At 29.8% G+C, this 72,089-nt stretch overlaps 2 protein-coding genes and 1 long non-coding RNA gene across 3 annotated transcripts in view; 2 read left to right on the top strand and 1 right to left on the bottom strand.

Annotated features, from left to right (window-relative positions):
• The window catches only part of LOC111632284 (gelsolin, cytoplasmic-like), an 89,141-nt gene extending 69,052 nt beyond the window's left edge, over positions 1-20,089 (bottom strand). Inside the window, exon 1 of the mRNA XM_023376680.1 lies at positions 19,963-20,089. The gene's annotated coding sequence lies outside the window, so the exon portion shown is untranslated. The remainder of the gene's footprint in view (positions 1-19,962) is intronic.
• A 10,194-nt stretch (positions 20,090-30,283) lies between these two features.
• On the top strand, positions 30,284-66,938 carry LOC111632286 (putative ATP-dependent RNA helicase me31b). The gene is made up of 9 exons (XM_023376681.1): positions 30,284-30,493; positions 32,244-32,319; positions 39,930-40,164; positions 40,586-40,729; positions 48,502-48,596; positions 52,122-52,244; positions 53,232-53,360; positions 58,877-59,057; positions 66,649-66,938. Exons 1-9 carry the CDS (start codon positions 30,387-30,389, stop codon positions 66,921-66,923), a joined length of 1,365 nt encoding a protein of 454 aa, XP_023232449.1. The 5' UTR covers positions 30,284-30,386; the 3' UTR covers positions 66,924-66,938.
• A 2,601-nt stretch (positions 66,939-69,539) lies between these two features.
• The window catches only part of LOC111632287, a 5,905-nt gene continuing 3,355 nt past the window's right edge, over positions 69,540-72,089 (top strand). Inside the window, exon 1 of the long non-coding RNA XR_002757835.1 lies at positions 69,540-69,621. This is a non-coding gene — a long non-coding RNA (uncharacterized LOC111632287). The remainder of the gene's footprint in view (positions 69,622-72,089) is intronic.

Here is a 72,089-nt window from a genome sequence, read left to right as displayed (position 1 = left end):
AGTTACATCTGATATGTAGGCCTATAATAAGGATTGAAGAGGGGAGAACAGCACGAAATGCATTTCTTTTTTTATATAATAAAGTCTACATAACCAATCAACAGTGTTTCTGTATGATAAGTTCTGTGCTTACCTAAAATATATGCTAATAAATAATTAAATTTGTCAATATAACAATATTATTTGAATTCATTCAACTTGTAATATGGAAATGTAATTCAAATTGATGATAGTATAAAACTTATTTTAAAAAAGTATATTAATTTTCCAAAATTTTCAAAAATTTATAAAGAAGATTAATCTTTCAATAAAATATTTTATTTATCCATGGATTCATGGATGTGTTCTAGCTCCATTTATGCAATGTTTACAAAAATTTGCATTTCTTTCATATTTTAAATTGTAATTATTTTCTTAATTATAATTTAGAAAATATTAAATATAAAAATTCTATTTATTCTAAAAAATAAATTATAAAAACTAATATTAATTAGATTATTTTACTCTTTATGCAAATTTATCATAAGAGAAACTAAAATGAAATATTTCTAAATTCGATTTTAAAATTTATTTTTCTTATGATTTTAAAATATTTTAATAACAGATAACTCAATCATAAATATTGATAAAATTATAAATAATATATAAGATGCTATCTCTGAAAACAATTCATAAAGTAACTAAATTGTCATTAAACTGTATTGTTAAACAGTTTAATAATAATAAAACATAATGTAAATATTAAAACCTTATTTATAAAAGTATTAATTTATTAATTTTAAGAAAATAAATAATTTTAAAAAGTTATAAATCAATGTAATTTAAAAAGCTAATTAACATAAATTTTGAAATTATCACTTTGTAAATTATGTATTTATTTTATATTTATTGATATTGGCATGGTTATGGTTAGGTGTGGTTATGATATGGTGATATTAATATGGTTTAAAAATAGTATTTGCAAATAAATTAAACGTTTATCGAATAAGAATACATCAATCTATGTACTGTTGATATTAATAAATAAAACAAGCATTATAATTAATACATTTATTATTTTTTTAATTTTGATAATACATACAGTACTTTTAAATATTTAAATTAAATAGCTAAATCTTTAATATTTTATTTTATCTTATAGTAGAAGTTATTACTATTCAAACTACTTACTATTCGTAAATAATTTAGAAATAAACTTTTATTATTTTAAATGAAATAACGCTTTTATTTATACAGTACATCAATTTTTAACGAAAATTTGAATCTTCTTTCATGCTTAAATCCATTATGAAAAATTATATATATCATGATATATACACTTTAATATGTTTCTTAACATTGAACAATACTGTATATATAAACTTCAAGAAACATTCTGATAATCGATTCATCCTTAAGAACTAATTTCGAATTGATAATTGTGCTTCAATTTGAAAAATTGTAGACCTATAAATTCCCACTGTCGTCCGTCCGTCCGTCTTTTCTTAATCTTGAGAACGGAGTTAGATAGATAAAATCCAAGACTATATATGGAAACTGTAGTGGAAGCAGGTCCCGACTAACTGTATTTGAACTTCCGATGCAAACCGAAAGTCATGTTATTTCAATTCAAAAGATTTCCCCTGATGTCCTTTACCAGTAGACCGGCACGACTCTATTGTTGAAGAAAAAGTACGATATACAGGAACAAGACATTACAGTACTAATTTGAGGTGGAAAGCATATATTTTAAATTAAATAAATTAAAAATATGATTAAAAATTGCAGTCCGGCATTGTGACAATGTCACAATAAATAATTGCTCGTTCATATTTTATTGCCGTATGGAATTCTGTATATTACGACAGATCATAAATATATTACATTCTTCAGTATATTATGATCTGTCATAAGTAGATCAGTTTAATCTGTTGATCACTTTCCAATTCCCATTCATACTCATTGCAGACATTTTTAAGTTAGGTCATCCGTAATAAGTTAAATTGACGAAGACCCATTATTGTGATACAACTTTGTAAACAATCCAATTAAGTTGTTGGATAGGACGGTTCTGAACTGAGGTTTTCCTTAATTAACTGCAACAGCTATTTACAAATAGAACTGAATCTAGTAACGCATCGAAAAGTATAAATAATCATAATGAGGTAACAATCAGTTGTCAAGAAACATATCTCTACATTATGAATTTAAATTTCCTCAAAGAATATTGTAGTAATCTAATACAGTTATGAAATAGGTTGCAAATTCAAGTCAAATAACTTATATTTGGTAGTCTAGCACGATTCTTTTTTTTTTTGGAATGTCATTTAGAAGTCAATTAACAGAATTCGCTGTAATGTTTTTAAATATCTCGAAATACTGGTCATATGATATGTAATGAATATGAGTTTGTAAGTTATAGGACTCAATTATAATTATACAAAAATTTCTGAAATGTCGAATTCTTCCTCATAGCAATTCCTTTAATTCAATTTTCCTTCCATTCAAAATTTAATCTTTCTATTAATAGTAATGTTATTTTTGAATGATTGCTCCTCTTTAGAGAATTTTATATTGACTTTCTATTCGGTTGGTTTGATCCCCCTTTCAGCAGATCGCCCACATGACACGTCGGCGATCTTCTGAAGGGGATGACTCCCAGAAGGTCTTTTATAGGGAACTTGCCATATTTAGATATTACAAACGAGAAGAAAAACCGCGGCCGGCCCGTTGGCGAGGCTCGAACCCACGACCAACTTTACCAGCGTTTAGTAGTCATATCCAGACTGCCACTGGTGGACTCGATATCTATTCGTTTAATAATCAAATTATAGCATTTTTATTAATTTGATCAGTGTAAAGAAAAGAAATGTAAAATTAAAAAGACATCAGCAAATAACTACCTGCATATGCCCGGCGTTACTCGGGCTTTTGACGGGGTGGGGGATTTGCGAGGTTGAATTGGAAAAGGGTGATAAAAGCAAGTGTTAGTAACTAAAATGTACATTTATTGACCTCAGTATTTAAAATAATGGAACTGCAAAACACAAAAACTCGTTCGGGCTAAAATTAATAGGAGATAAGGTTCCGACATGTTTAACGTTATACTTTTGCCACTTCATCACTCCTGAACCATTGCACCTTTCTCAAATCCTTTAGCGGTATTATTTACAGAATAAGAGCTTTAATTTGATGCATGAACCATATTTTTAGCCTCAACTGTTTACTCAAAGTCGGATAATCTGAAATCCTCTTTCAATTAATATATAGGCTAGATTTATTTTTGATAAATTCTTTAATGAACTAAAGTAAATGTTATAATAAATCTCCTGTAAAAATGAATCTAAACTTATTGCGTATCCTAGTATCGTATCGGTGTGGATTGCATCCGTTTCACCGTTCGTATCAAAATGTTGATACAATGATACGCAACGAACGCGATCGCTCACTTGTCGGCTTTTTGCCGTTACATCAAAGAGATGATACACAATGTAATTAAGGAAATTAATCTGGACGTGCACAGGTTTCACCAGTTCGTTACTTCTCAGTTCCACACTGAAGTGCATAGGCTACACATCACAAATTCATATATTTTTTTTTGTGTTTGTGTGTGTTTGTAAGCCCGCTAACGGATATGATCCACTATAAACTGCCCTACTCGCATAGATTTGTGACATCCACAAACGCCTCATTTCTTATTTCTTTTAAACAGTGGCGTAGCGTGGGTGTCAGCCGCCCGGGGCGGAGGAAAATTTCGCCGCCCCCTTATTTAGGTATCTCAATTTAAAAGACTAAAATTCATTTTCGTCACAGAATAAGTAATGAAAAATTCTGTGCTCATTTCAATCGGTCCGAATCGTAGATGCGACAAAAATATGAAATGAAATGGTTCAAATTTTTACAAGATATTATTATTATTTATTGTGAAATTTTTCTGCCCCCCTTAAAGTGCCGCCCGGGGCGGGCCGCCCCTGCCGCCCCCACTACGCTACGCCACTTCTTTTAAAATAACATAATTAAGGTAGTCTAGATGTATGCGGCCACTGTTAACGTCACAGATATGGTCATAGACATCCACAGAGAAAAGCAAACGGGGCATTTGTCCTCCTACGGGATCAAATAAAAAATTATAATTTTAAAAGTGATTGAGATATGTAACCTTTTACCCTCTACCACGTGGCAACAAGTCTGAACCATTTTAACGGGAATAATTTCTTAATATGTTAAAAAAGATTTTGAATTTGGATAACCTTATATGAAATCGTATTTAAAAAATAGTTTGTCATTCTGTTCGCATGTTAAAATGTTTATAATAGCATATTACAGACAAATAAGTGAAAATTCAAGTTTACCATAAGTGAAAATTTTGATTTTATTAAATCTGTTATTAAAGGGATAGGCTAAAATAATTTAAAATGTAAAACTTGAAGAGTTATTAATTATTAGTTGGTATTAATTCATTCATTTTTGTTTCTCGGCTGTTTTTTTTTCTTTTGCAGTCCAGTCGACTCCCGTATCCGCGGGTTCCTCGTCAGGATTCCTCCAACTGCATATCGAAAATATTCGGAAAAAGTTTCATCTATTAAAATACAAGTAAAACTTGAATTTGCTTCTATTTTAAGTATCAATACTTTGTGTTTTATTTTGTGCATTTCTCTTTCAAGTCATTAAAAGAAAGCGATATGTATTAAGTGCTCAAAAAAAGTTACGTTGTTGCTGACCTGTATATATATTTAGGCCTTAGATGTCTGTACTGAATATGTACAAACTTTTTTCTTGTCATTATTCCCTAAACAATACAGTATAACGACTATTTAAAAATATTACGACAGTAAATATTGATAGTTGTTATATCGCATTGAGAAGTACTGTTTGATTTATTATATAAATACTTCAGGGATGATTTAAAGAATATGGGTGGGTGTTCTTAGGTGATACACAAATATTACGTCATTTTGTATAGGCCTAAGGGACTTGAGTTCCGCGGATTTTCGTATTCGCGAGGGTCCTGGACATAATCCCCGCGGCTACTGAGAGACGATTGTATATAAATAGGATATAATTGAAGTAATAAATACCAGTAATTTAAGCTATTGTGCTACGAACAAAGTAACAATTAAAACGATAAACGTTTAACGTTTAAAGCATTACTTAAAACCGATAACGATTACACGTTATCACTCACATGCTGAGGCTGATAGCTCGAAAAGCTTAAAATATTTATTTATTTAAGATAATAATAACAATAAAAGAAACTTTGATTACAATATCCAATTTGTTTTTGGTATATGATAATTTTGATAACATTAATTAACAATTTCTGTAAATGTAGTAAACGGATTCTACTGTAAATCTATTATATTTGTGTTATTTTTTTAATTCGGATTGAGAAATGTTAGCATATAGTCTACACAATTTAAAGATATAAATTTGTTGGACTGAATAAGAATTTTTAAAAGTTTAAGATTATTTTTACTTTTAGTTTCTATTCAAAAACTTTGCGGTATTTTCTCCCTTAGCTTCACAAAAATGTTTATAGAATAAAAAGATTATTTTATAAATTCATATGCTATTTGAATTTTGACTGATTTTCTTATAACTATAGCATGAGTCAATTTTATTAAAAGTTGGATGAGTATAATCTACGCAATTCAAGCCTATTTAATTTAGGAATAATTTAATTTTTATCTTATGTTACTGTATTATGAATTTCTATAAAATTTAATTTTATAGAATGAANAATGTATTTTATTTAATGTATAATTTTATTTATTTTTTAAATTTCTCGTATAGTCTACGTATAAAATATCTAGACATATATTCAAGACCATTTAGCATGTTTGGGGACCTAGATTAGAGCGGACTCTTTTACTCCATTGAGGATCCTATTTTGCTCAATTTTTTAAACAATAAAATATATAGAATATTATTAATAATTACAAAATAACTTATTAATGAAATGCACGTTTAAAGATTTTTTATTTGTTAGTAAAAATAATAGATTATTAATTAATTTATAAAGGTAGTAACCACTATGGGCCCCCATGTTTTCTCCAAATTGGGAAAAATTCCCTGTTCCTTTCTCGGTGGTCCTGCTGATATCACACTTTAAAATGCGAATACAGTCTAATGTATAGTAAATTTTATATATTTTTTCTGATATCATATAAGCATTTCCTGATATCAAATAACTTGGATTATATCTCTATGTTGGAATCTTAAGATAATAAGGACCTTTTTATTTTATTAAAAAAAAACTGAAAACTAATACATTAAAAGATTTGAAAAGATATGAAAACTTATGAAAAGTTTGATTTTATAGTTTTACAAATGGTAATTATTTAAATAATAATTATATAATGATATTATAGTTCTAATAATGCATATTTTATTTATACAGAATTATAATTTCAAACCGTATATAGGCCTAATCTATTTTATAGTGTATTATAAACCATATTTGGACAGGGATAAAATTTGATATTAAAAAAAACATTTTAATACATTACTTAAATAATATTTGTTCTATTCAAATATGCTTTCCTTAATTTTAGGAAACTAGAAAGATAAATATTATAGAGTAATATGATATTCTGAGTTCATCTGTGGATTTCCTGTCAGCGTTCCAGTGATGAAGTATAAAAGTTGAATAATTGCTATAGAATGTGTCGGGTGATATATTTTTTCTAGATTTATTACTGAAACGAGCTACTCAAGCAGTTTTACAGTTTACAGAAGTTGACATCCACCAGAATAATCTCTGATAGTCCATCAATTACGTGTAATTACGTCCATTAATTTTTTAGCCATTTTTTATCTCTGTTTCTCATTGTTATGTGATAATAATGTACGTTTTGCAAACTCTTCTACCTTTTCATTACGTGTACAATAGTTTACGGATCCACTTGACATTGCAGAAGTGACTCAAAAACTTCTGCAAATATTTTTAAACTGTTAATTTATTTTCATGATTAGTAAGTATGCTTATAACAACAAATTTGCACGCCATTAACAACTTACCACTGAAAAAAGACCACGTAGACAATGCCTTAACCACCTTCCTCCCCTTCGTGTACAAAGATATACTTTTCACAATTCGTCTCCCTCCCTTGAACCGAACACATAAATTAATGGATGGCACATTACAGTGTGGTACAAATAATTCTTGAAATTATTAGATAAGTTTACATCGTAAGAATTTTTTAAACGCACACAGTTTTAATAAAATTTTAATTTCTTGTTTATAATATAAATCAAACGATATGTATGTTTAATGTTCATATTCATAATTTAGGATCAAGATCCAGAATCATACGAATTCCCTGTTTTTAATTACGTAAATATATTCTTGATTAACTCCTGATTTTGATTCTTAATCATGTTCTTAAGAGTAAAGATCAAAGCCTGATTTAGACTTGTGGCCTTGCGGCCTCATTATTGTTGTAGAAAGAAGGGCCTCTTGTATGGTGTAGCCGCCATACAAGAGGCCTTCTTTCTACACCAATTAATAATGAGAAATATGGATAAACTACTCTTAAGATTAGAAGGAAGCCCTTCGTAACGTGTAAGCTTCTTAAGCTACATCTTATTTAGCTTATACTGCACATAAATCCGGCTTAAGACTTAATTTAATTTAAAGTTAATTTTGTAATTTTTAATATTGTCTTTAAATAAGATCTTCATATTGTACCCGAAATTTCTTATAGTATGAACTAACNGTAACGTGTAAGCTTCTTAAGCTACATCTTATTTAGCTTATACTGCACATAAATCCGGCTTAAGACTTAATTTAATTTAAAGTTAATTTTGTAATTTTTAATATTGTCTTTAAATAAGATCTTCATATTGTACCCGAAATTTCTTATAGTATGAACTAACGATTTAAAGAAAACGCCAAATTTTTAAGCTAATATTATACAATTAATATAATAACACGTCAATGCTTTAGTTTAAATATAGATTTTAGTGAAATTTTAAATTTTCTTTTTTGAATTCATTTTAATTAATTATAATATTTTCATAAATATTGTTAAAACTCATAACTCGAAACATTTCTTAATTCGAAACATGTTTAAATTAAATATAAACAATACAAGATTAAAAGTCTATTGTAACAGGTATGNTCATTCAAGAATTCTTGGAGTTCTTCTGTCATCAGATCAGTTTCCATTATGAGCTCTTCAATGTTGTTTATTTCTCAGATGTGATTTTTGTTACTGCTTAATTAAATGTCCTTAATCTAAATGTCGTCCAAACCAGGTTGAGGTTAATAGGCTTAGGGATCTCTACAACAACAGTGCTATTAATTACTTCTGAAAAATCCTGAAGAAGAGAAAAGCAATCAACATCAGACAGATTCTTTAACCCCCACAAACAGAAAAAATATGACTAATAAAATACATATAAATAAACATAGTAAGAAAGTATATATTTTTTTATTTTTTGCAGTCTCCAGAACAAATTAATCAAATTTCCATAAAAATCTATAATAAATCGATAATCAGTTAACGAGCAATTCAGATAGCGAACAAAGTCTTGGAGTAGATTATGTTTGTTAACTGATCACCCACTATATATAAATGGATAATATAGTTGATTATATATACATTTAGTGGTTTTATGCTATAAAAAATTTAATGTTAAAGTCAAACATTTATGATTTGGATTATTATAAATATCAATAGAACAGTAGTGGTATGGCTGAATATAAACTATTAATAAATTAATAAACCACTGTACTGCTTTAGAGTGATATATTTTTTTAACATAAATCAAGATCATTCATACATTTTCAATTTTGCCAATTATCATCAGTGTTAAAGTAGTTACACACGTAATTTTAAAAGAACATTATTTAACAGATTTTTTAAATAGCTGCTTTAGGGAATGTTGTTTTGAAATGTTTAACTTGCATTCCTGGTGGTGGTGGTTGATAAAATACAAATAAGCATTACCATAACTCAGATGTTTTTGTATTTAAAAGCTCTAATTAAAGCAGTATATTGATTTCCCCCCACATTAGAAGAATCTGTGTTGTTCACTGAAATATAAATTATTAACTCAGAATTTAAAAAAATAACAAAAAATGTAAAATAAGCCAGATGCTTGACTATATATGTGTATGTCAAGTGTAAAATATATGAAGAAACCTTTGATGAAGCCAGAAATATGTTTAATATAGTAATATTCAAAAATGTTTGTTTTTCTCCTTTGCATTGTCAGACCTTAGTTTTTTTAGGTAACATTTGAAGGTAAATTTTCAAATATTCTATTTAAGCATATGGAACAAGAAATACATACATAGGAATGTTTTAAACATTGTTTAAATGTAAAGTGGTTTCGTTGATTTACAGTAATACTGAAATACTATGGTAACAAACACAAAATAGTACTGAGTTGAACATGGTGTGTCTACAAAAAGCAGAATAAATAGTGATAAACAAAGAATCAGATAATACAAAGGAGGAGAATGCTGATTTCAACTTGTGTGTGAGCATTGACAATTTTGGGCTCAGAAACCAGATGGATTTCAGTTAATGCTTTTTCAAACCAACAGACATGCCAATGTAACTTTGCCTATATGTTTTGTTTTTATTCTATTTTACAAGCCATCTTTATCTATTTAAGATTTTAACAAATTTTTAAAAGATTCTTGACTATGAATTCAATGTTCTGTATGCTGAAATGGATTATTTGTTTTGACATTGAGTTTCAAACATTGTTTAAACAACTTACACATCTGATGATGGAATGGAGAATATTCTGAAAAGGTTTCTTTATTGTATTGGAATGTGTTTCTGATTACTTAAATAGTTCTTTGAATGTTTTTGTTTGTTTGCTTGATATTTTGGTTAATATTCTTTTGCTTTACTTTCTCCAGTGTTTAAGAATGAGAATTTGTTCCTGCAGATAGATAAATTTAAATATTTATAGTAACTTGCATTGGCACTACAGAATGTAAAAGATGTTTTAATAGTAAAAATTATAGGCTTTTTTAAAATGTTTCTGCAATACATAGGTAAAAATATAATTGAATTTCAGCATTTTGTAGTGCTTGTATGAAATGCAATTGAGATATTTAAGTTTAGTATGAACATATTAAATTTGATAAAATATAGCATAAAACATAGTTGTGATATTTTATTGCTTTGAATATGGTGCATTAATTTTAGTTCAGAAATATTTAAAAAATATATAACAAATTTTTAAAATTAAATTACAAGAAATTACATAATTTGCATTTAAATTGATTGCTTTTCATCAGATAGGACATTTTAAATAAATATCAACTAAATACATCAATGTTAATGTTTGATATCTATACAGAGCAGATTTCTAAAGACCTGATGATGACAAGCTAAGTTGAAAATGTTTGTTCTTTAAAGATTGTTTCTTTAGCAATGAGGCTTCTGGTATTGATTTTTCCATGTTTTGATGATAATTTGAAGTGAAATGGTTATGAAATATATATTATATACAGTGGGTGATTGGATAACAAACACTTTCACGAAAGATTTTTATGTTCGGACAACGAACACCTCACAGAAGAAACATAAGAAGCAGCGACATAAAATAATGAATACCAATTGGTCTTCCCTTGTCCTTAGGCAACAGTTCAAAACTTTTTGGAGCATGCACGACGTCTGCATCGAAGCTCAACCCAGTATATACTGATCAAATAGTATTCCTCTAAACTTTGAAACTCTTCCTTGTAATTCCAGCCTTTATTTTTCTGACAAACAATTCTTTTCTAGTATTCGTGAGACTGTCAGGTGGGCACTCGTTAAGTTTTGCATTTGTTTTTATTTTTGAAGGGTGAGAGTATAATAGAAAAGATAGAGAGTGGGCAGATGATGTCTGATGTTTCTGGGCAGTATGTCTTGAATAGGTCTATAGTAGGCCACAGTTCAATCTTATCTAAGAAAGATACTGTATAATCAAGAAGACTCAAGCAGTTTAATTAAGGAGTAACAAAAATCACATCTGAGAAATAAACAACATTGAAGAGCTCATAATGGAAACTGATCTGATGACAGAAGAACTCCAAGAATTCTTGAATGAAGAAACACAAATAAACTCGGTGGGATATGTTTTCTGAAAAAGAGGATTAATGCCAATATCTGCTATTAAAGATCTTTTGAAGAAGTGGAGGATGTCAGAACAATGGTCATCTAGACCATTGTTCTGACATCCTCCACTTCTTCAAAAGATCTTTAATAGCAGATATTGGCATTAATCCTCTTTTTCAGAAAACATATCCCACCGAGTTTATTTGTGTTTCTTCATTCAAGAATTCTTGGAGTTCTTCTGTCATCAGATCAGTTTCCATTATGAGCTCTTCAATGTTGTTTATTTCTCAGATGTGATTTTTGTTACTGCTTAATTAAATGTCCTTAATCTAAATGTCGTCCAAACCAGGTTGAGGTTAATAGGCTTAGGGATCTCTACAACAACAGTGCTATTAATTACTTCTGAAAAATCCTGAAGAAGAGAAAAGCAATCAACATCAGACAGATTCTTTAACCCCCACAAACAGAAAAAATATGACTAATAAAATACATATAAATAAACATAGTAAGAAAGTATATATTTTTTTATTTTTTGCAGTCTCCAGAACAAATTAATCAAATTTCCATAAAAATCTATAATAAATCGATAATCAGTTAACGAGCAATTCAGATAGCGAACAAAGTCTTGGAGTAGATTATGTTTGTTAACTGATCACCCACTATATATAAATGGATAATATAGTTGATTATATATACATTTAGTGGTTTTATGCTATAAAAAATTTAATGTTAAAGTCAAACATTTATGATTTGGATTATTATAAATATCAATAGAACAGTAGTGGTATGGCTGAATATAAACTATTAATAAATTAATAAACCACTGTACTGCTTTAGAGTGATATATTTTTTTAACATAAATCAAGATCATTCATACATTTTCAATTTTGCCAATTATCATCAGTGTTAAAGTAGTTACACACGTAATTTTAAAAGAACATTATTTAACAGATTTTTTAAATAGCTGCTTTAGGGAATGTTGTTTTGAAATGTTTAACTTGCATTCCTGGTGGTGGTGGTTGATAAAATACAAATAAGCATTACCATAACTCAGATGTTTTTGTATTTAAAAGCTCTAATTAAAGCAGTATATTGATTTCCCCCCACATTAGAAGAATCTGTGTTGTTCACTGAAATATAAATTATTAACTCAGAATTTAAAAAAATAACAAAAAATGTAAAATAAAATTAATTATTTATATTTGGTTATTTGAGATTTTATCATATTTAATAGAATAAAGCAGCCAGATAAAACACTGCTGATCATGTTAGATGTATGATTAGTATCAGTAATATACTTATTTCTAGATTTCTTTGAAGTTTCATATTGTGTAATTTTAAGTATAAAGAATGTGAGTATTTACTGTACAAAATTTAAAAATAAAGTAGTTATTTTTGATTGAATTTTATCTGTTTCTTTGATTAATAATTACAGATGTGTTTACTAGTCATTTGAATTTTATGTTTTAATTTTTGCTGGAGTATTAAAAAAAAATGAAATTTTCCTCAAATGATACAATTTAAATAAAGATAAATATCGTTTAACAAATTTTATTTAATACGAACTTATAATTGTTTAATACAAGCTTTTTAGTAAATGAATGAAATAAAACAACCAAGAAATGGGTCTCTAAAATAGGTTACTGCCAAAAGTGGCAGTCCTGTGACACAGGTTATCACTGAATTAGGAATTGTGAAATGAGGAGTGCTAAAATAGTTTTGTCAAAGTGGGCATTGAATAGGATCTCCAGGGGAAATGTTGAATTGAATTAATGCTGAAAAGGAAAATAGGAAAAACATTGTCATTTCAGTTGCAATATTCATACTTCTAGTTAGGCAATTGTTTTTAAATAATTTTTAGTTTCCTCTCTTCTTTGAAATAAGTAAATATATCCAGAACAAATATTAATTCTGAGTTGTGTATAATGAAAAGATTTTTTATGAATTTTTTTTTTATTAAAAACAATGGAGGGCATACTTAAAGAAATGAAATACACAATTTCTTAAGGAATGAGAGAAACTCTTAGCTGTTTGTTGCTACAAGAACTAAAAACACTTAAAATGACTAGATTTGTTTTGCATGTATAAATGTTTGACATTAGAAAAGCTAAATTCTGACAGTGATAATGAAGACAGTTTGTGACATTCAAATCATTTGATATTGTATCTGTTTTGTGACTACTATTTAAAAATTAAGATTTATACTTTTAGATGATTTATTTCTTAATACAATAGATGTGATTTTAATTATCCAACTGTGTGGAAATAATTAATTAATTAATTTTTTTATTTTTTTTTAATTTTACAAATAAATTTATTTAACTACAGCTTTAAAATATCTGCTTCTTGTATTGCATATGACAATAGGATTATAACCATTGACTAAAAGTATAGCAGTTATCTACCAATTAGAGAAAATTGATTGATTGTTGAATTATAAACATTTTATTAAATCTCTGCTATAATAGTAATTTTTAAAAAAATTAAATACAGAAAGATCTAGAAATTACAGAACATTGTAGAACAGTGTTTTGATACATTACATTAGAGTAGGCCTGGCCAATTGCAAGTCATTCCATGTGCTACTTTTGATGATTCATGATTTTGTTCCTCTAACTGCAGCCCATGGATTTTATCCATGAGTTGCAGTTAGAGGAACAAACAGAAATGGAGAGTTGTTTTGATTTAGTCTATTTATAAAAATGTAAAATGGGAATAATTCTAAATGTAATTATGTATTTTAATTTATTAAATATCACTGTTAGAAATATTTATTAAAAATCTCTTAAACCCTTTATTCCAAATGCNTGGTAGTACACCATTATTGTTTTTTGCAAATTTGTATATATCTTTTTTATATTCCTTAGCTCCCCCTTATCCTTAGCTTAAGCTTGATAATCGACCCCCAATAATGTTATATCAACCCCTGGTGGTCAATATCGACTACTTTGGCAATCCCTGACCTGTTCTTTCCTGACCTGACCCTGAATTGTGAACAGGGTTCCACAATTACAGGGACACCCAGTTCAGACACAATTACAGGGACACTGAGGAAATAGCTACATCCTAGCTATGTCCTCAGTGAGTTATTTTTCATTAAAATAAAAACTTAGTTAAAAGTGTATATCACTTTTGCTTTGCCTCTCTAATTTGCCATTCCCTCATTTGTATTTCTTACTCTCTGGACCTCCTCTATTACCCTTCCTGCATGTTACTGAAAACTGTACGATTATTTCATGTGTTTTCTGTTTAGAAAGACCCAAAAGTCAGCCACAATTTTTATGTGAGGAATGTCTTATTTTACAAATCATTACATTAATACTTGAATACTGAAAGATTGAATTTATTTGAGTATCAAATTTATTTGTATAACTCACATAATAAATGGTGATAAAAAATAAATTTAACTCTGGATTATATGCAGAGATTATTAATTAAATTGAGGATAATGATGGATTACAGGTATTCTGAAAATGTTTGAAATGTCAATTGAAATTATTTTTTCAAAAATTATTTTAATATTATTTGTAATTTTTGATTTATACTATCACAAAATAATTTCTTTTAAGTATAGAAAATTTCTGGTAAATAAATGATTACAGTATTTATCTTAAGGATTTGTCTTTGTTTTGAATGCAAAAATTTTTTTCATTGACATAATTTATGTGAAATTTGATAATAAGACTTTTCCTGTTATTAGAAATAGCAGAAACCACTATTGTAAAGGAAAAACAAGTTATACAATGGAAAATAAGACATATTTTCAACATTGATTTGTTCTATCTTGTTGCCTTTGTTTGCACTTAATTTGTTCTGCTGTTTTGTTTTTGCAAGCAAAATGTACAGTAGAGCATCGATTATCCGACTCAATTGGGGACTCAGGTTGGTCGGATAACCGAAAAGAATGAAAAAAATACATTATTAGTATAGTATATTAGGATATCCCATGTAATTAGTATATTAGTATATCGCTATTAATATGAACGCCGATTGGAGGGGAGATTTTTATTCCCTACCATCGGGATGGTCTAAGGTCTTAGCGTATGTGGGTGGCAGTTTTTAAAGGCAGCAAAGATAAGTGTTTTACAAAGGTAAACCGTTTATTCCGGACGATAATGCTTACATAATTTTTTTGGCAAAGGTCCTTAAGTTCAGAACTTTGGGTTGTCTTCGAAAGTTGTTTTCGGTGTCGATCTGGTCCTAAGCTGGAGGGGCTCCGTGACTGTGTCGAGTGAAAAGTTCGAGATCTGAAGTGACAGCACACAAAAGATGAAAGGAAGCACGACAGCTGTCAACAAACGAACACAACAGGTAGTCTAGGTGGAAAGTCTTGGTGGAAGTCCTGTTGTCCTTGAATTTTGCGTTTTTATAGGTTTTTTGTGATCGGCTTCTTACTAATTGGATAGATCTTACATCATCGTTTTCTAATTGGTCTTCCACCTGTCTCCAGGTGTAAATGGAGCTTCGTAAAGTTCGCGGGAAAGGTCGGCTGGAGATGGTTTATCCGACACCATCTTTTCGACTCTGGTCGCATTTAATTGTTGACTATGACACCTACACTCATTTTGACATTTTTTCTAGTTTCGTTTTACTTTCTAAACTGCGTCTTAACTTTAATATTTTAAATTTTCTTCTTTTATATTTAAAATTTGGTTTTTCCATCTACTTTTGATGAGCGTCAACATCAAAGTCCGGTGTCGCCGATTCGACACTTATATAATTTGCTTTCTTCAGGATTTAACGTAGCAAATTTTTACATGGAGCCATTTCCGGGGCCTCACATTAACCAACTTTGCGTTGAATTTTCATCGATGTTTAGCCTAACAAATTTTTTTAAAAATAATAATCGCCACTATTGTATCATTAAAAATTATTTTATTGCTCACAAAACAAACAACCACTCAAAATTAGAAAATTAAGTCTTGTTTAAATACTGGTCTCCCTTCAATGGTTGAGCCATTGATGCCAGCTAAAATGCAAAAATTTAACAAAAATAATATTAAAGTATCCAAGACATAGCCAAATATTGTAGCGCCACATCACTAGAGGACATTTGAAATTTGCCAACTAGAACGGTTGGTTAACCGATGTGACAGTTAATCGGGGGTTGGATAATCGATGCTCTACTGCAGGGCTTCTTAAACTATGGGTTGCAAGATTTTAATGCAAAATATTGAAAATCATTTGTGAGAGTTTGAAAATGGCACGCTTTGTGTCATAGGTTTTATGAGTTGCGCTTTGTGTCACTTCTGGTGCAGCGAGACAACGATTCAACGAGCAACACTAGTGTGAACTAGTGTAGTATTGTCACTTTTCAGTGTATTCAGTTGTCTCTGCTCCATTGTAACACAAAGGTAAACTATGGTAGTACACCATTATTGTTTTTTGCAAATTTGTATATATCTTTTTTATATTTTTTGGGGGTCGCAAAAAAAATTACAATCATAAATGGGGTCGTGAATAAAAAAAGTTTAAGAAGCCCTGCTCTACTGTAATAACATTTTTATTGAAGAGTTGAGCTAGATAGAGGTTACCTGTAGCCTATTAAAGGTTACAGGTAACCTCTATCATTCATTAGCCTCTGGGAGGGAGATTGCAACTTCACATACAGGACACAGGAGACACAGGACAAATCTTTTTTTTTTTTTTTTGACAAAGTTACACCTTATATGCCTTAAATTTCGGTAAATAAAATGATATATTTTAAGGGTTTAAAATGAAAAAAGTAATAAATTAAACACCATAATACTAATATTACATAAATTAATTTTTTAAGCAAAAATGGAAAATTGTAATGGACACAAAATGATCATTTTAAGTGTTTTCTGATTCATCTTCAAATATGTTATTCATGTAATTATTCTATAGGATTTTATAGTAAGTATTATTTTCAGTAATATATGTTGCTTTTATAGGCAAACATTGATATTAAAAACTAGTTATTATCTATTGTATTTATTTTTTTTATAAATTATTGCTTAATTAATTATATAGTTTGAAATTGTTATAAATCTAAATAATAATTAATACTAACGCAGTGTTTTTCTTGCATTTATTAGTGTATAATGAGTTGTAGATATCCTATTGGATATTCTATAAATATATTGCCAGTTTATCTAGGGGGTCATTCATAAATGATGTTATGTCCCAAGGGAGGAAGGGGAGTTTAAGAAATGTGACAATCTGTGACAAGGGAGGAGAGGAGGTTTAGTGCAGCATTATGTCACTGCTTACTAACATATACAATTTGGGTTATAGGTGAATCATGTACAATAAAATCATGCATGCATTGTTTTTTTATTCTGTAACTCTCAGTATTGATATTGCAAAATTCCCCTAGAGATACCACTGACTACGAACATTTGCATGAGAATAAAAATGCAAAAAGTTGTATAGGAGAAAATTTGATCAGCACAAGTTGTATGTAATTTATCTTATCTCATAATTTTTGGACTTGTACCATTTCTATAGTCAATCCTAGTTTTTTTTAAAAATCAAGCCTCCTACTTGATTTTTGCCATCCAATACAGTGATGTCAAATCAAATGAATGTTACCTCTACTTATGGACGAACGTTCATTTCTGGAAAATTCAGTAAGTTTCATTTTACCATTTTTTGATTAAAATTTGCATTAAAAAATCCAATAGAAAAAATTTGAGAAGTTTTGGAAGAAGGAACTTTTCCTTCTGTAGAACTGTTGGCTGTGGTGTGGCAACATTGGTCCAATAGCATCACATTATTTAGCATGTTCCAGAATTGGGCATGTGGCAAATTGTGGATTACAATATGCTTCCTTGAAAAGTCTGCACAACCATTCTCAATGGTCTGCTGCAAATTCTCAAGGCCAAGCTCTAGTCAATTGAAAAAAATGACTGATTTAGGTTGCAGCAAGAAGGCAGAGGGAGTTCATGGTGATGACTGTATGTGACTGTGCCAAAGATGTTGAAGAATTTATGGACATGGAAAATCTCCTGGAAAGCATTTGCACAGGAATGGAAATAGCACCTCTTGGTATAGTTTCAATAAAAGAACACTTAACTAGTACATGAGAGTGAAAAAAATTTTTGGAATAAGCTACTTGATATTTATACTGTAAATAAAACTTCTTAAACTAAATTCCACTTATGATTGTTGTACTTTTAAAAAAGGGGGTGCATCTCATGTTACATCATTTTAAAAGGGGGTTTGAAAAATGTGGCAACATGTAGCAGGAGGGAGCAGGAGATTAAAATTCACCAAAAATAGCATGACATCATTTATGGAATTGATGTACTAAATATATAAATGATTTCATTCTTTATGTAATATAATCTTATAAATATAAAATACATGCCATTGAAATAAAAAACCAATATCAAACAGGAAAAGATTGAATAATGTAATGAATTTAAAATAGTCTCTGCTATTATGACAAATGTTTTAGATATTTCAAAATGTTTCAACTTTCAGAAAGGAATTTATTTAGAAAGCAGTTACTTCTTCCTAGAATTACATTATAAATCTCCTTTAAAAGCAAGATTAGTATTTTCTAGTAATTTCTAGTATAAGAATAAGGAATTTTGGAACCCTGTGCATGAATTTGACTGACTAATTGTACAACTAACAATGCTTGCTATGGAAACATAATGTAGAATCAGTCTGATCAATTTGATGGGATGAAGTGTAAACCAAGTTTTAAGGCTAGTTTACATAATATGACTACCACTGACATTTTGTCACATCCAAAAATATATCTACAAGATTTTTGGCAATTCAGAGGTTTACATGATGCACTGAATATGACTTTCAAATCATCCTAACATCTGAGCATGCACAAGAGCATTTGTTTCTGTCAAGAGTAGTAGGAACATGATTTAACACATAATTCACATTTCATCATTGATTGGTTGATGTGAAAGTGAAAAATCTGACAGATTAGATTTTCTGTGGCACTGTTGCAACTTGTTGAATCAAAGTCACCAATAAGTTGAGTTTGTTCAAATGAGGCAAACAGAGCTGTTGAGAGGGAGTTAGAATTGGAAATATTTTCTTGGGCCAGAAAAAAAATTAGGAGTGCCTAGTGGTTCTTACCTCTATAAATTAATGCTATTTTTCTAATAGAAAATAAAATCTTTAAGATTGCTTTTTTTTTAAATAAAGAAACATTTTACATATTTTATTTGTTCAAAAACAAAATGGCAAAAGAGACCTGGGAACAGAGTGGGTTGAATCCATTCATATTGTGGTTACAAACAACAAATTGTTGGCAGTAGTTGATAAACCAGCCTTTATATATATTCAGTTTTTAAGCAATACTGTTAATTAATGAAATCCTTGGAAAAATGGAAAAAGATGAGACAAACTTTTGATGACTCACAGATAACATGTCTCTAGTGTTTCTTGTGAAAAACTAAAGACATGTTAGAAGGGGTTAAATAAAATTTCAAAATTAAGCAATAAATTAAAATACAGTTGTCCCTCTATAGTCCGACGTTTTGTAATCCGACATGCTCAGTAGTCCAACACACCTTCCATCAAGGTCCCCATCTCCGTTACGTATCTGTTTGCACAGAAGCATGTTGCGACGTGAATCTCCCCACCCAATTCTTACATGATGACACACATTTCATGTGTTTTCCATGAGCAGTTCTGTTCGAACAGTTGGAGTAGAGAATATTGTAAGTTACTGCTAGCAAAACAATGCGAAATATGTAATTATTTTCGGTAATCCGGACACTTTTGGTAATCTGACACACCTTTGGTCCCATACCTGTCAGATTATCAAGGGACAACTGTACTTATTAAATAAAGCAAAACAAATTTTATTAAAAGTGCTTTACATAGTAATTATTTTCAAAATTTACTGTAACAAATAAATGGTTTTTAAGAAATTAACTGAACCATATTAAATGAAAAATTAAATTGATTAATATACCTGACTCCAGATTTGAAATATGAAAGAAATAACTTTGATTCATGTTGTTGTACTTCCCGATGTTGTACTGGACTTCCTCCTAAAACATCATCCAATTCAACAGATTTGATTGCAGCTGCACCTGCTTCATCCTATACAATTATAGTAGAATTTAAATAAACCATAAGATAATTTTTTTAACTTCTATACTAAATACAGAAAATAAAAACATTAACTAGGATAATTAGAGAATTAGTTTGACAATAAAGAAAAAAATTATTGTAGCACTTCAAATTTAAATTCTGCTTTTCCACATGTTTCTGAAGTTAAATTTGTGTTGAAGCTTAAATTTGAGATTTAACATTGCTTCTAGTTACTAATTTTTTTCTGAAACTCCTTTTAAAAATGAATGTGAATATTAAANGGGTGTCAGCCGCCCGGGGCGGAGGAAAATAAAAGGAGCCTCCCCTTATTTAGATATCTCAATTTAAAAGACTAAAATTCATTTTCGTCACAGAATAAGAAATGAAAATAGTACTGTAGTTAAATTACAAAGTTTTTTCACAGCTAAATCTATACATAAAAGCATTTTTTTTTCTTATTGTTCTTGTTAGTTTTTATTGTCCAAGTCAAGTGTTTCCCAGTCTGGAAATTTGCTTTCCATTAAAATACAGTATTGTAACAATCTGCCAAAATTATAATTTCAAAATTGGATCAAAGTTGAGTTTAGTAGAAGTTATGGTATAGTTTTATTATGTGGCAATACTGGTTATGTCACATGCTCTTAATTTAATGGGTTTTTGACAAGGAATGGTATATATACTCTCTCTTATGGCAAATATACCTATGGTTGTGTTCAAATTTAGATGGTTCATTGAAATTAGTGGTAGGATGAATCTATTTTAATTATATCAAACAAACATTAGCTTTTTTGGATGAACTAAAGTAAATGTTATAATAAATCTCCTGTAAAAATGAATCTAAACTTATTGCGTATCCTAGTATCGTATCGGTGTGGANATGGCAAATATACATATGGTTGTGTTCAAATTTAGATGGTTCATTGAAATTAGTGGTAGGATTAACCTATTTTAATTATATGAAATAAACATTAGCTTTTCTGGATATTTGGTTGAATTTAATATGACTAAGAATTGTTGCTAGGCCTGCATTGGAATAACAACTGAGTTCTATAAAATTTTTATGCATTGGCTTTTTTCAATAATATTGAGTATGTTTGATATTTAGAATCAAATGTAATAAAAATTTTGTTTTTATTTAAAAAGCAACAAACTTTCTGATATGCCTTTTTATATATTGTTCCTGAAAGGATATTCAAAAATAGAATAATTTTAATAAACATTACTAATAGGTAAAAATGTAGATCAGATGTAGGTCAACCTGTAATGACATGCCCATTTTTGGTTTGCAGTGATATATATAATCCATTGTTAGAAGTAAACATAAGCACTTTACAGGTCTTTCTTTGTTATATACACTGATATTTAGTTTTCAGTTTCACACCTTTTTACTTAACTGAATTCATAAAAATAATGCTAAAAATTGTCACCTGCATAACTGTAACACACATGCAGTTTGAATTAATGGGAATTTCTTGTAATTAAGATAGTTTGAAATCCCATTAGTTTGTAACTGTACTCTTGTCCTGGCCAAGAATATAGAGATTTACATGTTAAGGAATTTGGTTAGTTTGAAATACAGCTGCTTTGAAATTTGAAGTGAAAATTTGTTTTAACTGTGATATGCCTGTCAATTCCTTTGTTTAGATCAGTGTTTTTCAACCTGTGGGTCACAAAGCCATACATGGGGGGTTGCGGGTAAAAGAAAAAGACAAGTGTTTGTAGGTCCTACAAAAACTACAATTTCAATGAGAAGGCTGTGCCTGTTTATTTTACAGTACAATTAGGTTTTTGATCGATATTTAAATCTCAACAGAAAGAAAATTAAATACGTACCGGTAGTTTTTAAAATCACTAACATAGTTTTAATATGGCCGTGGGGGTCACCAGAATTTTTTAACTTGTAAAGGGGTCGCGTATTCAAGAAGGTTGAAAAACACTGGTTTAGATTGAAGTGCCTCCATACTATAAGAGAACAATAGACCAAGAATAACTTTAATCTGGTCAGTATGACTTTGTTTTTACAGTAACACACTTTTTGGTGTCACTTTACTACTTGACTACTTTTTTTTTCCATAAAATATGGCTGGGTTTCAAGATTGGGCTACAAGTAGCAGATTGATATATTTGTGGGGTCATGGCTATTACATTTGGGTGACTTACTACTAGGGTTTCTCAAACGAGATCCCAGTTTTTTTTTACTCAGGAAATTCTTCTCATCCTGGGAAATCCTGCAAATTTCTTTTTTTTTTCTTTCTTTTTTTCTTTGTGTTAAGATTGAGGAAAGTTTGCAAATAGAAAGTATAATTAACTCACAAACTGTCAGAATACATTTGTATTTATTAATTTTAAGCCTACTTATTAGTTTTTTTTTTAATTCTTGTTTGTTATGGCATGTCACAAATGGTCAATAATCAATAGCTTATTTGTGGCAGGACTCTCAAAATTCTTTACCTGTAATATCTGGAATAATTGTGCTTATGCTGTCTTAATTTTTAACCATGCCCACCAGTAGCTTCAATAACTGCATAACGCCAAGTTGTGCAGTTGGGCAAGGATACAAATGAGTACAAAGTCTGTAAGCATGAAGTTTTTCTTCATAACCTGATTATTAAAGACAAATGAACTGCTGAATTATTGGGCTATGATGTTTCTACTAAAGCAGTCGAGGTAGACAAATCAAGAATGTAGCACTTCTTTTGTTCTCTAGTAATTTTGAAAACAAACTAGAAATCTTTCAGGATACAGGTGAAAACATAATATTTGGGGTTTTGCACCACCCCAGAATTGTTGACCCTTCAAGATATTTTCCTCCAAAGATGAGTTTTTAATATTTATCAGTATACTGCCTGTTCTACATGCTTTTCATGTAGATGTGTGCTTTGATGCTCACTTATTCTCACCTCAGTGACTAGGTGGAGCCCCATGCCATCTAAAACTGTATAACATCAAGTATTCCATGAACAGTCAATTGGGCTACTTGAAGCTGACACGGTCGCATGGGCTAAATAGTTAAATGTGATAGTCTTAGCAGAGTGATGTGGACAACAGTATTGCATATCAGATTAAAGTTACAACTGGTGTCCCATTGACGGAAAAGAACTCATTGTACTTCAATGCATATTAAATATGCGCACAGATTTTGGATTACAATTCTAAATATTCTTTATTTAACCAAATATGTATTGAATTGGACATAGTCCAATTCAATACATATTTGGCTAAAAGAAAACTGCATTTCTTTTGTAGTCATTAAAGTCTGTTTAGTTTTCCTAAGCAATTTTATTTTTGCTTTTAACAATTTGGAGAGAACAAGAAGTGATCATGTACAAGTGTATAATTCAGCTTGCAGTGATTCTGAAAGTACAGTTAAATTCTGATGTAATTAATTCCATAATAATGAAATTTTCAGAATAGGAAATAATTTTCTTGTGTTTGGATAAACATACTTGTGGATCATTTTAGATATCTTTGCTGGCTTCTTCCTATATCTAATGCACAATACTCAGTTTTGTCTAAACTTTTCAAAACTTCGAGCTCCTGTACCAAAAATATAGTGACCTTGTCAAATTTGTTAAACAATCTGTTCAGTAAGTAGACTGGCTCTGCTGCTCTTCGTTTTTACGGCCTTGTCAAGATTTGTGAAACAAGCTGTAATAATAAATTGTGTAAGAGAGACCTCATTTTAATGAATCAATAATGTAATGTAATAAATATTTTTTATTGCAAAGCCTAAACTTCTCTACTCTACATAGAAACTGGAAACTTTTTTGGTGTAAATTAGTTTTTTTTTTAAAGTATATTTTTTGTTTTTGCTCAATTTGTTTAGTCATATAGTGTGTTGTCTGCAGTCTGGGAACAGCATGCTTAGAAAAAATGCTTTGTAAACTTTTTTTACTTCATTATGGTAATATTACAATCATTACATAGCTAATTTGTTTTATGTTTATATAAAAATTAAGATATTGTTTAGTAATTGGTATGTGATTATAAGAGCTTCACTTTGTCCATTATGAAATTTTGCTATATTGAATTAAATTTTTGTGATCACAAAAATTCATTTTAGTAAGATTGGACCTAAGTATAATAGTCTGCTGAAGAATTTTATGAAGTTGTTTGTGTATGCTGTTTTGATAATCTTATAAATTGTAGGAACTAAATTTGGTCAGTTATTACCATAGATTTTTTGTAACTTTTGTAAATGAAATTGTGGTAACAACTTTCATTTACAAAAGTTGTTACCACAATTTAAAAAGGTTGCAAATCCCCAATCCAGATGTTATACAATTGAACTTTGAGTGTTTAACTTAAATGAATTTGATTACCGTGGTGCCTCGTATAATGTACGCTGCGAACAATGGACTTTCCGTTCAGCAGTTACATGAGGCGAACAAGTGTGAATGATGTTTCCACTCTTTTGCCGTTGCCAATGACAATCTGCTATTTTTTATAATATATTAGTATTATTAGAATATATTATTAGTATATCTGAAGTACAGAGCTTCTGGCTTGCTTCCTTGTTTATTATGTACATCATCTCACTGCAGGGTATTTACATTTATTCACATGTTGGGCAAATCATGGCTTCTAAAAAAACAGAAAGGTGATTTCAATTTAAAAAAGCAAGAAATCATCAGGAGGAGTGAAAGTTGACAAAAACTTCCTTGTCAAATGGGGAGAGGTTTAGGAGTTTACCAACACTCATTATCCAGACAGAGCTGAGGACAACAGGATCAATGATCTCTACAAAAACACCCTTGCCCGTCATTTCCAACAGGTGTTGAAGAAGAGAGAGAAACAGACCACCTTGGACATATTTTTCAAGAAGCCAGCTGCCAAAAAACAAAGGATGGAACAAGAGGAGTTAACCCTGCAAGTTCCCGTAGCCTCTCCTGAATTTGACTACGATTAAAAAAATAATAAAAGTAGAACTGCTGCAATGTATAAAAAGTCTGTATCTATATGAATGTGTGAAAAAAGTGTTCCTCCACCTCCTCACAACATCTGACTACCTGACATAATTGGTGACTGCTCCATTTTCATTTTTTTTGTGGTACCGTACGGTTATTTTATGCTGCGGAATGAATTATATGTTTTAACACACATTTCTATGGGAAAATGCGTTTCGTATAACGGACTTTTCACTTAACGGATGTGCAACTGGAACTGATTAAGTACGTTATACGAGGCACTACTATATTTGGAGTTTTGAATCAATAGTTAGACTTTTTGGAGTTTTATGTCCTAATCCAGATTTTCACATGCAGCATGTGTAAGCTAGATTAATAGAAAATGTAACTGAACTTTTTTTTAGTTTTCTTAATTCATAAAATATGTCGGAAGTTAGTCCATAAGTTTTTGGTATAATGCAAAGTTTTATTTTTGTTTTCTTTTTGTTGGTGTAGAATTTGATTCATTTATGAATTCAAATAAAAATTTTGTTGAAATTCATTAATTTGTTACTTGATGATATTGTTGATTTAACATTAATTGGAATGAATTTTTGAAAATGTTTTTAAAGTTTAATATTGAGCTTTGATTTAAATTTTAATGAAAGGGCGGAGTTTCCATTGGCAGTTAAAGAGTGTATTGATGCTGTTTATGGAGCTGCTACTTCTTCGTATTCAATTGTGAAAGAATGGACAAAACAATTCTGATTAGTGATAAAATTTAAATGTTGTACATGCCAATTTATACTATTAGAGAAAGATAACATTATCTTTTTCTAATAGGAAGTGTTTCTGTTGAAAACAAACCACAAGAAAGGTCTACTGAAATGGCTAATGAAGAAAACATCAATGTTTTCAAAGACTGCAGCTAAAAGTCAGAACATTAACAGCAAAATGTGTTATATCAAACACCATAGTGTTATGGGTCCTACACGAACATCATTGTATGAACACGATCAATAAGAGATGGATGCTAAAACTTTTTTCTTCAATTCAGTTCAAAAGGTACAGCAAATGAGTTGTAGAGTTTTATCTCTGTGAAGATAGAGAAAAGTTAAATCGGTTTGACAGAGGATCATGATTAAAAAAATCATGATCCTCTGTCAAAAAGAGAATCGGTGGAGTGGCATCATCCTAGCTTTGGAAAGCACAAGAAAGAAAAGGTAACAAAAATCTCAAAAGAAAATCATAATCAGGAATTTTAGGATTCTGAAGGGATCTTATTGATTGATTTTTTAATGAATGCAATAAAACATTGTTACCAGAAAATATTATGCTACTTTATTGCATCAAGTAATTCCATTAAAGAAACTATAAGGTAAGCTGTCTTGCAGTGTTGCTGTTGCATGGTAAAGCATTGGTGTACAAATTGATAACCACTCACCATATCAAAATTACTTTAAAAAAAACTGTTTGTGGAACCAATTTATGGTGTGATAATGAAACATCAAAAAATATCAAAAAAACAAATGTTTTTGAACCCCTTCTGGGCTCTGCATCAGGTTCTTAACTATTCCTGGATGGATATTCAATTAACTAATGCCGTTTAAATAACATTCAATCATAAGTTTGAAACGATTTACAAAAAAACTGTCGTGCATGTGCAAAGAGTCAGCCTGCCCGGATACTACAAGTGGTTAGAGCATGCTGGGAATCAACTCTTGCCAGGCCAATGACAAGACAATCTCCTCTTTAAAATTTATGTACATGGTTTTGATGGAGGATTTAAAGATGTGCATAGCCTCTAACCATTTGGGGTGTTCATTGAGAGGCACAGTGAGGAGATTGGCCTGAGTAAAGTCGGCCACTATGTCTGAATATGTGACATAAGTAGCAAGGGCTGTGGAGGTTCTCCTGTGATGAATATCCACCTGATGTTATTGAATTTTGCCACCCACATACCGTTAGTAGAGCCTATATATATATTATCCCTTAAAGGAACACTATAGACTCTGATGCCTAAAGTCTATAGTCCCTTTAAGGGATAATAGATGTAATAGGGACATGATATATATAGGCTCTACTAAATGGTTCATGGGTGGCAAAATTCAAGAATTCAAGATATTTTGTTATCACATTGTAAATTTGTTCCATGTATGCAGTTTTTTAAGTACAAATCAATTATTGTGAATGCTACTATTCAAAAATGTGGTTTCAAGGAACTAAATTATCCACTTTACAGCTTTGATCTGATTTCAGTGATTGCTTTCAAAATTGAAATTGGTTTACAGGAGGGGGAATTTAAGATTGATGAACTGCAGTCTGCTGTAGTAATGGCACATTTTGAAGAGAGGATTTCGACTGTTAACAGTTCTATACCTTTATAAAAATAGTGTTGTAAGGAATTGTTGACATACAAGAGACTACAATATATTGAAAAATTAATTTATTTTCCTGTAGTAAACTAGGCCAGAAATTTTTGGACATTACCTATGTTGATCTATTTCATCATTTTCTGCTATAAATATTACAGGCTAATTGACTAATAGGTTATTATTTGTAATGTCTGGCCATTATGTGTAATGATTAAAATGACTGCACAGCTGCTAAATATTAATATATTAAATTGACCAGACATCATAAATAAAGCTATATTCCCTTTGGGAAATTTGATTTTAAAGGGGGAACCACTCCACTTTTTCATTGAAATAATTCACAAAAATAAATAATTCTTAAAGTATTTTAAGAACAACATACTCATATTACATAGGTAATATAGGTGTATTAAAATTCGTAATCATTTCACTTTTAAAAATATTTCAGTTTGTATTATTAGTTATATTAAGCTAATGTTAACAAAAAGTATTGTTAACAAAATTACATAATTAAAAGAAACTTCTGTAATGTCATTTTGGCTGACTGTCTAGTGTCTGTCAATAATCACTCCTCAAGGTATCGTTGTCACTTTACCCAACAGATGACAGCAGTATTCATATTGACCTACAGTGTGAGAAATTATGATAAAAGAATGTGAAATTTATTATAGGGCTTGATTTTGTTTGTCATTATTTATGATGTACTGTACATGTTAGTTAGTCCATAACATATACATGCATTTATTATAAAATGTTAAAATTTGTAAAGTTTGTCCTCTGAAGAACTGCTCAATATGCACTATGAGGATTCCTCAATTTTTCAGTACTTGCTAGCCTCACTTTCATGTTTTGTCCCTGTGTTTGGTGCATCTTGCATCTGTGTTTAGTTGTTACTTGTCTTTATATTGATTTTTATTTTTTTTTAGGAAGCTTTGCAAGCATTATTACACTACCTTGTAATAAGTTTTTGCAGCAAATTTGTGTGATTTTGATTTGAAATAGTTGGTTGAATTACATCTGGCAACAAAATAGTCAAACCTTGGGTTATGAATGCCCCTGTTTAAGAACAATTCAGTTTACGAACAAAATTTGGAATGCCACATTTGCTCTGGTTGCTGTATGATAATTCAGTTTCCAAACATGCTACTCAGCAGAGTTGTCCATCGATGCTCAACTTCCTATACTTCCTATGTTAAAGAAAGCCCGATGAACCAACCAATCAATGACAGGACTACTTACTCAGAAGTTAGTGGTGCCAAGATTGCCTCATATCATTAGACGTTACAACACAAATTATCAATGATGATGATGTTCAAATTATATTTCAGTGCTCATGGGAGTAAGATCTAATTCTGTTTTTTGGGGTATGTGTCACAATTGGATTTAAATGAAATTAATAAATAAAAGCTATATTAATTGCCATTAATGTAATATAAATAACATCCATGAATTTGTGTTTAAAGCTGCTTAATTCAAATTAAATAACAAAAATTTATTAATATGTTGTTTTAAACTGAAACTAAAAATAAAATCAATTGAAACATATTTCTGAAAGTCTGGATAAAATACTTGTTGATTTGGTTATATTTCATCCCGGCAGACTTGAGTCTCCTGTTTATAGCATTTTTTTTGTAAAGTTTTGGTTTCTGTTGACTGTGATATTTTCTATATATTATATTATACTGTATATTATTGTATTGCATGTGTAGGCAATTTTATGCATGAAATACAACTAAAAAGGTAAAGTAAGGCTTTGCTTCGTGGGTCAGGAACAAATTTATCCATTTTAAATTGTTTCTTATGGAAAAATTTGTTTTGAGGAAAAAATTGGTTTTTGTACTTTTAAGAATGAATTAAGTTAGTAACCTGAAGTTTGACTATGTAATTAATTTTTTGATGTCAATTAGTTATTATACTGGATGGAACTGGCTAATTTTTAATGTTCTGGTACTGTGAAAAATCAATGATTCTACAAATTGCATAATTTTTCAAAATACTTACATATGTTTACTTTTTCCATTTCTTGTAAGTATATTGTTTATTGTCTTCTCATAAGTGAAGATTAAGTGAATTGAATGGTTACAATAGAAATTCACAGTTTACTGCCAGATTTATTATAAAATTTCGGCAACCTTTCTTTCCAATTTTCAGATTCATTAGTAGACTCCTAGAAATAAAATAGAAACAATTATCATCATAAACCTTAAGTTTATTATGGAGTACTAAATATTTGTGTATAATTTAATAATATATAAATACTGCACCTATAANAATTCACAGTTTACTGCCAGATTTATTATAAAATTTCGGCAACCTTTCTTTCCAATTTTCAGATTCATTAGTAGACTCCTAGAAATAAAATAGAAACAATTATCATCATAAACCTTAAGTTTATTATGGAGTACTAAATATTTGTGTATAATTTAATAAAAAAAATTTCTCAAAATTGTGTTTTTTCTTCAATTTAGTGTGTGTGTATATATATATATAATGAAAAGATGCCATTTATCATGAGTTTATTTCACCAGTTGGTGATTTGTTTTACCACTGTGATTAAAATATCACCATGTAGTAAAAGTTGCACTACAACAGAAAGCCTGATTGGCATTTATTACCACTATTTCAATTTATTGCATTAATATTTGTGCATTATCAAAATTAAGCAAACTAATAGTTGAAAAATATTTTATCAATTGTAATTGCTAATTCTGAAAGCAGATCTTTTGACAAAATAAAGTTAAAATTTAATAATCAAAATAATTGTAATTTCTTATTATAAAATCAGACTCAATGGAATTTAAAAAAATTCTTTTTTGCTTTCTTGATATGTACATGTGTGCATATCCATTTCAAATTTTCAGGAAATTTTATGTTAGATACTGAGTTATTAAATTTTATTTTCAAAATATTAAAAATATTTAATTTTATTTACAGGTATTTTTAAATATCAGGTGTTGATATTGTATATTTGAAGTACAAATCAGTTTTCGAGCAAGTTTTTGGCCTTGTGGCTATTTCCATTCCATTTATTGGAGTATATCATGGCATCTATTCATACAGAACCATTAGTAAACTCAACTAACCATAGTCCAGCAAGTCCAGTAATGAAAAGTGCAGCAAATTCAGTTGTGAATCAGAATAATGTGAGGTGAGTATAGAAATATTCAATAATTTTATATTAGTGAAAAATTCAGTTGTGTTGTTTAACAACACAATAATATGAAATAATATAAAGATTATTCTCTCATTTTATAATCTAAATTTTTTGCTTAGATATTCTACTTTCTAAAAATATAATTATCTGATGATTGCAAAAGATTCAAAATCATATATTCAAGATTTACTTTTTGTTTCGGATCACTGTATGAAATATAAATGATTAACACTTGCTCAAACTAGATGACTCCATGAGACACCAGATGAAAATGTAATGCTAGAAGCAAGTTCACATTTTTATTCAGATTTAAATCCCATTAAACATTTTTCAGGATCAAAATCCCATCTAGAATGCATGTTTATATATTAGGCTTAAAGAATGAAAACACTCATTGAGTGAAAAAACGTCCACAATGCGATGTGGTCGCTCTAAATCATCCACAAAGCAAAATTTGCATTGTGGCTTTCATTATATATGACCACTATGCGTTGTGGTGATAGTCATAACGCATTCTGAACATTAGCTGATGCAGCCACAATAGAGGGTGATACAATGCAAAATTGGTTTCTAAGTTTAAAATATGGGTTCTAGTTTCAACATTTTTATTTACAATTTTTAATGCTGAACATCATTAGTTCTACAAGTTTTCATAGAAATTTAATTTTCATACTTGAAAAATTTCAAATAAATAAAATGTATGGAGAAAAATATTTTTTTTTTCTTTATTGTTTTGCTTAAAAATGCTAAAGGTCAATTACATGTACTTGTAGGTGCTTGATGTACTCTACATGATGATATAAAAATCAGCTGCTAAAGTTAAAAACCACTGTATGACGGATTTATTATGTTGATTTTTTCTGTCCGATGCTGAGATTATTATTAATCATCGAAGACGAGTCTGTCCAAAAGGGACCACCATTTATTTTGTATTCCAGACTTTACACATACACATCTATGGCGACAGGCCTTCCTTTTTAGGCTTCGTGCCGTCAGAGGTAAAAAAAGCTGTTTAAAAAACACAAACATCCAATTAAAAGGAATCGGTGATACACAGACATCTTACACAAACAGCACAAATTCATGGACTTTTCCTGCCAGATGACAACTCTTTAGGTTGGTGGCGGTGGAATTATGGTCTGGGGAATGTTTTCCTGGAGTACACTAAGTTCCTTGATATTTGTGAACACATCTCTGGATAGCTCAGCTTACCTCAACATCATTGCCGATCACGTACACTTCTTTATGGATGTAATGTTCCCTGATGGAGATGGTCACTTTCAGCTGGACAACGCATCTTGCCACTGTGCTCGATTGGTCTCAAATTGGTTTGAGGAACATCAATCAGTGTTTAACCTGCTTCCGTGGCCAGCTCAATCCCCTGACCTCAATCCTATGGAGCATTTTGTGGACAAGTCGAAAGATCACTTCAAACTTGGAAATGCCACCATCCAATTTGACCCAACTTAAAGCTGACATTATGTCAGCATCGGCCAACATTCTTCAGCAACAGTATCAGCAACTTGTTGAGTCCATGCCAAGAAGAATATTGGCTGTAATCAGAGATAAAGGTGGACCAACTTGTTATTAGAGGGTGTCTTGAATTTTTTGGCCACTCAGTACATATAATAATAATTAATTAATTAATTATTCTCATTTAACAATTAAAAATAGCTTATGTAAAGAATTTGTTAAATTCAAATTATGCAAAATATTTTATGAATATTTATTTAAAATTTTTTAGAGATGTTATTAGTGATGATATGGGTTGGAAAGCCAAACTGAAAATTCCACCTCGAGATAAAAGAAAGAAAACAACAGTAAGTATTTAAAATTTTTCTTAAAGAATTTTATACACTTGTTACATTTTATGTAATGAAAATTGTTCTGATTTTCTTAATTAAAAATATATTTTAGCATTAATTTCTCCTAATGATAAATGCTTCTTCAAAACTTCTAGAAGAAATATACTTATTCTTTCAATAAATAGTAGAAAAAAGTGTCTGTGGAAATTTTTTAAAAACTAATTCCATTTTAATACAGAATTATCATGTCACGATAAATGTTGAGAGTTTAGTTTGAGTTTTTAAAATTATTCACTAAAAGTTGTAACTAAAGAAATCTAGAGATAACTGAATAACTAACTATATATAGCATATTTTTAAATTCAGATGAAGTAATCTGATCATATCTAGTCATTTGATTTGTTTCAGTTTATACTTCTATGATAAATAGAAGCTATTAAAAGCTAAGTTTAATAAATAAAAGTAAGTGTTCTCTAAAATTGAATTCTTTTGAAATATTGATGTTGTTATATCAAGAAAGATGATAAAGGGGGGAAAAATTGGTCTTCCAGAAATGGTAACACAAAAAGAGATTTAAAAATTATTATACTTTTCTCTGAATAATATGCTGAAATTAGGAGAACATAAAATAGAAATTTATTCAGTAATGTATAATTTATAAAAAGTTTTTCTTGGGAAATTTATGTATGTATTTTTTAGAAGTTGCTTTTTAGAGCAGTTTTTCTTGCATGCTATATTTGTTCTGTCAATTTTTTAGCATTTTGTGTTTTTAATAAAATTAATATATTAAATATTAAGAAAAATTTATTTTAGTTTTTAAAATTTTGGCTAGCTTTTTAATTTATATATTCATTGTAAATTTAACTCTTAAAATGAGATGTGAACAAATAGTGAAAAAATTTTATATGAATGAAAAATTACATAGTGATAGAAACAGAAAGATCAATGCTTAAGGATGCAAGAATACACTAGGGTTTGTTAGAAGTACATAAGTGTCCTACTGCTTGAGGACACTTATTGAATATTGTATGCAAAAAAGCTATTTTTACTACTACTTTAATGAATCGAAATTACCAAGCCTTTGGATCTTTGCTCCTTTAGCATTTTCTTTTGGTTTGAATAAATGAATTACATGATGACAATCAGAATTTTAAGCAGGATGACCAAGAACCTTTTTGTTTGGTAACACACACTGAACAATTTTGCCAATACAATGTGGTTGGCTACTGTGATGAAGAAAAATTAGTTCCAACAGCTTCTGGTCACTTATTCCATACAGCTTTATACAGATTGTCAGATGTCTGCATGTTGTGCAGGACGTGATTTTAACCTCCAGGTTCTTTAAACTCTAGAAACAAAGGTCATGGTCATAATCAAATTGGTAAGAATTATTGTACTGGTAAGTTTGTCTTTAGCTTTCTGAATTTAGTGTTCTGGGTTGCTTCTCTTGCTAGACAGTTCAAAATAGTGACACCAAGTTTCATCACTAGTTGCTATTTGCAGAAGAAAATCATTACCCTTTGATTGATAATGCATTAAGGATTCCAAACTTGAACCCATGTGTTGTTCATTATGGTCCTTATATCTGCATCTGAGGTAGCCATTGGAAACACACTTTCCTATACAGGTAACCCCCGTATAACACGGTAGTTACATTCCAAAAAATTGCCGTGTTATGCGAAACAAAGAACTAGTACGAAAAGGAGGGTTAGGTTCCAAAAATTAAAAAACATGCTACTATATTTTCATAATTAAGATAAATATCTTTATTAAAATTTTCTTAAATGATACATATTAATATAAACAATGTTTTCTTTGTCATCACTAAAAGCATTATTAACCGAGAGCGTTTTATTTTTGGCAAGTTATCGTTATCCTCTGAGCATTTTTCTGCATTATTTTCAGATTCATGCTTTACCTTTTGCAAAAAGTGTATGTAATTTTAGATTGCTTGCTTCTAGTTAAAAGATCTTTATAATTTTCCTTATATGGTGCTAAGCACTTATGGAATAAGGGAAAAACATCTGGCAACACCAGAAGCAGAAGCGTCGAGATCTGACAAAATTGAAACAATTTTCACAAAGGACCATGTGTATGGTGACAAGAATAGAAAATTTACACACTGAAGTACTAATACTTCACGAAAATTATTATTTTCGTGAAGTATTAGTACTTAAGTATGTAAAAATTTATTACATTTCATGTTGTACGAGGGTTTTACCCATTTCTCGAACCGTGTCAGAGTGAATCCGTGCTATAGAAGTGCCGTGTTATACGGGGGTTACCTGTACTTCATATTTCTAACAAAATTTTTGTACTATACCAAAAGATAGGTTGAATTCATTTGTTAATGAAAACTTTTGACAGTTTGGTTCTGATAGTTCAGTTGTGACTTTTGACAGTTTATTAATTTAATATTGGTGTTGGCTTTGTTTATTGCAACAATGTGTGCTTGACATGTATGTAGCAAATCTTGATTTTTTTTTGTATCCTTCCCAAAACATTTGTGCCCAATTAGTAATTGTTTTTGACACACACAATCATCGTAAACAGAACACATTGAAGGGTATCAAATGACTGACACCCTTTCACAGTTAAAAATTGAATCACTGTTTTGTTGGTCAACTTTGACATATTCATAATAACTTTGGCCATGCTTATAGGCATCTGAAACCTACCTAAATACTGGATGATGTAACCAACTCATTCTTAATTGTACTATGCAATGTAACTAATCACATTTCACTTGACATAAGACAAACCAGTTTCATTTGTCAATTAATGTCTTTACTAGTTTTTTTTGTTATAAATGCTTTAATTTTTGCATGGTACAATAGAAATGTCTAATAAATGTGTGTACACACTTTCATTCACACATTAACTGTTCTGGTTTTTTTCCTGTTCATTTCACAAATCATGTAAATGTTTTATCTATCTTTATCAGATTGATTTAATATCAGATTCTAATTTATCAGATTGATCTAATTTATCAGATTGATTTAATATTTCATAAATTTTAGATTGGGTTTTTGTAGATTGATTTTAAATTGCATAAAAATATTAGTCAGAATATGCTGGTTATGAATTATATGATTTTTAGTTAGTATTTAGATATTCCTGTTTATTTTCATGACCAAGAATATCTAAATACTTATGTTGTTTTTCTTACATTTTTATTTTTTGTAATTTAACAGTTTTCTAAAAATTAATTTATTTACATTTACTAGTTATTTTATTGTCTAATTCATTTAAATTAATTTTTTTATGAATTAGTAATTAAATATAAATTTTAATAATTTAGTACTTTGTATTTGGTTTAATATATTTTGATCAGCATTGATATTCTATTGTATAGGAAAATGAGAGAATTAGGTAGTGGTCTTACAGTAATTAGTTTAAGTTAATTTTTATTTGAACAATATGATTTAGTTGCTTATTTTTGTTTAATGAGTTCTTCCTGGATTGGTGGTGATAAAAGTTTCCTTAATAAAAGGATATACAAACTTGTATTTTGCAAGTGTTATATTTCATGATAAATGATTTTTTCATACCATTTCAGAGGATAGTTCCAGCAAAATTTTCTCTGGTTTTACTGTAAATGGATATTTTGTTTTTTTTTTAATATTCTGTACTTTTCATTGTTTTTGCATAATCACTGTTGGCAATGTTTTTCTAATTTGTTCCATGCAGTGAAGAAGAATTCTAATACTTTAAAAGTATTTTCAGTCAGATATTTTACTAAGTGCATATTATTTGTGAAACTATTAGCATGCTTTTTAATGTAAGTTGAAGAGCAAAACTGAGTTTTCTAATATTTTGACACAAATTTTTATAAAATTGTGTGTGCATATGTATAATTTAATAATATATAAATACTGCACCTATAAATGGAATGTGCATGTTTCCATTTATATGAGTAATATTTATTAAGTTTTGTTTTTCTTTCACATTTTGACCAGGTTGTGGAGTCTGTACACAAAAGCTTTGACTCTGACTCCAATTCTCCAATTCCTGTGTATATTAATACAGGAATTAAATAATAAATGTAATAACTATATACTTTTTTATGTTGACTGAAAGAACACAACAAACAAGGCATTTCATCACTGCTAACATCAGACTTTTTAGAACCATAATTTGTTAAAGGCATAGTTTTTAGCCTTTAGATTATCACATGTACTTTCTCAAAAACTGGTTGTATGTAATGAAAACACACACAGCTATACCTGCAACCAACAAAAGGAATAAAATTATTTAACGATAAAGTTTTCATCTGTTTTAACAAATATTATCCTATGCTTTTTTTTTAATTTATATATGCTGTTCTTGTATTTTAGGCATGGATGGAGCCATATAGGAGTGGTGGTGAGAGACTTACATCAGCTAACAATCAAAATTTGCATTTATTGAGGATAACATTAGATTCCTTACAAATAATTATAGTTGTTTGAAAGAATAGTTCAAAGATTCTGATTCCCTGTTGGATTCCCAGATGACATACTGGTCACCCATCTTCCAGCAGGATCTCTGCAGACCCAAGTTTTAACTGGTCTCTCTATTAATGTGGATATCTAGTTAGAGACTGATCATAGCACACTGATCTTTGCAGCTGGTCTTTCTGTTGGAGTTAATGCTTATGCTGGAAGATGTTGATCTCTGGTGGGAGAAGACCACATTTCTTCTGGCTTTGTTCAAAACTGGGATGTAACTCATGTCCTTCAGAACATGAATTATGTGAATTTATATTTCACTAGTTCCTAAATTTTTATAAAATCCTTTTCTGATATTCCAGTTCTGATTTGTAATGATCTGCTTCTTCCTCCCTGATTAGTCCCTACTCTGATGCTAGGGACTGAATTTGGATTACAAAGGAGGTATTACCTCCATCCTGATATGGACCAACTCTCCCCAAAATGTTCAATTGCACTTCCTCAAATAATAGCCTGTAAATTAGAGAATATGGTGTTTCCTTTCAGAGAAGAAGTGGATATGTCCACAAGATTCCCAGCTACATCTCTGAGAAAGTACTTGATCTTTCACTTCTGTCCATATATATCATTATGTGGCAAGTAGTTTTATATCAATATCACTTTCCTTTCATTACATAAATGTCAAATAGGAAACATGATAAACAAATTTTATAACATTGAATTTCCTTCACCATCACGAACCTCAAGCAAAGAATGCATATCACCTGAATTTAAAGTTTTATTTTAGTTACATTCCCCACAATGTTTAGTGTGGTCTGGACCTTACACTATAAAAGAAAATCAGGAACATCTTTTTGTATCAGTTCTCTCTTCAGGACTAAAGAATTGTTGAATATAAAATATGACCTGAAAACATAGGTTAATTAATTAAATCACCAAACGATCGCCTTAATATCGGGCTATAATATGACTAATTAAATGATTAGTATAAAGTAATTTGACATTAGAGGTAGACATTAGGTGCCATCTCTTAAGNGATCGCCTTAATATCGGGCTATAATATGGCTAATTAAATGATTAGTATAAAGTAATTTGACAATAGAGGTAGACGTTAGGCACCATCTCTTAAGTAAATTAATAATTATAAATAAATAAATAATTAAATAAATTTAGAACCTTCTGGAATAAAAGAACTGGCCCGGGACGGGGCTTGAACCCGCAACCTCCGCTTACCGTGCGGTGCGCTTGCCAGTTACGCCACCTGGACCCGTAGCGAGTCTTCGCTTCCAGAAGTATATTAGATTAGATATAACCTTACTTGGTTAAATACATCACTGACTGGGGATGACTCCATCACCCACGATCCCAATGGCACTCAGCCAGCTAACGTAATACCCGGCGAGGTAAGGTTATATCTAAACCTTACTTGGTTAAATATATATAAATAAAACTTTGTTATTATATATATACCTTGCCTGGTATTACGTTAGCTGGCTGAGTGCCGTTGGGGTCGTGGGTGATGGAGTCGTCCCCAGTCAGTGATGTACTTAACCAAGTAAGGTTATATCTAATCTAATATACTTCTGGAAGCGAAGACTCGCTCGGGGTCCGGATGGTGTAACTGGCAAGCGCACTGCACGGTAAGCGGAGGTTGCAGGTTCAAGCCCCGTTGCGGGCCAGTTCTTTTATTCCAGAAGGTTCTAAATTTATTTATTTATAATTACTAATTTACTTAAGAGATGATGCCTAACGTCTACCTCTAATGTCAAATTACTTTATACTAATCATTTAATTAGCCATATTATAGCTCGATATTAAGGCGATCATTTGGTGATTTATAGTACATTTCTCGGGCTTTGAGTTGTTATTAGTTAATTAATTAATCAAATCACTTCAGAAGATTTAATTATTTTAAATATGTTAAAATAAAATTTTAATAAGTAATTATATTTATACTAACTCTAAAACAAGTAAAATGGCAAGGCTGATTTTTGGGACAAGACTGTCTGATACTCAGGACTCAACACAATTGTTCATACTTCACCAGCCATGACCACGATGCATTTTTTGTGAAATTAACCTATCCAATGTTGAAATTTTTGTCCTTTGCGCGTTGCCCCAGGTTGAATTTTTGTCGATGCCTAATGAAAATTTCCCGTTTTTGAAAAAAAATAATCATGCCTATTGTATCATCTGAAATTTTTTTATTTTGCACAAACAAAAGAAATATGTTAATTAATGTAAAAACAAAAAAAAATTATATTTCGGATGTTACTTTTAATTTAAAATTATAATGACTAGCGCCATCTAGTTTCAGAAATGTTTCAATGCTGAAATGAGATATCTTGGGTCAACCAGTCAGTCAGCAGGTCGTGACCAGAAAGGTAAATGGGTTTTTTCGAAGATTTGTTTGTCAAAATTTGATTTCACAATAGCGAGGGTGAGGCCGAAGTTTTAAATGCGAAAATGTGTACGTCGGACATTCAGTGCCGCTTTCCTGTAAGCCTAGAAGTTTGACAATGGTGTTTGGATAGTCAGTGGGATCATGCTCGACATTCCAAAGACCATTGTCAAATGGTCCATATATTACTGTCTCCATTAATTTGAGAATTGCTTTAGACCTCAACTCTACAATCCTGATTTTGATACATCTGATCAAATTATCAATTGCTCTTGTAATTTTGATTTATGTAAATAATTTGTAACTTACTGTTATCAATGTATTTGTAATCAGTTTTGATAAGATCAAATACCAGTACTAAAACAGTTATCTACAATTGAATAAAGAAGTTTATCCATAAACAGTTGATAAAATTGATTTTTACTTTTAAATGTGTTGTAATCTTTAAATATATTGTAATATTAATTACTTTTGTTTTAATTTAATTTTTTTAATAGCAATTTATCATTATAAATCATTTATCTTGTTTTTATTAGATTGAATTTAGGATTAGATTTTAAAAAATAAATAAAATTAAAAATTGATTTGAATTATTTTATCCTGTTACAAATGTCCTAAATTTTAATTCATTGTGGAGTTAATAGTGAAATTTCATTGATTTATATGATGATAACCTAAGTCAGTTCTGCTACTGAATATTGTACATGAAGACTTAATGTATCTGAGTTTAATTTAAAATAATTCTCAAATCAAATTTTTGTATTTTATTTTATAACAACAATCTTTTTCTGTAGGATGTTACTGATACTAAAGGAAATGAATTTGAAGATTTTTGTTTAAAGAGGGAATTACTGATGGGAATTTTTGAAAAAGGATGGGAAAAGCCATCACCTATCCAAGAAGCCAGTATTCCTATAGCATTATTAGGTCGTGATATACTTGCACGTGCCAAAAACGGTACAGGCAAAACTGGTGCTTACATCATTCCTATTTTACAGCGGGTGGATACTTCAAAAAATAGTATTCAAGGTAATAATTTTGAATTATTTTTGGACTTTTCAATTATATAATAAATTTACATATATATATAATTCTGAAATTGTTAATGCATATCTCTCAACACACTTGATTTTGGCAGGATTTTTTTTTCTCCTCCTCTTCCTCCTGATTTTTCTTTTTATACAAAATCTTCTTGTTTACGTATAAAGAAATTTTACTTTAATGCGAGAACTTCAAATATATTCACAATAATATAATCAATGAGGTTTTTTTATTTGAACATCGATAAATAAAATTTTACATTTGTCAAAAATTGAGGTAATTTTGATAAAATTAGAAGCATAAATCGACTTTCAAAGATCAATGAATTATTTTGACTTTAGACATCATAAATTAAACACTTTTTAACAATTTTTAATTTTAATTTAATTAGCTTAATTTTTATTTTCAGCTCTTGTAATTGTTCCCACTAGGGAACTAGCACTTCAGACAAGTCAGATTTGCATTGAATTAGCAAAACATATTGATGCTAGAGTCATGGTGACAACTGGAGGTACAAATTTGAAGGATGACATTATGCGTATTTATGGGAATGGTAAATATATTAATTCATTAAACAAAAACTTACTTGATTAAAACTAATGTATTTTAATACTATTGAGTTTATATATAGTTTATATAGTATTGAGTTTACTTGCAACCTACTTCATACACATTATGAATAATAATTAGAAAAATATCAAAAGGTTTAACTTAAGATTTTTATTTTTTAGTTTAATCTTACATAAATGTAATTGTTTTCAATAACATCAGACTGCTGATATTGCCTTTTTTCATTCAAATTGAATTTGGATTTTGTATAGAAAGAGGAAATTACTTAAAAATCTTTCCACAAAATAAGACAAACAGTATAATTTATTTTATGGCAAAAATACATAAGCAGTGTAAATATAAATTTGTAGTTTTTCAAAACATTGTAAAGAATGTTCAATAATAATTGAACAAAACAGAGGGAAAAATATCTTATTGCAATGTAAACATATTCTGTCGTCCTTAAAGGTTTATGCACCTCTTCAACTTTGAAAAATCAGTTTTCAAAAAAGATTACTGACTTCTGAATTTATTACCAAAGTCTTGGAAGAATTGAGATTTTTTTGCATAGAAATATTTGATATGAAATATCAGAATTGATATTTTACATGATTTCTGGTGTTCTGTATGAAAGGTATTCATATTTTATAATTTTCTCTGTTTTGTTGCCATCAAAAGCACATTAAATTTGTTCAAGTTTGAACATGTTGCATATTATTTTGATCAACTCAATGTGAGGATGACCCAAAAATCAAAGTGTGAAAGCCATTTGCAAATGAAGTAGAATGTACTGTACCAATCAGATTTTTCTATAGACTTTTCATAGTTTTTTGACAAGGCATTTCAGAAGCAGATTATAGTTGCCATTGTAACTTAAAAGCTGAGACAAAGTTATGACCATTTGATTCATGAATTTGTTTTGCTTTTTTCCCCATTATTTTAATGCATTTGCTGGAACATTGTCATTTGTTCAAGGTGCATGTTTAAACATTCACACAATGTAATAGCTGAAGATTTGTGTAATTTGCTTTTTTAATTTTTTTGTTCAATTAACTGTTCACATGGTTAACCTGTTTGATGTTGAATATTTTCTCCATCACATGTCGCTCCACGTTGAATATTTTTTGATGTTAAGCCTAACGCGATCACATGATTTAGAAAAATATTAATTGTGGCTATTGTATTATTCCAAATTACTTACACACAAAATAGACATATTAGGGAATGTAAAAAACAAAAAATTTTATTTTAAAAGTTAATTTTAGTGTGATNTGTTAAGCCTAACGCGATCACATGATTTAGAAAAATATTAATTGTGGCTATTGTATTATTCCAAATTACTTACACACAAAATAGACATATTAGGGAATGTAAAAAACAAAAAATTTTATTTTAAAAGTTAATTTTAGTGTGATATATTTCAAAACAAGGTACAACACACAGTGGAACATTACATTGTACACATTGATAATGTGATTCTGCACGTTTTTTGTTAGCCAAACATACTTTACATACTCTGGATGGATGCTTTTATTTTTTTTCTGTAGGTGGTATAAAACTAGGAAAATGCCATTCGGATAAACATAACGGATTTTTATGTGCTGGACAACTGTGATGGGCTAGATGTCTGTATGATACTTCTCTATCACTTCTCTAACAGACATACAAAAATCTAGAAATGATTTGTTTTTTCATATGTTTTCGATATAAATTACAAGCATTATATAATGTAATATCCATCATATGAAAAAACACTTTCTTGTTCCATTTTACCATTTTTCTCATGCAGGGATAATTGTGTATTACTCCGTCACAGATCGATACCACCCATATTGCAATTATAATCCAAAATACAATTTGGCTTCATTATTACTTCCCCAGATCTGTCACATTTACCCAAATCAGAGAATTTGTTGTCACTCATTGTACTTAGAATTGCCACATCCCTTTTGTCTTTCTAACAGAACAGACAATTCATCTTTCTGACAGGTGATAAATTCCCCTTCTTTCAATTTAATGCCAGGAAAATTACTTGGCATTCCTATCCGATTTTTATTTAATGTTCCACATAAATATGTTTGTCTAGAAGCATTTTTGCTAAGGTCAGTGAAGTGAAAAACCTATCTAAAAAAACCTTGTGATATATAGCGAACAACGGTTCTAATAAGGTTAGCACAACCTTTTCTCCTTGCCCACCTTCAAAATTTCCATATTCAGTAGTAGCTCCAGTATAAACCATAAGGTCCCAAACACATTCTGTTTGTGACTCACAAATTTCGAAGCTTTTCACTCCAAAATGAGCACGCTTGTTCAGTGTGTATTGTCTAAATCCCAATCTCCCTTTCCATAGCATAAGACTTTCGTCTACACAGATATTTTCCTCTGGGAGGTATGCATTTTTGAACTGGTGGCGTAAATGATCGATAACACTGCATAATTTATGCAGTCACTCATCACCACCTGAAGCTTGATTATTGTCCGTAAAATGCAGACAGGACAATAAAAATTGAAAGCGGTTGCTCGACATCGCACTTGAAAAAAAGGGTGTTGAAAAAAGATCTTCAGTTGTAAAATACATACTCAAATGCAGTTTTCTAATTATACTTGTGACCATCATAAGTCCTAGAAATTCTCTAATTTCTGGATTTGTCATTAGTTTCCAGTTTTTATCCGACTATTCTCTTGTAAATCACCACAGTTCAGCAAACTATCACCATACCTGTTCGTTTCTGTAACAATCTTGTCGACAAGTTCATCATCAAAGAATATACTGAAACACTTGAACAGTGTAGCATCACTCCATAGATTGCATCGTATTCCTGATGGTCCCATAAAACTGTTCATTTGAGGACATCTGAAATTTGTACGAGTCCATCCGTTGTCACTACTAAATCATGGACGTTTAGCAGTATTACTTCGAGTACTGCAGCATGATCTGCCTCTACATCCACTCATAGATGGTAATTCAGGATCAAAATCACCACTATCATCACTTACATTTTGATCTTGTATGTAATCATCGTTGCTATCTGAAAATTTAGATTCATCAGAACCTAAATTGAATAAATATTTGATAACTTCTGACTTATTTAGAGTGCTGTTTCTACTACTTGCTGCCATGTCAAAAAACAGAAACGAAATGGTCTAATTTTCTTTGTGACTTCTAACAAAGAACTATTCCTAGAATTTTGATAACCTGCTGAACAAAAACTAGATAACATAACAGTTCTTCTGATATGAGTCAATTATTTCAAAACACCATACAAGTAGCAACCTCTGATGTTTAAAAAACATTCCGATGTAAACACAAAAATATTTGGGATCACCCATGCAGGTCAATGAGGTCAATACAAATATTTTCGGGAATAACGTAGGACAGGTTAATAGGTTTTCCTAATAAATGTTTGACAGAAAAGCTCTAAAATATTTTTTTGTTGTTGTCTTAAGTATTTTGTTCTTGAATATATCTGTACAAAATTCTTTGATGTTCAAAAACTCAATGGTGGAAATAAAATGGGAGAAAATAGAATAAGCATAGAATGAAAGAAATCATCTAGATAAATTCAGGGTTATATTGGGACCCTGGATTTTAAGTCATTGAAACATGGAATCAGAAAAAACAAAATTATTGACAATTTTATTCAATGGTCTTGAATAGTAAAGATTATCTTACATGTTAGGAATAAATAGTATCTATTAGATTTACTACAAAATTTTTTTATATAGTTAATATCTATAGGATAAATTTATGATAAACTAATTTGTTTACTGTTTTTGTATTTTTTTACACTTTTTAAAGATTTGTACAAGAAGTAAAATGTCTGAAGTCTAAATGTTGTTTCACAATCAACACTGGTGGAATTAACTCTTTTTATAGACTCTTCCTTGCCTATATTTGTGTAAATTGTTTAAAAGAAGTTCAGAATACTTTAAAAAATACATTAAAGATATATACATAATAATATTACATACATAATATTTTTATATTTTCAAATATAGATTTCATCCTGGATATATAAAATTTTTTTACAATAATTATTTTATTGTACTTTGTTACATACATAGTACAGTGTTGTGGATTTTACATGAGTTGCATATCTGCTGTATGCACATAAATAGTAAATTATAGTTTGTTTGATTTTATTTTATTGGCACATTAAAATTTGGTGAATGTGCTCTATGAATACCTAATTAGCAAAAACAAAATTTTTCAATGCAGCTTTTGTAGTAAGCTAACAAAATTTTTTAAAATGAATTTTATTTAATCATACCTATTTATTTTCATTATAATTATGTGTAAGAAAAAGTTTCAAAAGTTTTGCATAATATATATGTATAATTTATTTATTATGCTGTCCGGACGGCAGGTGTTCAAACAGAAGTTCCTGATGCATGCGCAATGTCATTTTACAATGTGAAGAATGTGTATGTCGGTTCTAAATCAGTTAGTTAGGGACTAGGGACTTTGTATAGGAGTAACGTAAGTAACCTAAATTAAGAAAAAACAGGTACACTTTTTTACAGATAACTTTGCTCTATTGGAGATGTGTACGATCGTACAAGGAAAAAAAAGCTCAACAGGTTGCATGCCACATGTTGGCATAAACAGGCTAACATGGCAGAATTGCAGATGAGTTTCAGTGAGTGTGAGTTCTTTTGCTGTTAAAATAGTGTAAATTTGTAAAAATATCTGCAAGAACTTTGTTTCATCATAATTTCACAATTTCTACGAAATTCCCGAACAAAATTAATAGTTCATTCAGACAGTGAGTTAATTCCTGGACTGTCTGGGTGAAAACCGGACTGGTGGTAACACTTAATATATATATATAATTATAGTCAAACCTCATTAATACATTCAATAAAATTTATTGCCATGACAACAATTAGGAAATTTTGTATTTTTTTCCAAATTTATATTTTGAACTCTAAAAGTGTCATCCTTCCTTTGTCCAGTTAATACTGTTGAAGGTACTTAAAAATTGATATTTGTATTAAGAAAAATTTAAAAATTGGTCATAAAATCAAATAAAAAAACAAAATTTTCTCCCAGTTATTTCACTGTTTTATTTTGTTTGGATATGTTTAAAAATAAATAACTTAAGCTTTTGTTGTTGTTATGGCTGTGAGAGGAAAAATTTGAAATTTTTTCCCTGGCATAGAGTAAACTTTGGTCCATAGTAATTCCTGGCTTCCTATCCCTATAAAATGTATTTTTACTAACAGAAAATAAAGTATTTGTTCTGCTTTATTAATAAAAAAACATTTTATGTATTTCATCTGTTCAAAAAATTAAAAGGGATCAACTTGCCTCCTGTCCCATTTAAAACACGTTAACTGCCACTCGTAATATATTTTGCATATTGGCACGCCAAAATGAGAAAATTTGATATTTAATATTTTATTATAATGTAAATAAAAGGGTCGTTATATAACAGTCAGCAGAGCGAAGATAAGAAAAATATATGGATGGCATACAGGAAGTCGTATGGCCTTGAATAGGAGACTACAACCCCCTCCCCCGCTATTTATTTTACAACCCACTGTAATTAGACATGCTCCCCTACTTAAAAGTTTTTACATCTGTGTGTTAAAAGTATTTAAGTATTTTACAATTTGTTTGGACTGCACATGTTTTTTTTCTGTAAATATATATTATTTCGCACTTATATACTTTGATTTTTTCTTTTTGTAATATTATTTACTTTATATGCGATAAAAAAGAATAAACTAGTTTTCGATATTTTAAACTATTTACTATTAACTCAATCCTTTTGGTCCCATTGCAGTCCAAAACATTGCCCTCAAATTTTTTTTTCTTAGAAAACTTTGGTAATTGATAGTGGTTGGTTGGAATGAATTATTTCCAGATTAAAGTAATTTTAAAATTTGCAGTAATGTGAATATCAGACATAAATAGCTTCTGTCAGTTGTATATAACTTTTTTAATGGCAAAGCCTTGAAGAACAGTTGATATCAACTCCACAAAAATTAACAAATAAACATCATGATTTACATTTAAATTTTTAAGATTTTAACTCAAGTAATTTTTGGAATCAACTTCAAATACATAGGTGTTTTGTGTGTGTTACTGTAAAAGTTCAAAGTCTGATAACTTTTAGAAATTACCAATAAATGACTGGATGGTAAAAGTAGACATTTCAGACTTACCAATAGGCTTGGGTGAAAAAAGTGTTCATATGTATCTTGTTTTGTAATATACTTAAAAAATGTAAATTAAGATGATGAAAGTATCATTGTAATGATTTTACTTTGATTTCTTAAAATAAATTTGGCACGAAATAAGTAGTGTAGACAAATAAGTTGTCTAATATGATTTTTTTGTTTACATAAGTTTTGCTTTTAATGCAGCAGAATGAGTGATGTAACACAGCAGGTTTTATGAACTTTTAACTGAATTAGTGAATAAGAAGAAAGACAACAATTCTTACTACACAGTGTTATATTGTTCATTAGTTAAGTGAAGTGAAAGATGCAAAAAATTTGCCTAGTAAAAAATCTGTTCAGTTTAGATGTCAAGAACATCATACCTCTTCAAACATCAAAGGTGAATAAAAACTAATAGCATCAGTCTATATTTGTTTTGATGAACTGTTTGTATTGATATACCAGGATCGTTGAAAAAAATTTAATCTCTGAGCATTGAAATCAAATGGCTGAGGAAGTTGTATATGCTCTTTCAAATATTTTCACAATTTTTGGCACACCTTCATTCTGAAAATGGTAGTGTTTTGTAGACAAGTTGTCAAATGTTTTTGGCATGTGAACTGATATAAAGATTGGCTGTTCTTCTGTTATCCACAATGTGTCTTAGGGATAAATCAAATGTGCAGATCCCAAGACATTGGAAATATTTGACAAATAAGTTGAGAAGTTGTGTGTTAATCATTTTGTAACTCCAATTTCTTAATATAGAACCTTTTAAAATATTTATTATATAAGTATACTTTTATTCTATATATGAAAACATTTATTTACAAGATTTTATTGTTTGAATTCCACTAAATTTAAATTGTTTTTCTATCAATACACATATGTACATCATTTAGAAATAATGTCAAACATTCAAAATGGTATGAAGACTTTAATTAAGCTATCAACTGGCTGAAAATCCAAGTTGATAGCTTAATTAAGTCTTCATACCATTTTTAAGTTTGTGTGTGCAGTAAAAAAATAAGAGCTTGTACTCACTGTTTTCATTCACCTATTCTCTCTCACTCACTCATATTTAAATGTGTATTTCATGAGTTCATATAGTAATTGTATCTCTATATGATTTAATTACTATTTGATTATAAATTGCCTGATATGTAAATTTTTTGCATTATTTTTAATAATATATAACCTAATAGTTCCTACATTAAAACACTATTGCAATGTTTTATGTGGAATAAATGTTTGACATTATTTCTAAATGGTGTACATGTGTGTATTGATAGAAAAACAATTTAAATTTAGTGGAATTAAATAACAAAATCTTGTAAATAAAGTTTTTCATATGTAGAATATAAATATATTTATTATATAAATATTTTAAAGGTTTTAATATTAAGAAACTGGAGTTATAAAATGATTAAAAAACAACTTCTCACAAATACCATAAAACCTTAATCCTTTTAACATTGCTAATAATAAATCAATATTTTTCTAGAGAAATACATAATGAATTATTACATTTTAATTTTAAGAAAGTAAATATTAGTAGCTAAAATAGTTTTTTTTTTCTAATAAAAGGTTTTTATAAATTTATTTCAGTACATATAATCATTGCAACACCAGGAAGGATTTTAGACTTAATGGAAAAGAATGTTGCTCATATGGACAAATGTAACATTCTGGTTCTTGATGAGGTAAGAAAATACTAGTTAGAAATATAATACTAAATGTTTTTAGAAATTAAGTTTGAATAGAAATTTTGAAAAAATAATATTAAAAAATTATTTCTTTAATTCTAAGATGGACCATTAGTTTAATATAAAATTCCTAGATTTTAAAATTCTTTATTTTTAAAATAATTCAATTTTACACTGTAGTTAATGATTTAAAAATATCTACAGTTAGAGCTCTGAGCCAAATTGTTATTTAATGTAATGGATTATAAATGTCATTTTATGTTTAAACTTACAAAATTTATTTTTAAAAGCGATAGACGATTTGTAATGTCTTTGTTAATTCCTCATATGCATAAAAATCTTCCAATTGGAGTTGACCTTGTTTAGAGGCTACGTCTGCCTCAAAATGTAAAAAATTAATTAAACAACTTAAAACATTGATTATTCCATCACCAGAGGAAAAATTTTAATTTAAAAAAATATACAAATATGATAAATGACTTTTGATTAAAAAAATTTATTTACGTATCATAAAAATTATTGGTAATGATTTTCATTATAAAAAGTCAGCATTAAGTTAAATTGCCAAAAGATAGAATTTGACAATTTGTGAACTTCCAACAGTTTCCATAAAATTCAAATTTTCTTAAGTAGTCTTCATTTGTTAAATTTAGAGAAATTAGAGTCTAACAAAAGAATTACTATCTGGCTGAATTTTACAGCCAGATAGTAAATCTTTTGTTAGACATATTTTCAAGCTATTTGCTGAATGTGTGCTGCTGACTTAAAAATGTAAAATTATTCTTGAAAAATAAGTGTTAATTGAATTTTTGCTTGCCTGTATTTTCTGAAACTGCCACTTAATGTGATTTATAAATCAATAAGATTGTCATCTGCTCATTTCCTATAAAATAACAATGATCAGGGTGTGGAATACATCTAGTCACGTAAATGAGGTTTAGATGAAATGAAAATAGTTCTGGGGAAATTTGCAGTTGAAAAAAATGGCAGTAGCTGCAAAAAACTGTAGTAGTGTCTTTGCCTACAGACTTTAATAGGAGAATTTGCCAAAATGCATGGATCTTGTGTTTTAAAAGTGAAATTGATACATTATTTACTTTATGTTCAGTTATTTGTTACATTGATGCCTACTTAGTTACATGCTTGCAGTATGGAACCTTATTTTTGATTTTTACAGAAAACCAAAATGGAGCTTTAAAAGAATTGATAAAAAAATTTATTTCAAAATTCTCTTCTTTGCTATTCAAGGGTGAAATTTCTTGTCAGCTCAAATTAAAATGAAATATTCACTTGCTCTTTATTAAATTTGCAAATTTTCTATGTAAACTAAATTTAAATTTTTTTTTAATTTTCCGTCCTGTGGGCACTAAGGGGCCTATTTTTGCAAGCCCATTATGAGTTCGGCCAGGTCCCCAATGAGGCGGCCGGGAGGTGAAGGACGGACCAACTCCCGAAAATTTCCTGAGGATTATTTGACCCGTTTGGATTCGATTCCGGGTCCTCCCAGAGCGGTGGGCTGACACCTTGACCACTCGGCCATCCNATTTTATAAGCATTTTCAATTTCTTACATAATTTATTATAAAATAATTATTGTCAAAATATTTAAAAACTGTTGCATTTTTAATAATAGTGAAACAAACTTTATTGTTATCATCATTATTTTGAAAACTGATGTCTCTCTCAAATAATTTTTAAGAAGAAAAATGTACAGTGTTGTCATAAATAAATTTAATACTTTTTAATCCAAAAATTCAAATTAGCACTCCATGCTAAAAGTAGATCAATCATGACATCAGCTTCAGCTTATATTTTAATCAACATATGTTGAGTTTGTGTGCCATCCTATGATAATGTATAAAATTTAAAACATGTTTTAATTTAAACATTCTTTAATTCTTTTATTTAAAAAGATTGTTAATTTATCAGTTTAGTGTTGAACAGCAAAAAAATATGGTGATCCAATTTATGATTTGATATGAATTTCCAAACACTGTAGTAGTAATTATAATAGAGACCAAGTCATTGTTTTACACCATACATTCTTTGTAACAAGCAAATGTCATAAAAATATACATTCTAATATATCAAGTTTTGAAGACTGTGTAAGGATGTTGGGAGATGATGCAAACTTATCCAGATTTTCAACAAACACCAAAACTTTGACACTTAGAAAATCTCTACACAGTGAAGTTTTGTTAACTTCAAAGAATAGCAAAGAATTATGAATGAGTAGTGCATGCCTTCAAAATGTCAAAAAAAGAATATTATACAACAATATATAACATTTGTGACATCAGCTAGTGTGTTCCCTGTCAGTCAGGACTCTGACTACAGTAGAGTGTCGTTTATCCAAATCAATTGGGGACTGGGGTTGTTCGAATAACTTATTTTTCAGATAACCGATTATGTACGAAAAAATATATTAACCTATCCCATGTTGAAATTTTTTTCCGTTGTGGGCACCACCATCTTTCTTTCACCATTATTCCTAAATGCCCACAAACAGCAGCGCACTCCTGTTGCAGAGTGACTGCTATTAACGAACGCACCCACAAACTGTTACCAGTTGATGATCATGCTGATATCATCATATAAAATGAATAATCCTCTGGTAAAATATTTACTTAAATAATAAATATTTTATCTGTGAAAAAATTAATAATAAATCCAATTTTAAATAAGGATTTAACAACATGTTTTTTAATTTTTGGAACCTAACCCCCCTTTTCGCACTAGTTCTTTGTTTCATATAACACGGATTTGCATAACAGAACATTTTTTTGGAACGTAACTCCCGTGTTATACGGGGGTTACCTGTATCTTTTGTTGGAGATGCTATAAATAAATAATAAAATTACACAAAAGTTATGAAACGTTTAGGGCTTCAGAAACTCTCACTATAGAAAGCTGTCATACTAAAAATCTCACATAATCAGAATATTCTTAACAGATACATTACACAAACAAAGCATTTTCTGTAAGTACGCTGTGACTTTGGTATGTACACCTTGTAGGAAACAATTCAGTAATAATAATGCTAGAATAAACTTCAAATAAAAGTAAGAAAAGTTTTAACATGGATATTCTATTATCTGTAGTATATTTGATGTTTGCTTGAAGTTTTGTGGAAGTTTGTGGATGGAGTTGAGTTTGGGATGGCTTGACAGGAATGATAGCCATGTCAATTGTAGAACAAATAAGTATGTGTACATGATGTCTTGACAGTTTTCAAAAAAGTCAAGGACTAAAAATCCTTTACAAATCTTTACAAAGATGTTCTTAATATGCAGCTTCTGATTGCAATTTAAAATACAGATAGTCAATTTAAAAGAAGTATAATTAAAACAAATAATCTATGGGCTTTCTTCAAGAAATTAAAGAATTAGCAAATCAGTGTTTAAATAAAATTGATATACAAATATGTTAAAGTAAACCAAATTAATGTTATTACTCTTAATAATTTTTTTGTTTTAGAATAAATAAATTATCAAATAGTTGATCATAAATTTTTTTATGTTAGGCTGACAAATTACTTTCTCAAGATTTTAAAGGCATGTTGGACAAAGTCATAAGCTATTTACCCAAAGAACGTCAAATTCTTCTATATTCAGCCACATTCCCTTTAACTGTAGAACAATTCATGGTAAGTACTTTTTTTTTATATTTATAAATATTCAGTAATGTAGGAAATATTTTGATGCATGGAATTCTTCTAATACCCTGTAACAAAACCTATTTTGCTGTTTCTAAATATGGACTGTTTTTAATGTCCTGTTATCTTAATGGGGTTTACAGAAAAAAGTTTATAAGATCAAATCTTAATGATGATAAGAATTATAATAATTTAGAATTTAAGTTGTTATGTAATATCCATATCTTTTAAAACATTTGATGGATTAAATTTATCTTGAAGATAAGTGTCAAAGTTTTAATATATTCTATTAAATATACAAAATGAAATTGCTAATATATATTATTAGAATCAAATTTATTGTTATTGACAGTAAATTCTAATTTTGACCAATAAGGTTGCAGCATAGTATTCTTATTTGGTTATTATAAATATTTATGTAAATGAGAAAGTTCAGTATTTAAATGTTAATTTTTTCTAACACTCCAATTTTAAGTTTATAAAATTTATATATTTTGAAATCAGAATATTTTAAAAAAAATTAGATTTTATGATTACTAGAGTGATAATTTTTTTTAAATGTGATATGGGTGTATAACACCCATTCAATTTTTGCAATAAAGTTTTAATTTTCTAACCAGAAGTGCTGTGAGACTCAACCAAAAAGTTTTGGGATTAAAGTGACTTCATATATATATATATGTAAAGAATGATTTCTTCAAATGCTTTTACATCATTTAAATTTTTTGTTAGAATTGCAGCTTAAAAATTAAAGTTATTTCCTGAATTCCTTTAACATTTCTGTTGTATTTTGTATTAGCTACAGAACCTGTTTTGGATGCATTTACATGCATAACTTACAATCTAAAAATTATATCTCAGCATAAAATTCAATGCTTAAAGTAGTAATTGTAAAGTATAATTAAGTTAATATAGTTTTAAAAAATACTAAATGAATTATAAAATTCATTAATACTAATTACAAATTAATTTTTATAGAGAAAACATCTTAATGAACCATATGAAATAAATTTAATGGATGAATTAACATTAAAAGGAGTTACACAATATTATGCATTTGTTCAAGAAAGACAAAAAGTTCATTGTTTAAACACACTTTTTTCTAAAGTAAGTATTTTTTATCTATTATTCAGCTAAATATTGTATTATCTAAATTTAAGAGTAATTTAAGTATCAGGTCAGTCCATAAGTTCATGCGTATTATGATCTTGAGAAAAATCTTATTTTGCTGTTAAAAATGCCAGTCTAATGTGATACTTTTTACACTGAAGTGTTAAATTGGATCTCATTCATATAATACTGTTCAGAATTGGGAACATTTCAGTTGTTTATTTTCGTTAAAATGGAAGTAACAGATGAATATAAGAGACATGTTTTATACTTTTTATTTTTAAGTGATGAGAATGCTACAAATGCAGCCAAAAAATTAAATACTGTTCATAATCAAACTGTAATTAGTGTAAGGACTGCGCAGAAGTGGTTTGAAAGATTTAGAAATAATGATTTTAGTGTGGAGGATAAGGCTCGTACTGGAAGACCTGTTGACTTTGATGATGATGCTCTCTCTGCACTAGTTGAAGCAGAACCATCTTTAACAGTTGATGAAATTGCGGAACGTTTAAATTCATCCCATGGAACTGTTCATAGACATCTACAACAAATCGGAAAAGTTTCAAAGCTAGGAAAATGGATACCACATGAACTGTCAATAGCTAACTGACAACAACGTCAACTGCTCAACTCAAAAGCTTCAACTGGGAAATTTTACCTCATCCACCATATTTGCCAGATATTGCTCCCAGTGATTATCATCTTTTTTGGAGTTTGCAGAATTTTTTAAAAGGAAAAACTTTTGAGGATGAGAACAATGTAAAAAAGGCTATTTCTGAATATTTTGATTCAAAACTGAAATCATTTTACAAAGACGGGATTAAAAAGCTACCATCAAGATGGCAAGAAATTGTACAAAATAATGGTGAATACATTATAGATTGAAATAAAATTTAATTAATTTTTTGTTGCTTTTTTTTATAGATAAAAATGCGCACGAACTTATGGACTGACCTGATATTAAGAATAATTATCTATTGGTAAACTTAAAATTTTTTTTGCTTTGTAGATATAAAATGTACAACATAAATATATCCAATCTGTTCTCAAAAATTATAATGTAATTATAAGTCTCTTGTAAATTTCTTCAGATTTTTGTGTATTAAACTAATATAAATTTTCATAAATATTTTTGGTATGTAATGAGATTCACAAATTTAGTTCTTTCACTTCATAATTTTTGGAGTTTAAATGTGATGAAAATAGACCATGATAGATCATTAATGATATCTGCTTCACTGGATTGTGTGTGTTACTGTGAATGACTGATATCTGGCGAATGTCAACATTCTCTGGTGAATGTGAGCATTCACACAGTCATTTTGTGTATGTATGAAATATTTGCTAAATATCATTATTTCTCACTTACACCAGCAAATCTTGACATTCAGCATGCACTGATGGTGAATGTTGAATAAAAATATCTTTATTATGTTAAGACAAAAATGCAACTTTTTAATGTGTCAAAATAGGAGAAAGCTTAGGTAACAGTACATGTAATTAAACTGTTGAACCTAAAATGAACAGTACATTCTAAATCATTAAAGAAAATAATACAATAATAAACTTACACATAAATTGTGATTAACACATTATACAATCTTATTTATTGCAACAACTTAAACTGTTATGGCACTTTGAATTGCAGAAGAGTCCCTTGCTTTTACAACTGCATTTATTCATGGAACACTTCTTTTTGTAATGACAGCATGTATAGCCTTGTCCTCCACTTTTCAAATTAGCTGCAGCTGCTTCTCTCAGTGATATTTCTTGAAGCAATCTTGTCTATAGAAAGTAACTTTTCTTTACAAATTATGAACTGATTATATGACTATGAACTGATCTGTTAGTGGTATCTTTATTCAGATATCACAGATGCCTTACCGACAACTCCTCTCATCCTCTGCCACTTGACCTGACAAACCGATCCCCACCTCACAGGATCAAAAGAACAAAAATGCCATCCAGTGACAAAATGGGTGGTTTCCACCAAACCATTGCTGGGAAAAATGCCATCCAGTGACAAAGTGGGTGGTTTCCACCAAAACCATTGCCGACCTTGTCCTACTTCCAGCTATCCACAAAGCATTTGGCGACGACAGACTGTTGCCTCTGTTGACATTGGCTTCTCAAGTGTCATTTTGACCTCCACCAAAGCTTATCTGTGCTTGTTGACATACATCAGCGATTGTTCAAATGTATAATAATATAACCAAATATTCGGTCTTTCACTAACATATTTTGTATGTGTCGATATTCACCGGAGAATATCGACATTCTCTAATTTTGGTCTTTCACAGTTACATGGTGCATTTCATATTTGAGATAATTCAGAAAGCTAATATAAAAATTAAGCATAACGGGAAATTTATAAAAATGATTTTGAAATATCAGAGTATAGAAATCTAACTATTTTACATAACCACTATAAAAGCAGGTAAATGTATTAAAAAGTTGAATTCAGAAAGTTAGCCAAATTTTATATATATGAGTCAATGTTCATGCAGAGGAATAATATTACTAGACTAACATATAAACTAGTTGTACCCAGAAATATATTTGATAAAAGAATCCTACTTAACAATTTTTAAAATAACTACTGATTTAGTCTCACTGAATCTGGCAGGTACAAATCCAGACTGCTGTAAAATTGAAAGTCACCATGTTCAGGTTTAGGAGGTAGTTCAGAATACATTAGTTGAGAACTGCTGCAAAGCCCATTGTCTAACTGCTGTTAATTTTATGTGAATTTCTCAGAAATGAAGTCAGATGTGTGGAACTCAGTTACAGAATCACTTAGGTCATTTTTGTGCTTTAAATGATCAATGTTAATAATTTAATTTAGAATATTTATATCATTTTAAGATTATGATCTTTTATCTATTTTAATTCAGATAAATACAAAGTTTGTCAGTAAAATAGGTGTTTGATTTTTCTATGGAGAATCTCTCGTTGTATTGGCAACACTTATTGAGTGCCATCTGTTCAACAAAACTATGCCATTTGCTGGAAAATGGATCGTGGAGTGAATCTCACTGTACAGTTATTGTTAAGGCGTTTTATAAAAATGGTTGTGCAGCAGTTGCTAGAAGAGAATATCTGTGTCATTTTAACCTTGGGAGGCATGATCCTGAAGATCTAATATGCAATCAGGTTTGAGTAAGGGATTTTGAAGCTACAGGAAGTTCATTAAATGGGTAGTCCTAGGATAGTTAAACACAACAATAGGAAGTGTAAAACTAGAAATCATAATCACTAACTGATTGTTTCAAAATTTTGAACTGTGTAACATAGTTCAAAATATTTTGAGATGACATCTGCACTGATGACAAAATTCTAGTCCTAGCGGGTATAGAATTTTGTGACAATCAGTTAGTGATTATGAACAGGAAATACATTATTATTGATGTTTTGACTAAGATTTTGGATGATCATGCTTCCTTACATTCATTATGAATGCTTAACAAGGAACATTTTCATCTTAGCAGTTTTGTTATTAAACAAACTGTTCTTACTGGTCAGATTGTCCATCAATTGCTGCTACACAATCAGAAAGTTGGTATTGTGTGTGGCCTGTCACTGGGAATAATTGGTTCCTTTGTTCTTTCTTATCCTCCAAAAAAAACTACAGTAACATCTTGCAAGTACAGTGGTGCCTCGTACAACGTACTTAATCCGTTCCAGGTGCACGTCCGTTAAGTGAAACGTCCGTTATACGAAACGCATTTTCCCATAGAAATACATGTTAAAACATATAATTCGTTCCGCAGCATAAAATAACCGTACTGTACCATAAAAAATGAAAATGGAGCAGACACCAATTATGCCGGGTAGTCAGATGTTGTGAGGAGGAGGTGGAAGAACACTTTCTTTACACATTCATACAGATACAGACTTTTTACACATTGCAGCGGGTCTTTTTTTATTGTTTTTTAATCGGAGTCAGATTCAGGAGAGGCTACCGGAACTTGCAGGGTCAACTTCTCTTGTTCCATCCTTTGTTTTTTGCCCGCTGGCTTCTTGAAAAACATGACCAAGGTGGTCTGTTTCTCTTTCTTCTTTAACACCTGTCGGAAATGACGGACAAAGGTGTCATCGTAGAGATCATTGATCCTGTTGGCCTCAGCTCTGTTTGGATAATGAGTGTTGGTAAACTCCTGAACCTCTCCCCATTCGACAAGAAAGTTTTTGTCAACTTTCACTCCTGATGATTTCTTGCTTTGTTTCAATTGAAATCACCTTTTTGTTTTTTTAGAAGCCATGATGCATTATAAATGACTTAACTTGCCAGATTATATGATACGAATAATTCTTTATTAATTAAGATCACTAAACACTTCTACGGGCTACTCTCGCTCCGTTTGTTTTTTACAACCTCTTTTCGTCCTGCCACCTCGGCATCTACACAGTTACATTTCATTTATTTGAATCGTCAACATATATTACATTACATTTAATGTTTATTTAAATTATCAACATATATTACATTATATTTCTACTTCAGATATACTAATAATACATTCTAATAATAATAATATATCCTAAAAATAGCAGATTGTCATTGGCAACGGCAAAAGAGTGGAAACATCATTCGCACTTGTTCGAAGAAAGTCCATTGTTCGTCTCACGTAAATGCCTAACGGAAAGTCCGTTGTTCGCAGCAAGTCCGTTGCTCGAGTCACGTAACGGTCAAACAGAAAGTCCGTTATTCGCAACGTCCGTTATTCGAGGCGTACGTTATACGAGGCACCACTGTATTCCCCACATGATACACACAATCTGCAAAAGAGGCCATTTTTGTTTCAGCAGGATGGCATACTTTGCATTCATTGACTTTTCAGTAAATTTCATATCTAGGAATGATGTTTCTTGATCACCTGAATTGTCTGCTTTGTGACTACTTGTGTGGGTGCCCTAAAAGCAAAGTGTATGCAAGTCAACCACATATCATTGAGGAGCTGAAAACAACAATCATTGGCTATCAGCAACATTTCAATAGGAATATTGGAATATGTGATCATTGATCTGTTACAGGCTGAATGAGTGTGAATGTTGTCAACCTGCAGGGCACACTATTCGTGTTTTGAATAAAATATGATCAAAACTTCAGTTGTTTTACAAATGAGAATGTTTGAGTGCAATTGATGTAATTTTTTTTTCCTCCTAATTAAAATGTGTGTTGTTGCATTTGATGATACTTGTTTTATCCGAACATCTCGTATTTCATTAAAATTTTTATATGAAATGATCGTAGCATTATTTTTATAAAAAAGATATAATTAAAATTAGACTGAAATAAATGTAAATTTTCAGTAATTACAGTGTATGTACATATATTGCAAATATTACTGGCAGTATACAGTAGATACAGAATGTAAATACAGACTGTTATAATTGAATTTTTTAATTATTGTTATTTTTTNACCTAATAAATTGTTAATAGAAACATTTTTTTTGTGTGATTGAAAGCCTTACTGTAACCAAATATTAAAAAGTTTTTAAATATTTTTCAGTTGCAAATAAACCAATCTATTATTTTTTGTAACTCAACTCAAAGAGTGGAATTGCTGGCAAAGAAAATAACAGAACTTGGCTATTCTTGTTATTATATCCATGCTAAAATGTCTCAACAGCACCGTAATCGTGTCTTCCATGACTTCCGTGCTGGGTTATGCCGAAATCTTGTTTGTTCAGGTAATTGAAATTTTTTAAACTTTCATTTTATTGCAATTAAAACTAATTTTGGTATACTTTTTACTGTGTCATATTTAATGAAAAATTCAAAAACAATAGAATATTGAAATATCATATTGTCATTTAAAATACTTTTTTTATTAGTAAGTGCTTATTTGAAAGAAACACTAAAACATACTGTTGTTTTTGAAACAAGAATTACAATGAGATTGTTCATTTTTGTTGTTTTAATTAAGTTAATGTATAATACTGTTTCAAAGCTGTTTGAAAATATGTAGGATGATTTTCTCAATTTATGATTACAAATAACTAAGGGAAAAATTGTGAAATCATCTTTTGTTAAAACTACAATAGACACTTTGCTTTAAATACAGTAGAATCCCAATTATTCAAAGTAATATAGACCAATGCTACTTCAAATAACTGAAAAATTTGATAAAATGATGGCTATTGTCATTTCAGATTAAAAATTTAAGAATGTAAGATTTATATGGTAGTGCACTCAAGCCTTTTTTTATTCTTTAATGAATTTAATCTAAAATTATTTTTTACATTATTATACAGCTGATGCATAAGTTATAATAAATACTTAGCCAAACGATAACCTTAAATACTCAGGCTATAAATCCACTATTTTTAATAATAAATACTAAGTAATTTGCTACTAGAGATAGACATTAGATGCGATCTTCCAGTTAATTCTAAATTATTTAATAAATTATTTAAATTGTTAATGTTTAATCTTAAGACAAATATTATTTGTCTTAATTTGCTATTTAAGAAAATTTTAATCTTACAAGGGGACCTTACAGTCTCATAAATTCAGTTTGGGATGTGACTTTGCAGGTTAGTAGTATACCTCAAGGGTGTCCACCCAGAAGAATTGTAAAGTGCACTAGCCATAAGATTCCGAGAAAAAGACCTCTAAAGTTTTAATCACAGCTCATATACTGATTGATTTTACTCTATGGCAGTGCAGCGAAATGGCTGATTTTGTAGCGCTTGCAATGCGGGCGATCTAGATTTGATCCTAGCCTTGGATAACTTTTTTTAATTGTTTTAAAAATTATAACTTTTAAATAAAGTTAATGACCTAAAAATAATATTAATTAAATCATAAATAATTTTATTTTATTTATGAAGGAGTACATGTCAGGAGTTGCAATTTGGCACAGAGTATTTGGTGCCAAAATCATGCATGCATAAAAAACCAGACTTGTAGGTACTCTTGGGACCGAGAATTGAGTCAAAATAAAATTCAAAATGGTGACACACTCTATAAGCAGGCAGTAGTGCAAGATTTGTGCATGCATTGCTCATTGGAAAGTTGGAATTGCGAACTGTGCGAAATCAAATTTTGACATATATTTTGGGAAGTTTGAAATGAGAAATCAAATTTTGACAAACGAATCTTTGAAAAAAAAACAGTTACCTGTCCTATGTTATTCCGCCATGTGCTGACCTTGACCGGTTGACTCGAGATATCTTGTTTCATCATCAGAACGTTTTTGAAAGTAGATATAAAAAAATAATTTCAGATGATACAATAACCAAGATAATTTTTTTCAAAAACGAGAAATTTTCTTTAGGCGTCAACAAAAATTCAATCTGGGGCAACATGCAACAGAGAAATTTTAAAATTGGATAGGTTAATTTTACCAGGAATGCCTCGTGGTCATGACCAGCAAAGTTTGAAAGATTGTGCTCAAAATCAGTGATACCAAAGATTGGAGAATGAGAAAGAGACCTGCCTTGAGTATCAAAGTGATCCCACTTAGTAGTGAGTCTCCGAGACAGTCCTGTCCCAAATACGGCCTTGCCATTTTACTTGTTGTTATTAATTTTGTTTGCTTATTTTCAGAATGATTATAACAAAAATATTATATTCTAACAAAGGTTATAATTTGCAGTTTATGTAATTATTACTGGCAATACTTATTACTGTTTTGCTGTGTGTTGTGTGAGAAACTTTGAATACTTCTTATGAAATCTGGAAGATGATTTCAAAATACTAAGTTATTGAGTTTTATTCAGTGTGCTTCAAAGCTAGTTCTTAGTATTCCATGAGAGGATTGAATTAAAAAATTCCACGAGGAGATTGAATTAAAAAATCAAAACAACAGATAGTTTGACAGGAATGTCTGAGCTGCACTGCGACCCACTTACTATTTTTGTGGCCCACTGCACCCTAAATTTTTTTAGGTACTTTACCAAAATGAAAATGTGTGTCATAAAACTTATTCTCACTTCACTGGATACACTTTAATGCCATAATGACATAATTGATGTTAAAAAACTGTTTTTCTCCAAACTTTTTTTCAGTATGTATCTATAAGATGAAAATAATTTTAAGTTTTACTTTCTATAATATAATATGTATAAATATAATATAATGTGTGTGTAGTCAAAAATCAAATTACTTATTTATTTTAAACAATATATATACATTTAAATTAAAATACAAATTTACATTTTGAATTATAATTATAGTATTTTGACTGTATAGGGGACACTTACAGTATTTTGAAGGGAACTTGGCATACCCCCAAGTATCACTTTGCATACCCCACTTTGGAGACCACTGATCTAGAGAACTGTTATGCATGTGGGGTAGTACATACTGTTGTGAACAATTCTTTTTGTGCATAAAAATTGTCAAAACTGCTGAAAGAAATAGGTTGAGTAATTCCCATTTAACTAACATTCTTAGAATTAATACTAGTACCATAAAAGCAGATATTGACAATTTTATAAAAGGAAGGCAATGTCAAAAATTCCATTGAATTTATATTTTTGTGAGTATTTCTTTTTTTACTGTCAATAATGCAGTATTTTTGTAATAATATATATTTGTTATTAAAATTTGATATTCACATTTTGAACTTTTTTAAAAGCATATATTTAAAAATACCTTTTTGTGGTCTGCTGAATATACCCAAATTTTTAATTTGGCCCATTAGAAAAAAAGGTTGGACAACCCTGGTTTAAGACTTGTATTAATATAATAAAAAACAAAACTAAATGGTTTATGCATTATCAATTATTTTGAAGTTTGTTTCAGCCATAAATCAAGATATTATATGGAAATGAAATACATTTTTTTTTTCTTCACAATTTCATCACACATCTGAATTCCTACAAGACTTTTTTTTCTTATATTTTCTGATTTTTATTTTGTTTGAAATTTAATTCACAGTAATTTCTGATCATTTTTAATCAGTTTTAAGATGAAAAAGTTAAACATAGAATAAGATTTTTTTTATCTTGCCATTGGAATTAATACTATTCTTTTTTTATGTAAAAAATGTGAAGTTTGTTATGCTAGTATTGACTATATTGAAAGAATATGTATTTGTAATCATTTTATTTTGAATAATTTAATGTAAATGATTTATAATTAAATAGTAAAACTTAACAGGGGGTTAATTGTGATGAATGTTACTGACTGCTAAAAGATACATAATTCACCCATGTTTAAGAGCTTGTGAAGCAAAGGAATCCATATGTCAAAAAGAAACTTATCTGTACTTTTTTACACACACTTTATGGAATGTCACTTCTTACATCTGTAAATGCAAACCTTTGTAAGCACCATTGATTTAAGATAGAAATGTATCTTCATATAAGTTATTGAAATTTGAAGACTTTCTGTGGTGATTTCGTGTAACCGTGAACAGATCAAAAAGGGGGTTGCGATTAATTAACGAGAACATTTATTAGCTTATGCACATCTGACTTGGATTTTTTACATAAAAAAAAACCACAGATGGCACCTAACTTAAACACGGCTAACAATAATAAATATGATTAATCTTAACACTTTACAGAATTAAATTACAAAAAGAAAGTATTTGTATTTCCAATTGTTTTAATTAGCAATAATGAGCTATCACTGAACTTAATGATTTATTGTTGTTTGATATTAGTTGTCATTATTAAGCTATTTTTACTCCCTACAAGTAAAGTTTCCATTCAGTCACTCTAATGTTTTCTAAAATCATAATAAAGATTTCATACATATCAATTTTTTTGTAAGAAATCTTGTTAAAGATGTCTATAACTTTTTTTTTTACTGAGTAAACATTAAAACTGTTTTCTTTTATATACATAAGTTTCACAAAACCCGATTTTTGAATTTGTAAAGCCAAACAACCACTGGTTAACATCAGGCTACTTTACCACAATTTATATTTAATTAATTACTAAATAATTTGTCACTAGAGGGAAGTGTTAGGTGCCATTTATTAAATTTGGAATATTCTGGAAGAAGAAAATTTGGCCTGGAGCAGAATTCAAACCCACAACTTCTGCTTACCATGAGCATGTGTTGCCGGTTATGCTACATGAGCCTCCAGACACATTTAAATGATATATAATCATCCTTGATTACATACAGTCCTGACTGGGTAGTCTTCAGCATCTTCATCAAATAAATTCCTACTCATGGCACTCAGCCAACCATTGTTAAACCCATAACTGAGGATGGTTATTCTTCTTCTTTATCTTTGCCTTTTCCCATGTTTATTTGGGGTCGGTGTTTCCTTCTCTAATATGTATCCTCCATTTCTTCCTATCAAAGGTGTCTTCTCTCTTAAGTCACCCCTGATTCAAGTCTTCCTCCACCTTATCTTTTCAACACAGCCTTGGTCATCCTCCTTCCTTTTACTAGCAGTTTTCTGACCCTCTTTCCTTCATAATCTTCACTACTTTGCTCTGTGGCCAAACCACCTCATCCTGCATTCTTGCATCTTCCTGCTCAAGGATCCCACCTTAACAGAACCTCTAATAAACTCATTCCTTATTTTATCCTTCCTTGACACTCCACACATCCATCTCAACATTCTCAACTCTGCTATTTCCATCTTTCTTTCTTGGACTGTTGTGATTGCCCATGTCTCAGCCCCATACAACATTGCAGGTCTAACGACCGGTTTGTACGATTTACCTTTCAGCTTGCAGCGAACTTTCTTGTTGCATAACACTGCTCAGCTTCCTCTAGTTCATTCATCCACATTGAATTCTATGCTGCACCTCAGAGTTCAATCCTCCCTCCCATCTCAACAAAGGCCCCAAGATATTTAAAACTCAAAACCAAAGGGGGGCACATTTTGGATTTTAATATTGCACTTGTCCCTGCCATTCAGAGTCATGTAAGCTGTTTTAGTTTTGCTAACCCTCATGTCCCTTTCCTCCAACTTCCAGTTTCTTTTCAGCCTTGGTTTGGGAAGGTTCACACAGCACAATATCATCCACAAACAGCATATTCCATGGAGCCTTGCACTTCACATCACACACCAACACGTCCATTATCAGGTCAAACAGATAAAGGCCAAGGGCCAATCCCTGATGTAAATCAACTTAACAGAAAATCTTTCTGTAATGCCCACACTACTCTTAACTTGAATCTCCGCTCCCTCGTGCATTTCCTTGATGAGCTTAACATATTTTTCTGGAATATTTTTTCCCCCTCAAACATCTTCATTGCCTGCGTACCCTATCATATGCCTTTTTTCAGATCTATGAACACCATGTGCAAATCTTCCTGCCTTTCCTGGTGTCTTTCCATTAGCTGTTTCAAAGCAAAGATAGCATCAGTCATATCCCTTCCTGGCATAAAACCAAACTGCTCCTCTCCAATCTCAGATTCCTGCCTAATCCTTCTTTCTACAATTTTCTCCCAAATCTTCATAATATGGGACAATAACTTTATAGCTCTGTAATTTCTGCAATTCTGTACATCTCTTTTACCTTTAAAAATCGGCACCAGCATGCTCTTCCTCCATTCATCTGGGATCTTCTCCTGCTGCCAGAGTTTCTTCATAAGGTCTCAGAGAATATCAATTTCCCTCCTTACCCAAACCTCTCCAAGCCTCAACCAGAATCTAATCAGTGTCTACTGCTTTCCCCATCTTCATTTTCCTAAGCACACTTTCCACTTCTTCTCTGCTAATATTTTGCACCACTCCTTCATTTGCCTCTCCATCCTGGTATAAAGTTCTGGGGTTTTCCTCATTTAATAAATTCATAAAATATACTTTTGTCTTTCCTTGACTCTTTTGTAATCTTGTAATGTCACTCCTTTATCATCATTAATCAGCTTAATAGAAGTAAAATTCTTTGATGCCTTATCTCTTGCTTTGGCAATTTTCATCAACTGCTGCTTCTCACTTTTTCTTTCGAAAACTTTATAAGCCTTTGCTTTCAAAATAGCCACTGCCTTTTTAGTCATTTTATTTGCCAAATGGTAAATTTCTTTATCTTCAGGCCTTCCCGTCAAATCCCAGCTTTTCTTTGCCTCTTTCTTTTATTTAATTGCAGATACCTCAACATTCCACCACCAAAGTTCCTTTCCTTCTGGGTCTTCTTCCCTGAAGTTTTTCCCAAAAGCACTTCTCCATCTGTCAAAATGCACTTAATATTCATCAGTCACATTATCTGGGAACTTAATTTCTTTTAACACTTCTGCCTTAAACTCTTTCAATGTCCACCATTTAATCCTTTGTTCAATCTGGCTAACACAATTTATACAATGATCCATAAGAAAGTCAAAATCCACCAGAAGAACTTATATTGTGAAGCAACACTTTCTCCATTTAATACCTTACTGTTTCTCACTTCACCCAGATGACTTTTACAGCACAATAAAAAAAATCAATTGGCTAGATCTACCTCCACTCATGCTCCAGCCGATTCACTTTCTTCTCAAAGCAGGTGTTAACTAGCACAAGGTCAAAAGCCACAGCATGATTGATTAGTCTTTCTCCCAAGAACTTTTCTTTCTGCATTCTTCCTCTTCCCAACATGACCATTAAATCACATGGACAGATTAATCTCTCATTCACAGGAACACACATTATAACTTGGTCAAGATTTGCCTAAAAGTTTGTCTTCTCCACATGGTTATATCATATTTAAATATGTCTGGAATAGGAGATTGGAACAGAGACTTGGGTAGCATAACTGGCAATTAATCTGCATGGTAAGCAGGAGTTACAGGTTATAGTCCTGCTCCAGGCCAATTTTTTTTCTTTCAGAATAGTGTAAATTAATATTTATTAAATAACTTAATTTTAATTATTTTGGTGCCTAACACCCTCCTCTAGTGACAACTTTACTGCAATTATATAAAGTAGGTTGATGTAATCCAGTGGTAGTTTTTCCTTTTACTCCTTACTTTTGTGAGCAAAGACAGTCATAATTTTCATGTAGAAATTATCGTAATTCTAAGCATTTTTTTTTCCTGGCATTAGAAATCATTCTCAGTGGTGCATCTTCCTGTGGACAAAAAGGGCATTTGTCTGGAACCCTACCAACAGGGGACTGCAAACCAATCTTGTAAAAAAATTTTTTCCTCAAAAAATCTCCTTTGAAGAAAAATGTCTGAAGTCAACATAGTAGATGAAGCCCCCTAATTCAAATTTGCTTGGGCCCCATGAATCTATAACATGCCATTGACTCTTTAAAGAAAATATAATGTTACAAAAATTTCTTAGAACTAAAAGTAATTATAGTAATTTGTTTATAGGAATTTAAGCACATTTGAGTACTGTGTGTCTAATTATCTAATTACATGATTACATTTCTTTTATAGATCTTTTCACAAGAGGTATTGATATCCAGGCTGTCAATGTTGTTATCAATTTTGACTTTCCCAAAATGGCAGAGACTTACCTTCATCGTATAGGAAGATCAGGACGTTTTGGACATTTGGGGATTGCTATTAATTTGATTACATATGATGACAGATTTGCCTTGCATCGAATAGAACAAGAACTTGGAACTGAAATCAAGCCTATTCCAAAAGTAAGCATTTACAATCTTTGCTTTCTAATTTACATACTTTTAACTTTAGAAAAACATATCTAAGATTATATAAAAGATTCTAGAGTGTAAGCACAGTCCAGAACCTTTGGATTAAGTTAAACAGCAAAATTAAAACTAAAATTAGTATAAAAGTCAGTTGTTTTAGACTAAAACAATATTGAAGACTAGATGCAAAGATCTGTTGTAGATAGATAATTCAGAAACATGTTAAGAGTTAAGATGCCACTTGTGGATAAATAATTAAAACTGCTGTCAGGTATAACTGTCATCACAGAATTTATGGAGTCAAAATTTTTTTTGAATTAATTGGTTTAGCATTTTTATATTTTTACTTGTTGCAAGATCTTTGTTAATAATAGTATTTGTTATAATTAACCCAAATACTTTTAAGAAGTGAATGAGTTTGAGAACAACTGATGAATTAATTTTCTGAAAAAATGAGAATAAGCTAATAGATTGTTAGTTTGCCTTGTATAGAGCAACTAGTTAGTAACTAACTAGTACTGAGTATTTTTGAACAAGTTTTATTTGTAATTAGATATTGAAGTAACAAAATTAGAGTATTAAAATTCTTTGAGAAGTCGGATCACAGAATAACTGTCTCTGTATTACTGTAATGCAATTAGAATTTTCAGCAGCAGCAGAATGATATACTAGTTCTTGGTATTTGAATTGGTTTGTTTACTAGGGATTGTAAATTTACCGACTTTTTCATTTACCGGTAATTCGGTAAATGAAAATTAAAATACCGGTTTACCGGTAAATTACCGGTAAATTTTTTTCTTGAAAAATAAAATTAAGGTGATAAAAAATATAAGTCATTATGATTTCCATTTCACTTTTTTATTTCAAAGATATCAAATATAAAAAATATAAAAATTAAAGTGTTATTCTAAACAAACTATAATAATAAATATAGAAATAAACAGAAATAAAATAATACAGAAAAATAAAAATACAACAGAAATAATATATAGTACCTAATACCATTTTATTGATTACCATTTTTTAAAATTAACTTCTCAAGAAACTTAAATTATTTATAGTCTTATCTCCTAATTTTGATCTAATTTTTGTACAAAATAATCCAGATCCCAAGAATACCCTTTCTGATTCAACACTTGTTGGACGAATGGTCATTAAATTAAAATTAAACAAAAACTATCTCACATAAAATTAATAATGAGATATATTGTTGCTTACACTTACCTGTTTTTTTTTTTTCCAATGTCCCTTTAGCCCATTTAAATATCTATAAACACAATATTTTCTACATAGAAATTTCTAGTATGGATTTTTCATTTACCGAATTACCGGTAAATTTTTGAAATTTACTTGTCAATTTATCGGTAAACCGGTATACAATCGCTATTGTTTACTGTCTTGTGAACTCATGAGGATTGCATCCAAGAAGTATTCAAATACCTAACACAAGTTCTCTAGAGCAACAAGAACTTTTTAGAATTGCATAGTTTGTTTTTGTATTCAAATACCTTCAACTTTGGTTGGAATCACTTTACATTAAAACTAGTAATGAAATGTTTCTTACATATGTAGTATATTCATTTTTATTGTGAAATCACTTAACTGTGAAATGTATCTAGTACAGTTTAAAGATTGAAAAACAGGAAAGTTCTAAAACTGTTCAAAATAGCATTTGAAAAATGGCAAAATATTTGGTACAGTGTGGTTCCAATTTATACTGGTTTTACTGTATTTCTATTTAACTTGCATTATTTTTGTTTAGCATATCTATATATATTTGTTTCATCCTGCAAATAATTTATATTGTGTTTGTGTGTGTTATGTAAGTGCTGTTAATAATAATCCAGTTAATATTTTTTGTTTATAATTATTTTCCTATTATATTCCTAGAATTTTTCAGTTTTAGATGATGATGATGATAATAATAATAATAACTCTCCCGTGGTCACCACCTGGTCGTGGCGGGAGAGCCCAGTAATTTTATGTTTATAATGTGAGAAAATATTGTTTACAAGGCATTTCTTTGACTAGTTTTATTCAGAAAATGTAATGGAAACTTGCATAATGAATACTTGTTACTTAAAACTGCCATTAATGATCAATTAGTAGTGGAGTTGTTTTGGTAATGTTGGACACCCTGTATGACAACTCTGAATTTGCTATCTCTAATTTGAATCATTTTGAATTTGAAAATTAATTTGATAAGTATTTTTTCTTAAGATTTATTTAGTAAACAGTAGTATTCAGGAAATAGTTATTGCAATCTAAAAAATTGAAATAGTTTCAATTTTTCACATTTTTTTATTACTAATATCACTACTGTATAATCAATAATTATAATTTATTTAATCTAGGAAAATTTCAAAATAAGTTTCTAAATGGAAAAATTTATTTCTAATGTACATATTACCAAAGAATATTAAGTTTTCATATTAATTAAGATGAAGTTTTTTTAATTAAATAGGTAAACTGAATTAAAATACTAATGGATTTTGAATTTAAGTGTAATAGCAAAAATGGTTTATAATTTGTAGTTTGTGTATTTACACAAGTTAACTAGTAATCTATATTTTTGATTTTAAAAAGTACTAATTATAATAGTGCCATGTAACATAATTATTTATGGTCATTTAATTATCATTGAATAGTGTAAATTAATATTTATTAAATAACTTAAAANAGTTTATATGTCCCTGAATATCAGTTAGATGAAGATGAACTTAAATAAATGCTCTTTGGGACTTCTGATCATGAGGTGACTAAATAATTTTTAATTAATATATTATAAATTGACAAAAATTAATACTTCAATTTTTTTTATGTATAATTTTTTTTTATCTATATAAATGTGCACATAGGTTTTGTGTCAAATATTTCTTATAATAGTTTGAGTTGTCTTTTTAAAAAATTTATATAATATATATTGATTTCAGATTTTTATAGGAATTAGAATAATTGCATTTAAAGGTTGACTTGTGTTTTAGAAATGGATTCAGAAGTATCTGTTGGGTTTATTTTGATTTTTATATTAGTATACTTTTAAAAGTGGGATTAAATTCTTTTTGAAGTAAACATCAGAATATATAATCTGCTTTTACGACACACATAAATTTATGATGATTACATGTGGACTGCATATTTTATAATTGAACATTTTGTAAAAGAATATTTAATCTTTTTTAATTTGGTTTGACTGACTGATGGTCATTTGAAATGACTAAAAACATTAGTGTTGCTGAAGCTGTTTTTTTTTTTCTGGAGGTTTAAGGTATGTTGATTACATTTTGTAACAGATTCCAGCTTTGATGCTAAGTAGACTTGTAATCACTATTTTAATAAGTTTCTTGTGAAAGGGCTTCATCACATTTAATTTTAAAATAAATATTTTAAATAATTATAAAAACATTCATAATTGATGAAATAGTTCCACAAATGTCCAAAGCACATACTTTGCAATATACTTTTACATGTGGGCTACTGCTGGAGTTGGAATTTTATCCTCCCTGCAATTGACTTCTGTCAGAACTGTGCATTAATTTACATAATACTGAAATTACAAAAATTGTAATAAAAAAAATTCAGATGGAAATTGATTACAAGGAAGATAAAATTCTGACTCTAACAGTGTTCTACAAGTAAAGGCTTGTTGTGATGTGTGTGTTTAGTTATTTGGGGAACTATTTCATCAATTATGAACATTTTTTTATAGTTCTTTTAAAATATAGTAATTTTGACACATGACACTTCAAAGTCAGAGTTGACTGGCAAAATTGTTATGTGAGAATGCAAGACAACAGACCAAGAATACCGGTGGTGCCTCTCCTGCAGTGCACAAAGGAAAAGCAGTGTAATAATGTCTGATTTTTGCTAATTAGTTTACACTCTTGCTTCTCATCTGTTATCTCTGTACTACATCTGCTCGTTTCAATTGCATGAGTTTTTTGTATGAGTAAAACTTCAGGTTCAAAAACCGTCAGTTCTCTATAATACTGTAATGGACAGCACGCCAATCGTTTAATAGGAGAAAACTTTTTTAACATATAAGCATTAAATTACAAATAAATGTCGCTAAATCGACAAGCGCTTTAGACGATAATTATTTTCGTCTTCATCAGGTCGTTAAAACATTTAAAATCCTTTTTTCGAATACAAATAACAAACCGTTTCAAGCGTATTAACGTTTTGGAATAAAGCAACGTTATAACATAAAATTTTTTTACGAAAACATGCGCGGTTATAATGCGCATGCGTTAAATGCCTCCGAACCGTCAGTTCTTTGGACAATTGTCCATGGCATTCACTTTGGTCCTAGTGGTGGAAACTTCTGCAGAACTCTTAAGTTTTGAATCTAGAGCTCTTGCTCATATATCTGGGTGACTCATGCAGTTCTCATATTACTGTACCTATATCTGCCAACCATGTCAGTGTTTATACTCTTGTTTATCAAAAATCAGACAATAATATGCTGTTCTTCCTTTGTGCCCTGCTGGAAAGTCACCATCAATTCTCTTGATCTGTTGTCTTACATTTTTATTTTTCAAAATTATTATATTTCTTATCCTTCCAAAATTTAATGGCACTTTCCAGTTTTTTATTGAACCTCCCTTATATAAGACACTGGCTTATGAAATACTCTTTTTGATAGAATATGCAATATGACATTCTGCTGAAACTGTTCAAAATCCAGATTTGACCTAGAACAAATTTTTAGAATTATAAACATCATAAAATTGGTAACTATACATAGCATGAATTAGAAATTAACTACAAACTGTTCACATGTAAAAATCATATACAGGTATACCTTGCCTTACGTCGGTAATTGGTTCCAGGAGAGGCGACGTAAGTTGAATTTACTTGTCTCCGAATCTACTTGTCATTAGGCTAAACCATAAATTACCATTCCCGGTTCTGTATTTTATTTATTAATGCATATTTAATAATATATGGTTAATAAGGATCTATTTTAAGCTTACAAATAAATAAATTTTAGTTTTTAATATAGTACAGAAAAAAGTAATCTAAATTTACGAATGCATGTACTGTAAATGTATATATTTTAATAAGATTTTGTGTGCTTTAAACGCTTTTCTAGTGATATTACAACTTCAATATTTGTGGTGGACAGACGTAAAGTCGAATAAAATGACTTAAACTTGATTTTTATTTTCCCATATACTTTTTTGACAAACGATGTAACTCGAAACGATGTAAGTCGAGGTA

Source organism: Centruroides sculpturatus, unplaced genomic scaffold, assembly GCF_000671375.1.
Source record: "Centruroides sculpturatus isolate CEXI.00-Female unplaced genomic scaffold, Cexi_2.0 scaffold543, whole genome shotgun sequence".
NCBI lineage: Eukaryota > Metazoa > Arthropoda > Arachnida > Scorpiones > Buthidae > Centruroides > Centruroides sculpturatus.
The sequence above is the reverse complement of the archived record's forward strand: the minus strand, read 5'-3'. Positions and strand labels throughout refer to the sequence as shown.

Bases quoted from the DNA above. Each gene is read 5' to 3' on its own strand.
- LOC111632286 (XM_023376681.1), top strand. From the start codon at position 30,387: ATGGCATCTATTCATACAGAACCATTAGTAAACTCAACTAACCATAGT. The intron at 40,165-40,585 runs GTAATAATTTTG...TTTTATTTTCAG, and splicing joins TTCAAAAAATAGTATTCAAG to CTCTTGTAATTGTTCCCACT. The intron at 53,361-58,876 runs GTAAGTATTTTT...AATATTTTTCAG, and splicing joins TAAACACACTTTTTTCTAAA to TTGCAAATAAACCAATCTAT.